The sequence below is a fragment of the Ixodes scapularis genome, unplaced genomic scaffold (assembly GCF_016920785.2).
Source record: "Ixodes scapularis isolate PalLabHiFi unplaced genomic scaffold, ASM1692078v2 PGA_scaffold5__190_contigs__length_132052651, whole genome shotgun sequence".
Classification (NCBI taxonomy): Eukaryota; Metazoa; Arthropoda; class Arachnida; order Ixodida; family Ixodidae; genus Ixodes; species Ixodes scapularis.
In genome coordinates, this window is record NW_024609880.1 from 59,259,571 (window position 1) to 59,330,772 (window position 71,202).

General features: G+C 42.9%; 7 protein-coding genes across 7 annotated transcripts in view; 6 read left to right on the forward strand and 1 right to left on the reverse strand.

Annotated features, from left to right (window-relative positions):
• Positions 1-117, reverse strand: part of LOC120844727 (cuticle protein 10.9-like) — a 1,721-nt gene extending 1,604 nt beyond the window's left edge. The window contains exon 1 of the mRNA XM_040216648.2: positions 78-117. Coding sequence (XP_040072582.1) covers positions 78-89 — 12 coding nt within the window. The 5' untranslated portion in view covers positions 90-117. The remainder of the gene's footprint in view (positions 1-77) is intronic.
• A 3,820-nt stretch (positions 118-3,937) lies between these two features.
• LOC120844712 (cuticle protein 10.9-like) lies at positions 3,938-5,648 on the forward strand. Its single transcript, XM_040216632.1, has 3 exons — positions 3,938-4,003; positions 4,106-4,159; positions 5,191-5,648. The coding sequence occupies exons 1-3, from the start codon at positions 3,938-3,940 to the stop codon at positions 5,611-5,613; spliced, it is 543 nt and encodes a 180-aa protein (XP_040072566.1). The 3' UTR covers positions 5,614-5,648.
• Positions 5,649-10,380: 4,732 nt separating this feature from the next.
• LOC120844726 (cuticle protein 10.9-like) lies at positions 10,381-12,878 on the forward strand. The gene is made up of 3 exons (XM_040216647.2): positions 10,381-10,421; positions 10,504-10,557; positions 12,455-12,878. The coding sequence occupies exons 1-3, from the start codon at positions 10,410-10,412 to the stop codon at positions 12,845-12,847; spliced, it is 459 nt and encodes a 152-aa protein (XP_040072581.1). The 5' UTR covers positions 10,381-10,409; the 3' UTR covers positions 12,848-12,878.
• A 6,501-nt stretch (positions 12,879-19,379) lies between these two features.
• LOC120844725 (cuticle protein 10.9-like) lies at positions 19,380-22,376 on the forward strand. The gene is made up of 3 exons (XM_040216646.1): positions 19,380-19,410; positions 19,712-19,765; positions 21,918-22,376. The coding sequence occupies exons 1-3, from the start codon at positions 19,399-19,401 to the stop codon at positions 22,338-22,340; spliced, it is 489 nt and encodes a 162-aa protein (XP_040072580.1). The 5' UTR covers positions 19,380-19,398; the 3' UTR covers positions 22,341-22,376.
• A 6,782-nt stretch (positions 22,377-29,158) lies between these two features.
• Positions 29,159-31,099, forward strand: LOC120844724 (cuticle protein 10.9-like). Its single transcript, XM_040216645.1, has 3 exons — positions 29,159-29,192; positions 29,324-29,377; positions 30,642-31,099. The coding sequence occupies exons 1-3, from the start codon at positions 29,181-29,183 to the stop codon at positions 31,062-31,064; spliced, it is 489 nt and encodes a 162-aa protein (XP_040072579.1). The 5' UTR covers positions 29,159-29,180; the 3' UTR covers positions 31,065-31,099.
• A 4,653-nt stretch (positions 31,100-35,752) lies between these two features.
• Positions 35,753-37,333, forward strand: LOC120844723 (cuticle protein 16.8-like). Its single transcript, XM_040216644.1, has 3 exons — positions 35,753-35,783; positions 35,918-35,971; positions 36,876-37,333. Exons 1-3 carry the CDS (start codon positions 35,772-35,774, stop codon positions 37,296-37,298), a joined length of 489 nt encoding a protein of 162 aa, XP_040072578.1. The 5' UTR covers positions 35,753-35,771; the 3' UTR covers positions 37,299-37,333.
• A 6,043-nt stretch (positions 37,334-43,376) lies between these two features.
• On the forward strand, positions 43,377-49,845 carry LOC121838146 (cuticle protein 10.9-like). The gene is made up of 3 exons (XM_042294222.1): positions 43,377-43,388; positions 43,484-43,537; positions 49,453-49,845. Exons 1-3 carry the CDS (start codon positions 43,377-43,379, stop codon positions 49,843-49,845), a joined length of 459 nt encoding a protein of 152 aa, XP_042150156.1.
• Positions 49,846-71,202: the final 21,357 nt, after the last annotated feature.

Below are 71,202 nucleotides of genomic sequence, written 5' to 3' on the forward strand. Positions count from 1 at the left end.
TCTCTGATTATGAGAGAGAAATCACAGGTTTTTCATCTGAACTCATTATAATGTCTATTGAAGAAAGTGTTTCTTACCTTAGAGAACATGATGGATTCTTTTCTTCTTGCGTAGAAGTGGATCTGATGGTTTTCTTGGAATATACGATGGCTTATATACCCTACGGTTTAAATTTCAGATGGTCATAACGGAGAGGCTGTAAACATCACGAACCAATCCCAGCTGTAAAGAGGCATCAATATTGATAATATTTGACCGTCGGTGCACGTAAATTCCTTGGGAGGAAAGGAATGCGAAAGTTTTTCTTTGCACGTTTGGATTAGTACAAGTTACACTTAAAAATAGGACTGAAACTGCACTGCTACAGCGGGAAAACCGGTATTTTGCCACTTTATTCAATGCCCATCCCATCTTTGCAAATTCTAAGCTTGATACGGAACCCGCTCAATATTTGCGGTAAGTTATATTTGGCGTAAAAGTTTTTTTAAACTTTTACATTATATTTTATTGCAAGAAATATTGTCCATCCAAAACAGAAACTCGAGCTTAACCGATAATGTTTGTATTTGCCCCGAAGAGAAACTACCGGTGCATTTATAAAAACAATGTTTTTATATAGTTACGTGCTATTCAAGTAGGAAAGTCTTCTAACAAATAGCGGTTATAGTTCAATTTGCTCCAGTGTTCACATAGCTTAGGCGAAAAAATTCAATGTTTCTTTGCTAATCATTTCAGTACCCCGCGTTTGATGCTAAGCGTGGAAGTGTACATTTTTACGTGATAAAAACATTTTATAAACGTCACAGTATGAATGTTCTTACGCCAACATATATTTCTTTCTTGTTTTATTTGTAATATATATTTAAAACGATGACAGAGCATGCGCCGCAACATATTTAAAGGTATAGCAAGAATTAGTAGAAATTGGATGTCCCTAACAGTGGTCCGAAGACTGCAACATATTTATTTTTGCATAAATAAAAAGAAACCCAGTAAGGAAAAAGAAGCAAGAAGCACGCCAACTTTAATGCTAAAAAATGGTATGTTTTAAAGTAGTTGAGATATAATAGGCGATATTGTATATTGCAGGCTTCTATTTTATTACTTTTATTACTACCCTAGTACCGTTTATTCTGGAAGATCATTAAGTTGTTCATCTGTAGAATTAATATGACACAATGATAACATATTGTATCATGTTCATTTAACATATTTAGACTAATTTATTATTTCTACAATTTCGATTCTCAAGAACGAAGTTCTTGAGAATCGAACAGTTTCCTCTTGGTAACCATCATCCTTCATCAATCGTAAGGAAATTCACAAACCAACGTGCTGTGAAAAGCTTGCATGCAGACTGTACACGGGACATAGGACATTATCGTTTCAGTATGCTGTATAAACACAGTCTGCACCTTGTGTAGGTTTCGGCGTTTTCGGGATAGTACCGCCATGGTAGAAGTAGCACTTTGTCCAGGATTTTTGTTTCAGTGTGCATTTCAGAAAATGCACACTGAAATACAGTTAACGTTATTTTAGAGTAAAATTACATGTCGATTTAAAAAAGTGTACTTGTATTTTGTGAAGGTATATTTTTCACTAGAAGACTATCAAAACGTAGGAAAATGTATTGAACCGGTGAGTGTGCAAGTGAGGTATAATAATTTTGTATCTTCTTTGGTTGAAATCTGCAAGTCAACAGATTGATACTTATTTGGTGAAAAAAAAACAGCGTGGTAAATAAATAAACCATTCTCATCACATGAAGGAAATCACACTTGTAACAGCTAGAATATTTCACGCAAGATAACAATGCAGTACAGAAGTGATTTCAAAATATTTGTCTATAGATTTTTTAGGTGAAACATATACGCTAAATATATCAAAACGTAATACTAGCAATTAGACGAAGAAAAAAACAACTAAAATGACAGTTCCATGTGGCATACAGGTCCAAATAATAAGTAACAACTCTAAACGAAAGGAGTGGTTTCTTGCAACCTCCTGAATTTGGATGGTTAGTAAAAAAAACTAAGTTAAACTCATTACATTTTTGCGTTTTTCTCAGATTAGATTAATTATAACTGCAGTTTCGCGTAAAATGTTGAACTGGATTGATGGTTACCAAATGAACATCGCCACTGCGATTTAAATTTAGTTTTACTTTAAAATGACTATGCATAGCCAGACATTACAGAGTAAGCTACCATTATGAGCAACGATAAATTGCTGTGAAAGCCCAGAACATATCCGAATAGGAGCTCATGCGCGCTGATGCGGTAATACAAAGAGCATTGCAAATCAGCGAAAAGTTTTTTTTTCTATTGATCATAAAAGAAAAAAAAACAAGAGTTATAGTAAAAGGTGATAATATGTATGATATGGTTGTCGCACTAGATGAATTGTCTGTTTTATGGTATTTTGTTCATAGCTCAGACCCATTAAGGCTATGGTGATGATTGATGACTATAAGATCAAAACGTTAAGAAAACTTCAATCTCAGTAATGCAATTTTATCATGCAATTAAGTTATGTTTAGTAACAGTTTTTTTATATGCACAAAAATATCCGTACACATAAGACACTAGGCGATGGACTAGAAATCCATTGGAGTCTCCCCGCACAGGTTCGGATCCTGTCGACTGCGCAAAATGTTTTTATTTTTTTTAAGAAGACAGATGGGATGGCAATCGATGTGATAACGGACGCCCGACGGACAAGGCTAGACCCTGAGGAGCTTCGCCCCTAAAAATTCAAATGGTACCTTTTTCTAAGTGTTTTTATCGCGTCAAAGTATAGAATAAAACTTCATATTTGACATTAAACGTCAATCAATTTTGTTACGAAGGGTTCAACAAATATTAAAAAGGAAGTGCTACAACACAAAAGCTGGTGTATTGTTAAGGGCTGGGGACGGGGAGACTGGAGACCGGGTTTGCGCTATTAGATGGCTATGTTTTAATGAAACATAAGATGATGCTGGCGTTCGATGGTAGGTCCCATTCCGTCTCCGCAGCGCGTGTCCGCGGGTCCCCCTTTTCTAGCCGCGGTGAAATGACGGTGTTGCGTCACCGACGGTATCCTGGTGTGATTGGTGGTGGCTGCTGTCTTTGATGAAGATGAGGTCCAAAAGCCACTCTGATTGGTCCGGAGCTTTATGTTGCCGCAGCCGCAGCTTTCTTGATGTTGGAGAAAAAGGAATACGAAGCCCCGTCAATATTGGTTACTTCAGTTGATTTTCTAAAGCCTTGGTTCCGGGTCTTCGAGAGGGTGTCTGCCGAGCGACGGTGTTGCGGACCGTCGCTGTAAGTGTGCCTCAGATGCTGCACGGCCTTGCCGGGGTTTGGAACGCAACAGTACTTAAACGATTAGCACCGAAAAACTGAATTATTTCGTCTTAAGCATTTGAACATTCGAGCAAGCTAAACTAATACCGGAGTATGTTAGAGGTACATCCTCTACCAGTAACACATAACAATAAAATATATATTTGTTTAATGTACAGGTGATTTCTCTTCAGGTCAACTACAAATATTATTAGTTAAACTCGAGTTTCGTATTTTGGATGCATAATATTCGTTGCAATGAAAGTTCCACAAAAATGTTAAGCCAAATATAACTTTCCGCAAACATTGCGAGGGGTCCGTATCAAGCTTAGAATTTGCAAAGATGGGATGGGCATTGAATAAAGTGGCAAAAATACCGGTTTTCCCGCTGTAGCAGTGCAGTTTCAGTCCTATTTTTGAGTGTAACTTGAGGTAAACCAAACGCGCAAAGAAAACCTTTGCATTCCTTTCCTCCCAAGCAATTTACGCTCACCGAGGGTCAGATATTATCAATGTAGCTTTCTCTTTCCAGCTGGGATTGGTTCGTGATGTCTACAGCCTCTCCGTTAAGACTGTCTGAAATTTAAACCGTAGGGTATATAAACCGTCATATGTTCCCGAAAAACCACCAGATCGACTTCCACGAAAGAGGAAAAGAATCCATCATGTTCTCTAAGGTAAGAAACAATTACTTCAATGGACATTATATTAAGTTCAGATGAAAAACCTGTGATTTCTCGTTTATAGTGAAATAAATAACAATGCGTTAATCTTTCTAGGCTCTTGTGTGCTGCTTCTTCGCCTACGTGGCCTGCGGTGTTGTTGTTGAACATGTGAGTAAAACATTACATCTACTCTAATCAAAACGGAATTGCAAGTAAAATGTATATGTGACATTTGAACAGAAAATTGAGAAATAATTAAAATGCGCCACTGAAATTACATGGCGCCGCCTGCATAGTATGGAATCCTTTAGAAAGTCACAAGCCGATTGTTAGAAGGTCTAAAAACTTCACAATGGTGGAAGAAGCGACACCACCTAACATGCATGTTGTTAAGTAAGATGGCTATGAAATATAATAAGAAGTATTACGCTGGCCTGTTTCATCATATGTCATAGCGTAGTTATAGCTAAGAGCAGATGAGTTAATCAAACAGCGGCTGAAGATTTTCGTCCATTAGCCCGACAGTTCTTTCTGGTTGTGTTATTCCCTCCTAAATCAAACTGAAGGCTAAAAATGCGAAGCGATGTTGCAGTTTAGCTCGTGATGATGCAGGGGTCCCCTCAACTTCCAACAGAAGGCATAACCCCCCAAAGATATTTATATACCGCTGTACTATGACCAATTTTTGGCACCAAAACAAGAAGAACGTTTTGAAATATCGTTATATGATATAATCTACGAAGACTCAAGGTGATGTCAAAATGTTATTTTTATTTGGAAGAATAAAATAAGACGCTCTACAACGACCCCACGAATATGTTGAGCGTCTTTTCAATCGGATCAAGGCCCGCTGCGCCTTCATCTAAATAAATTTATATATTCTCATATATTTATTTCCACGTTGACAGTGGAAAGAGTTAGTTTCACAAGAACTTGTGAAACTAATTTTATAACCAGAGGATTGATGCAATGAAAATATTAAAAAAACGATGTGAGCCCTAAACTTTTTTTGTTTCAGTTTGTTCTCCAGTTGGTTTAAAATCAACCACACAAAATATATTCATATAACCGCTCAACAACCCAGAGTATTCAAAGTGTTGACACAGAATTATAATTTCTCAGTAGGGTGTCAAATGTACACAAACAGCGTAAGCTATTCCGCGATCAATAAAAGGATATCTTTATTTCTTTTATCGCAGCCACCCCAGCCATACAACTTCGGCTACGACAACGTCGATGGATTCGGCACTCGCATGACCCGTCAGGAGACTGGCGATGCCTTCAACAACAAGGTCGGCTCCTACAGCTACGTCGATGCCTTCGGTGTCACCCGTGTGGTGAAGTACGTCGCTGACGCCACCGGTTTCCACCCAACCGTGGAGACCAACGAGCCAGGCACCAAAACTTCCGTCCCAGCCGACGCTCCTTTCTTCTCGTCCGCTGTCGAGGGCCCCCACCCGGTCGTCGTCAAGGCTGTCCACCCAGCCCCAGTTGCCGTTCGCTCTGTCTATGCCGCCCCAGTGGCTGTGCGCTCTACCCTTGGCGCCCCAGTGGTTCACTCTGCCCCTTTCCCCTACGCTCACCATGCTCCTCTCAGCTACGCCGTTGCCAAGCATTTCTAAGTAACGAATAAATTATCTGTCTGTCATTCACTGAATTTGAACATTGAGCATCCTTTCTCGGTCTCATTCCAGCTCGCAGGATATGTGACCAAGCTATGACTTTTTTTTTTCTCAAGCATTATCTGGCAGTTAGCTGACGTCCGAGGTAGTACATTTACTTTTTTTATGTGGGCTAATTTTAGTAAAACATAATCTAATCACAGCTGGTTAGCTTAAAATTACGTGTTTATAGAGCAATTTGTTACACTACAAAAAAATTGAAATATTTGAATTATCATGTAACTATGATGTAAAGGACACTGGTTTCACACTTATGACTTAAATCAAACGTTTCTCTTAAAGAAATATCTCGACAAATATATCTGTATTCTCCGAATTGGCGATACTGATTTATATCGTTTGATTTTTTTTCATGTGATTTTATAATGCAGTAAAATCAAAGATTCATAGAGCAAGAAATGTTCTTGTTACGCTGAACATCTGCGCAAAGACGTTCTGTTCTTATCAAATTGTAACGTTCTGCGGTCGTTTTACCTTCCACATCGTTCATAATCTCTATAATCTCCTCTTGCAAGCAAAACGAAATTCGAAGAAGGAAAACTAGAAACATGTTGGTGCGCGCGCGCACACACACGCGCACACACACGTACCCACGCAGAGGGGCAGGGAGAGAAAGAGTGAAAAAGACAAACCTTGGCACGGAGAGACACAGAGGGTCAGATTGAATTATGCGCCTAGAGTTGACCACACATGTACACGCTACCCCAAAAAGTAACTAAATACCGTTATCTGAAAGAAGAGTTAGGGCACAGGCGGGATATTGAATATTAAACAACGTAATAAAACCGGAGACACGGAAAACAAGAAGGATACACACAACACCGTCTAAGACAAAGGTAAAACGTTTTAGTGACAGCACCCTCTCTTTATAGCAAACAATCTTCAGCCGACGCGAAAGTGGAAAAACAGCCAATGCTAGTATCAGCAAATTGGGAACCATACATCACCGATATCTAACCGTTTGAACCTACGAAGCAAACCATAACAAAATCTGAAAACTACAACAGCGAAAACGTGCGCACTTATATATCAAGAACCACTGAAGGAACACTAACATAATTCCCTGCTGACGTAATCCTAAATCTTTCCTTCATAACACGTTTAAACGAATCCAATGCTTTGCAAACTGTCTGTGTCAATTTCCGCTTTAGAACGCAATTGTTACACTCATCTAGACGCTTGACTATTTGAAAGTTGGTGACTTTAATAGCAGTGCCCTTTTGTGCTCTTAGACCCTTTCATTAACACAACGGCCAGTCTGCCCAACGAAAGAAAAGCCACACGCAGCAGGAATTTCATAGACGACAACGTGTTTGTTGTGCTATGGTCGGATCTCTGTGCTTCATTCCACAGTCTTCATGTACTCCCAAGAAGGAAGTGAACCGACTCAGGAGAAAGTCTTTGCGTTAGTCGTTCCTTTTTTTTTAAGTAACTAAATCGAAACATTAACTAGATAGAAGTAACTCGTTACTAGTAACGCGTTACGTCATGCCTGAGGTTGGCCTTAATCCGCCAGTATAGCCGTTTTACTCAACATGATATTTCCGCCTGCTTTATGAGACTGCTTTATAAGGCCTTGCACACTTTAAAACAAAACAAACCAATGCCGCGGTGCCAATTTGTATCTGTGCTCAATATCTATGGCACTACGGGTTATATATTTGATAAGAGTAAAACCAATTTTTGTTTTATAAAATAATCCTGATTTGCTTAATCTCTAAAATATAAATGTTGTCCACCCTGGTTATCGCTTGCCATATTCGTTATCCAACCTGTATTCCATCGTACCACGCTCCAGTCGCGTGATTCGACCAATTGGCTCAAACGGCCGCCTCCACGTTGCACGTTTTCCAAGCACCCTCAGCTGCACACCATCTTCACAATTCAATATCACAGTCTAAATCAGCTAACCCTTCTAAGACCAAAGCTCTCCGGCATCGTCGGACCCTGGCCTACGGAGTCAACGGCCTTTAAGCTGGGCTCCCTCCCCAAAAAACCTGCACAAAATAAAAACAAAATCATCTGCAAATTCGTTTACTATGTCTATGACACAGGCGAAGAGGCTCATTATTCACCCTCTCAGGCCATCTTGGAGGCCTTGACGCCACCGAAGACATTTCCACTGCTCTGTAATTTCTGGCCCTTTAATAAACATTTTATAAATTATTAAATACGAAATATTCTAAATCTAAGGATAGATCTAAAATAAAAATCCCAATCAAGCTTATCGAGTAGAGACATCCAAACTCTTTTATATCTTTTTTTCTCTCTATTAAATAATCTATATTACGTTTCAGTTAAAAATCCGACCTCAAAGCTCGTTCACATAGTGACGTTTGACTGCTTTTCACTTCGTTAAGACTGCTCGCGCTGAGTCGTTGTTATGGTGACCCTTATGACGAGCCCATGGGGAGACGCTGAGCTGCATGACGCAACGCAGCGCAACGCGAATTAGCCTTTAGCCGACGCAACCTTTCGAGTCAGTGAAGCTGCGCCAAATGCATAATCACGGCGCCGGTCGCCTTTGTGCGTGGGCTGTCCCCGACTGTCAATGCCGTGAAGAGGTTTTGTGGCACTCAGATGTACGATTGAAAAGCCCTAATATGCTAGCCGCAGACGGTTTCCCCCCCAAAAAAAACAACAAATTCGCCTATTTTGCATCCTTTTCAATCGTAAAACAGAGTGCCACAAAACTTATGCAAGTCATTGATAGTTTGGTTCTTTTCGTCCTGATTTGTCTGACTTTGCTTTTCCTTCCGAATGAAAAAAATGTGATCGTGGAATCAGCAAACAAGCCCACTCACGGAATTTTTCTTAGCAGATTGTAGTTTAATGTCATTAAACAATAAAATAAGATCTTACTAAACACGGCTATTGACTCCCAGAAACCTCGTAACCAATGAAGGCTTAGCTGTTTGTTTAATGGTATGAAATTTGGGCACTTTGGCGTCTCAGCATGGAAACGTAGATGTTTGTGAGTTTATTATTCTCTAGAATAAATAAAAAATAAAGTAAAAATATAAACTTTTGAAATAATCTGTCTATAATTTTTTTCCAGTTACACGTCCGACGCCATAGAGACATGCAGATAACACTTGCCACGAGGGTGCTTTGTGAAATAAAGTGTTCACCACCCGGTATGTTCAATATGGTACGAGGTCTTTTTTACACCCCATAACATAAAACAATACCTTTTGTTGTAAATATTTTACAATTTGGTAGTATTGCGCAAGAGAGCTGAACCATGACCTATCGCCCCCATGAGGACTTGGTGTTTAATTCTTAACAGAGGTGGTCATCATCACGTTGAAAACATTTGGTCGATGAACCTATGGACTAAAACGTAAACGGTGAATGAATTCCAGTCCTTCCTCTCAGGGAACTATAGGGCTGTTTTACAAAACGCCTTGTCTTTTCTGACAAACCATGTGCCGGCATGTTGATGAACATAGTCCGCCATTTTCATCATTTGTTTACAGGCATACGCTTAGTTGTTGGCGTCGGTTTTGATGTTCAGAAAACCCGGAAGCACGACAACTGGCTCGGTCAACGACAACTAAGAAAGTACCCTCAGGGTCGTATCTTGACCGCATTTGGTCAAGCTTTTTCAGACTTGTATCCTTTCGGAGTTGTTCCGGCGGCATTGATAATGAGGCCTTCATGACCGCCGGGAGGTCGTCTTTTTAGTTTGGGCTCGTCTTAAGTCGAATAAAAGACCGGTGCTTATAAAAGTAAAGTACCAGTTAACGGTCCCATGTGTCACCTAAAACTCCAGGAAACGCAGTCAATCATGGTGCAGTAAAAGGAAGGAATCACGACGCTGTTCCAAAAAAGCAGCCTCCGTGCATAGAAAGAGATACAGAGCAAGGTTATAATTTCGAGCCGGTAGTGCGTCACGTGAAACCACTCCGTATGTAGATGCACAAGGACTTCGGGAGTCATTATAAAGGCACTTTGTAAAAGATGCATACAGGAAAATAATTCCGCGGCCTTTTTACAAAAGAAATAAAAATAAATATTGCATGTGTTGATATGATGTAGGTGCGTATCTTTCTTTAAAGAAAAACCGCTGAATATGTTATTGAAGACAAAATAACCACATGCGATGTTAGTAAAATGAATCGAAATCTTATCATAAAAAATATTCTTATCGGTTTTGTCGTTTTGAATTTTCAGATTTTCTTTATAAAGTATTATATATTCATCATAAAATATACGTCTTTAAGTTCATATTACTCTGCAACCATCGTTGCCATTGTTAAGCTCGAATCCTATTGAAAAATACATGTTCGCGTTGATAGCTTATTATATCTACAGCTTCATTTGTAACATCTTATGTAGCATCCAACATAATTTAGTAGAATAATTTTCAGTGAAACGAAGAACAGCAGGTGCAGACATCAACGTAAAGAAGATAAGCCAAAAATTGAGACTTAAAGCAAAAAGAAGAAAGCTGTTGCTGCTGCCGAGGCCGTTTGATACCTCCATCTTCCGCATTTCTTAAGCTCGTCTGAACACGTGAACAAGCATGAAACCCGCATTCCTTCGCTTTCCAGCATTTCACGTTCCACCACAATCAGATGCCATCAATTAGTTTTGGCAATGAATGATTGGCTGGTGAGATCGGCCACTCCTCTATAAGGCGCGTGAGGAATGCAAACGCAGGGTATATAAGCCGTCCCATATTTTCAGTTCACCACCAATTCCACTTTGCAACAAGCGGAAAAGAATTCACCATGTTCTCCAAGGTACGAAAACGGTATTTATTGTAGACATCCTCCTGTACTCAGATTCAGAGCCTCAATATAACGGTGCTATTGTTGTGTTTAGGTTCTCGTGTGCTGCCTGTTCGCCTACGTCGCCTGCGGCGTTGTTGTGGAACATGTAAGTATGCAGATTTCTTGCCTCACATTTTAAATGCAGTGCACCAATTTTGATACCTTTCAATATGGATAAGACAAATTAATATATTTGAAGCATATGCAAAGTGATTGTAATATTACGTAAACACAAGATAAGTAAACACGCACAATGTAAGTAAAATTTGAAAAGCCAGTCAAAAGCCATAGATTTCTGATCAAAGCACGAAACGGCGTGTTTATCAGCGATATAATGCAGTGGCAGCACACCTTCGCAAAAAATCGAGGGTTTGGTTGTCGATTGCCCTATACCCTGGGACAACTTTCTACATCACTTCAGAAGGGAGGAGTTAGCGCAACAAGGCGGTAAGTTGGTCGAGTTGGTTTGTTGGTTTGACACAGCGCTTTGTCCGTACACTTCTTTCGCTCGTCCTTCGCCAAATTTTTTGCGCTGTTTTCACGTTTGGAGTTAGTGTGTTCAGCTTTAATGGCCGCGGAAGCATGCAATACCATATCTTTACTGCATAGCCACAGAAGTTAGCATTCCAATATAGCACACTACAGCTCGGAGCACGTGGAGCGAACGATCACGCTGCAGGAACAAGGAATAACTATTGCGTATCGTTAAACTTTTTTCCGTCTTTATCTATATTTTGTGTAATTACTGCATGATTACATGATGCACTTTGAATACATTTGGTTAAGGTTCTTACGAAACTGGCTGTACGCCTCCGCAACGGCATGGAACCATTGGGCCATACCACGTGTAGACCTATCTTGCTCTCTCAAGGCAACTTGGCTAGTTTTTTTCATAACTTATCTCCTAATTGTTTAGGAAGGAACGGCAGTCTGTTTCTATTTGAAGGATGAGCTACGAAATTACTCGGAACAATAATAATACTACTATGTTTATTCAGACACGTTGAGCACCGAATGGCAGGGCACAAGGGATTTTACCTTACACAACCTCCCTCCCTCCCTCTCTCCTCCCTAAACCTCCAACATTCTTTGTATCTCTCTCAGGTGAAAAACGAGGTCCTTGTAAAAATAATCACATAAACCATTTTATTAATCAGTATAAAGCAACTCACAATTAGTAAAAAATAAAAGTATAAAAAAGAAAGAAAGTGAACATATTAAATAGCAACCTAATCTTAGCGTGTTTCACGGAAAGGTCAACATAGCAACTTGCGGGCCCAAACATCTCATTTCTGCTAGAAGATATATTGCTGCCTAGTGTAGATAATTTAAATGTAAACACGCAAATTAATTTTTCAGATCCCGTTTATGGAATGACGTTGTACTTTCTCACAAGAAGTAATTTAGACTCCACTTTTCCAGACGCTTGTTCATTTGCACTTTCCACCGCGAAAAGGAGCTTAAATTTTATGTGTGGCTCTTGCGTTTGAAGAGTTCATTATCATGTCGTTATGTTGAAGCCCGAACTTTCTAAACGAAACAACACCTGATAAGATTTACCAATAATTGGGGTCATGGAATCGACGGAAACCTAAAAACAATTAAGTATCTTCGCTTAGCTTCGCCGTAGGCTTCTCTGGCCTTCAATATTGTTTCAAATTAAATAACTAAACATAATTTTATGATCCCCAAGAGTTCTATCAATCCAAAGAAGGTCAGTTGAAAAATTTAATCAGTTCGCTCACATTACCACGAAACAATAACTCAGATTAATGCAGCATGAGTAACAAAAAATTGCCAACTGTTTATTGTAAGAGTATAAATGTAGAGCAAAATAACCTTCTATTTATACAACTAACCTTTCTTTTTAAGAAAACGATTCTTCGCAATCCTAAATACCGTCACACAAAATTGTGAAAACCCTCTTGATGCACTACAATAATCAAGAATTAGAACACGGGAAATGAAGACTTATACTTATGGTTCCCTTTCTTACATTGCAGCCACCACAGCCATACAGCTTTGGCTACGATAACGTGGACGAATTCGGCACCCGCATGACCCGCCAGGAGACCGGAGATGAGTTCAACAACAAGGTCGGCTCCTACAGCTACGTCGATGCCTTCGGTGTCAGCCGTGTTGTGAAGTACGTTGCCGACGCCACAGGCTTCCACCCCACTGTCGAGACCAACGAACCAGGCACCAAGACCTCGGTCCCAGCCGATGCTCCTTTCTTTTCTTCCGCTGTTGAGGGCCCACACCCAGTCGTCGTCAAGGCTGTCCACCCAGCCCCAGTGGCTGTGCGTGCTACCCTTGGCACCCCAGTGGTTCACGCTGCCCCTTTTACCTACGCCCACCACGCTCCCCTTGGCTACGCTGTTGCCAGGCCTTTTTAAATTATCAATAAATGATATGTCTGCCCTTTACTATCTTCAGGTTTGGTTGTGTTCCCTCACATGGCCCATTTTAAGACATCGAAAAGGTTACCTTCTTTGAAATTAAGTCAGGCTGCTGGTCACAGGTTGGGGATAAATGGTAAACATTGAGTTCTAGTTTCTTTATAAAACAATAAGGTAATTAAAAAAAACGAAATGTTATATTCGGACAGGTGAAATGCGATAGGCCAACGCCCGGTGTAAAGTCTGAAGATGAGAAAAAGACACGTAAAGGCATAAAAAAAAATCTAATAATGCATTGTACAACCGCGTACGGTGACGTTAACCATCCGGATGACAAAACGCTAGACAACGCTAAACTCGATATAAAAGTGAGCGAACCTTCGGGCACCACGGTCACGAAGAACAAGAGAACGCTCCAGAGTCAAAACACAGCAAAACAATCGCTCTCTTATAGCTCCAATACTTCCGGGAGCTATTGTTCGCCGGAGTGTGGCTAAAACAAAGGAAAATAAATTCCGAACTGCCCGACGACAAATCCAGAGGAAAATTTTAAGGCTCACCAAAGGTCCCGGTCCACGGATCAAGGCAGCCCTAGCATTGTCTGAGTCGCTGACTGGTTGATCGGCGGGCGTCGCAAAGCCGTGCACATACACACGCTCCCGAAATGGGAAACCAGACGCTCGAAATCAAAAGCACACCTGAAGGTAACCACACGCCACACAAGGTGAAGACGCCGAAAAAGCAAAAGTTGAAGATAACCCTCAAAATTCAAAAAGGTCCAAACTCTCCAGCCTTACGAGCGAGGTGTCAAAAAGAAAGCCGAACTGACCCGCCCCTCTCACTGTGTTTCTTCCCGCAGAAACTGTCCCTTATGTAGACCAGGGCGGCCCGGAATCATTGTAACATAAAGCGGCTTAACTAACGCTCCTAATGTGTCGCTCAAGCCTCCGAGCCAAGCACCCCCTGTCAAGGGTAAGGACATCGAGATACACTTCCTACGTATCTTGAACTATAGAAACAAACATAAAAAAGAACAGCCTCGACAAAGCTTTGTTTACAAATAATCCCCTCTGAAAACGAGTGGCCAAGCGGGCTTAAACTCGCTAACGATGTGGAAACCACGTGTTCCCCGCATCTCTATCTAGGACTAACTGAACCAGGCCGTGGGGCGTCAACATGTCGGGGCGCGTCCCGGACTCTAGGCGAGGTCACATTCCTTCGTGGACGGCTCTCCCTCGCCCTATCGGTGATTAACCTCAGACCAGACATGTACAAATTACTCAAAAAAGGTAGTTCAGTTAAGTTACTGAGTATCGACGCCAAAAGTAATTGGAGTAGAGTAGAAATTACGCATTTGTAATAGTAATTGAGTAAACTACTAACTACTGTAAAAAGTAGCGAGTTACTTTGAAGTTACTTTCGAAGTTACTTTTTTATATTTTTGTGGTAGCAAAATGAACAGCAGTTTTTGATCAATGAAAAACCCTGCGAGCCCAAAATAAATGCAGTCTATCTATGGCTTGCGTTTTCGCCAAAATAGTTTATTCGCTCGCAGAAGCAATTGACTTTCAAAGTTCTTGATAGGAGAGTTTTCCCCTTTTCCTTCTAAGGACGTCCCCAGCCAAGCTAAATAGACGTTCCACCGACGGGCTGGATGGAACGGCAGCGTTGAATTTGAGAAACAGGCTGTGCAGGGTCGGGTAAGCGAGTGTCGGCATCTTAGGTGTCCATGACTAAACATGTGAGGTTTGCCTCGGGTAGAGGAACTTTTATAACAAATTTTCCTCCTTTTCTCTTTTTTCTTCGTCAAGTTGAGATTGTTATGACTGGCTCTCTTTATTCCGACGTCGTTCTGAGAGTACGCTTAGCGAGTGCACCAGACCGTCAAGGATTCAAGTCTCGCGCCACGACGATGAGATCATCCGGACGACTGCGCGTCCCGTTGTAGTGCTAGTGCTACGCTACTGGAAAAAAAAATTGTTTTGGTTTAACAGATGATGAACCGAAGTATACTTCGCCGCTGACGCCGGGTCCAACAAAATGATCTCCCTAGGGTAACTCGCAATCCTCCCCGGCGACTACAATATTCTGATGCGCCTGACACGCCTGACAAGTAAATCGTTTTTAACAAAGAGGAGGTCGCCCAGGCATGGATGGTCGGAAGGACATGAAGGATTACGTGAACAAGCATCGTCGCTCGTATACAGTTGCAGCTGGAAGCGGGAACGTGCTCCCATGAAGGGATTATCCGTGCCAGGGTTTGTGCGCGGGGAGTCCGGCTTTGGAAAGGCATATGCGCTGACGACAACGCGACCATGGGAACAGGCGCCAGCTGCGAGGTCGTTCCAGTGGCGCCTACCGTGGAACCTGCCGCTTGAGTCAGAACTCAATAAAGACAGACAACACGAAAACAAGAACAACTCTTGGAGTGTCCTCGTCTTTCATGGTTGCAGCTGGAAATGCGGCGCCTGCGTGCATTACCGGATTAGGTCAATACCCGACCAAGGCTTGTTAAGCATCTCTTCCTGCGTTCGTGCGTGCCGGTGTTATGTTTTGGCTGCTCGTCGCCACCTTGGCCCAAGGACGCCTTCCCGTACAAGGGGGCCCCTTGTTCGGGAATGCCACTTTATCTGCCGGCGTATTCATTTCTGCGCTCAAACTTTCGTGATGGGCAAAATTAGCACTATATAATTTCGAAAGTAGTTAGTAATTTGAGTAGAAGTTACCTGAAAAAAGTAGTTAAATTAAACTACTAATTACCCAAATCAAGTTGTAATTGGAAGTTACCAAGTTGCTCGAAAAAGTAGTTAAACTACAGTAGTTTGAGTAGAGTAGTTGAACTACGTCCAAGTCTGCCTCAGACACATTTTTCGGAACCTTGATATTTGGTCGCGTCCGCCCTTCCGAGGACCGAGCCCGGAGGGACAGAAACCGGGAGGTGTCTGAATGACCGGTTACGAGAACATTACTTAACATAAACAGAGTGATCTCAAGTAACTTAGGCATTCATTGCCGGGAGCGTGGGTGCTCAGAAGGCTTAAGAAACTGCGCTGTTATTTCCAGAAGTGGCAATCAGCTGACACGAGAAATTATCGAAGCTGAAAAAATAGCCAGGTTGGACAAGCAATGCGTCAGGGCCATCTTTAGCTTTATCAAAGAAATAATTGGATTATCTCGAGATAACAATAAAGTACCAATAAAGGTGGGATTTTTTAAAAAAATCTTTTATGATTATTTTTAAGTTCAATTTAATTTTTTTAAGTTTATGTTCTCAAATTTTGTTTTTTTATTTTATATTTTTTATATCTTTATTTTAGTTGTCTATTTATTTATTTATTTATTTGTTATTTGCTTATTCATTTTTATTGGCTATTTGGTTTCTGGTGTTTAAAAATTTGAAATGTTCTCTTTTAAGGCGAAGGAGAAGAAGATGACGATTTGAGGAACAGGAAATATATCACCGCGAGTTGTTAGTCAGCGCTGCGAGTCTGTATCTTTCTCGTGAGCTATTGTTTGTGTCTGCATATCCGTGCTGTTATACATCCAAACATGTTACAGATACACGTGTTCCTTCCTTTACTTTAATATGTTTGTAAAATATAGTTCAGCTACAAAGGCGGAGCCGCGTCTTGCAAATAAAACCTGTTTGTCACTCCCCCGTGTCGTTTTGTGTAATAATACATTGACTTAGGGTGGTCGCCAAGTAATATGCTCAATAGGGTTTTATATTACAAAACTGCCACAAAAAGCTAACTTAAAAATATGCGGTGTAACCCAAAATCGGTTCATGCCTTTCAGATAGCAGTTTATGAAAATGTGCCTTACTTCTCTTAATCTAATATGTGTTCTGCTTCTGTAACGTCAAAACAAACACTACAAAAAAACAAAACAAAAAAACTTGCTATGCAGTTGGCTATGCAGTTGGCTATGGTAGCTTTCTTCTGTGTATGAACGTCTATACGAATATAAAAACGTGAAAGTGCATACTCTCGGGCGAGGCCGCAGTTTGGTTATCACTAAATATTAACTTCCTATAATTGGAATGTGATGCCAATAATAAAAACCGCTCCCTTATTACGTTAGATTCCAATAACATTTTAAATAAAAATACTAGTGTATTTTCTGTTGTACTACGGTTATACAAATGCGTAAATTTGTGTGACTTTTGGGTATATTTGTGCAATATTTTTGTTTTAATTCCTAAATATTTTTTTCTTTTTCCTTAAAATGCCTATCTTCTAAAATTTCCGCGAAAAACATTCAAAATATAAGACTACACTAATATAAATAGCTCTTGGCTTTTTCTTAGTCACACGGTTAATGAAGAAGGTTCATCCATCTATAAATTCGCTGAACCGAACCAGAGAAATTCTGCTCCGATATACGAAGAGATTTTGAGCAAATAACAACGTTAATATATTTTTTCCTAAAAACGCGCCGGGACATTTATAAAAACATTTTACATTCCAAGAATCACAAACCTCACATTGTATTTTGTGAAATACTTTCCCTGTTCCGATTTTACAGGCTTAGTTGATATCGTAAATACATTTTAGAGAGTTAAAACCCAACTTTTTATTGGGCGCGGTCACTCAATTGCGTGGTGGCAAATTATATTACGCTGAAAAAGAAAGCGCTGCATATATAATTTGGAGTTCAAACCCGTTTTATATTTTGTCTAATTTTTAAGTGAGAGTAGCTGCTTCACATTCTTGTTAGAAGCAATAAAAAAAAAACAATGATAAGGAAATCACAGCATGCGCTCATCTTCTTTCAGTAAGAAATATTTTGGCGTCCTAAACTGGAGTCAACAGCCATTTATCGAGGGAAATGAGAGAATATATTCAATGACAATCTTTGAGGAAGTCATGGCCAAATGTAACAAGGATAATTTTTTGACTTGTTATTTAGCAATGCAGATATTTATTTAGTAAAAGGACAGAGAAACTGACATTGTTAGAATGAAGAAGCTCTATTTAAATCTAATAAAGTTCAGCAAGCAACCAGGAAGCACGTATAACAAACAGGGCCAGACGTTTCTTAAAATGACGTCACTGTATAAATGTGAGTTTTGGGACTGCACTAAATTAAGTAAGCATGGAGAAGTAAACAAACATTAAATATGTGTGGGCATTCAGCATTGCAAAATCTTATATAAGAGCTGCTGCAGGCATCAAGGCACAGATATGTCTTTTTTTTATATTCTATGTTGTGGAGTCTACCTAAATTATACAATGTTTCATCGACAGCCCAGGATATGTCTGGGCTATCGATATCTAGTTCGATAATGAGTTACATTGATGCTCAATCTAAAGACCTGATTATTAGGAACCCTACACGTCAGGATTATATTTTTAAACTCTTCACCTTCGTTTTTTGTGTTCTTCTTACCTTTAACTTAAACTAGGAACACCCAACTCCGACCTTGATATTCTTGTTTTGGGCTCTCTAAGTTGCCAGACACTTCAGTTCTTTACAAAATCAAAAATTTAGCCTCAGACCCATTAACAGCCCTACCGACAACATATCGCTTTCCTAGCACAGTGTAATTGAAGTGGAACACTTCAAATGGAATAAAAAAATATTAGATTAGTAACACAATCGTAGTTTAAAGTCCGGAAGATGGTTTTTCCTCAATGTTTAAAAGGACACTTTTCAGCATTGAGATATCAAGAAAAAATATGTTGCCCCAATGTAGAAGTTATTGCCGTCGTCGAGGATCGATTTTTCATTGCTGACAATAGGGCGATCAACTCGCCATAAATTGCTCTAACCCTGTGATGTTCAACAGGGCAATTGTTTTGCGAGCCATTCAAGGATTTGGTTGAAGAAAAAGCCCAGAAAGAGACATTCGACAACTAAAAAGTGCTTCCACGAAGTTTTGTGGTAGATTCATGTTGTATACTCAATCCGCACCTGAGAAAAGAGGCGAAATGATATTTTTGGAACACAATTTAGGCAAATTTGTGTGCAAGCGTTATATATTAAATACACAATACAACATTAAAAACACACGTGATATTGTATTCTGCAGCTTCTGCAGTAAATAAAACACTAATATCAGAAGTCAAGCCTGTTCACATTTAGAATTAGACAGGTTGCAATTCCTCTTTTTAAGTGTAGTTTATACAAATGATTTGCCCACATAGCCGTGAAATCTAAGGTTAAGAAGCGCCGAAGGAGCAAACAACAAAAGTTTTAAACATTCCACAGACAAGTAATATACCATGCATTAAATTGCACGTCCGGCACGGTGCTCCTAAAACTGCAGGGGCTGTACAGAACATAAATTCAACAAATTTCTTGAGCTCAGTCGAACACGTGAACAAATCTTTAGACCGCATTCCTTGGATATCTAGCCATTGACGTCAAACGGGGACCAGATATTCTCAGCATATATTATAGCAAGCTTCACTTCAGTGATTGGTTTGTGAGATCAAACTCTACTTTTTTCAAGCGTCTGTGGTATCCACTGAGGCGGGTATATAACCCGGGATATATTTTCGATTCACCATCGATTCCACTTCGCAAAACGAGAAGTACCGACCATGTTCTCCAAGGTAAAAGATATCGCGTTCATTAACACAGATCGGCTTACTGTAAGATTCTGATCCCATGTTGACTCCCGCGTTCAAATGCCGTCCCTTATAGTCGTACCCTCGAGATAGATAGAGAGACAAAAAAAATAACTATATAAATATGTTAATTTTAAACATAAAATATCATATAAGAAAATTTCAGACCTTGTATTCAATATATAGTTTATATACGTTTCGGTATATTTACAGGACGAATAGAGTCAAAATTTCATACGATCCAGTACGGTATGACATCGAATAACAGTGCTCTTGTTTCTTCTAGCTTCTTTTGTGTTGCCTGTTCGCCTACGTTGCCTGCGGCGTTGTTGTAGAACACGTAAGTAGGCAGATTTGTTAATACTAAGGAAAGGTGTAAATTTTGTTAACAATTAGGTATACTGTGATGCAGCAACAAATTCATGACTAACAACTCTACGATATGCGGAGCTTTTATAAGTATATTTAAGTACATTATCCCCTTGACGTGACAAGGAACCGACGTATCAATCCAGTAATTTAAAGGCGAGTATCTCAAAGACAGTAATTGTTTTTTTGACATCTTCAAACTACAGTTTCTGTAGCGATACAATATTCGATAGTACAGTGTGCGACAAAATTTAGGGACTTATGATCGACCATGTTATCGCGTCGCATGTCGAGCACGTGAAGCGAAAGCTCGCTCTGCAGACCTTAGGCGTCATTTGCGAGTTTTTTTCCCTCCTCTGTACATCTTTATTTTATCTCTATGGGAATCGCAGCGCGTGAAGTCGTGATATTACTGCTGCGTGGATAACGTTAACGACACAAGGCGTGGAGTCGTAACGCACTGCCTTGATTGCATCTCTATAGCGTCGAACCAGTGTCAAAATCTCATTGGTATGACTAAAGCTGGGTCTTTCTAGTTTGATGAAGAATAACATAGTTTAAACATTGTATTACGAATGATTTAAAGTGCTCGTGGTAAGATATAGACAACTGCAAGAAGGGTATCTGGCCGCCGCCATGGCTTTGCCCGTGCCGGGAAGTACGTGCAATTACAAGCTTTCTAAAGCAACGTTCACGCTCACGCTGCACAAGCTTGGATGCATGGGGTACGAGTGAATCAGAATGCTTGCAATTGTCTCTAGGGTAGAGGAAAGTTGGAGAAAAGACAGGGATAAACAACGTAAGAAAGATATAGCAATCTGGTGAGTTGGCCGAGTTGGTGTGGATTGAAGATGGTGATAAACAGAGGACAGGAGACAAAGACACAGTAAAGGAAAGCACTCAGGACGATATACCTATTTTCTACATTAATTGTCGCTTAATTCGCATTTTCCAACATAAACAGTTATCATCTAGATTAATTATTTTTATTCCCATGAATCTCAAAAAGAAACTGAAAGATTGATATTAGTTTGAACGCGGTCTACGTTCGCCGACAGTGCAAGTCATATCAATTATTTCTGTCCCGCGTTAAGTTTGAAGAACAAAAGACATTACACCGCTGAAAAAACACCAATTTACTATATAAAAAAGTCAAAGAGGAAAATATCAACTGCCAACATATTTTAGACAAAACGCTGGTAAAAATGTGGAAAACACACTTTCTGCATCATTAATCGGATTAAAATTACGGGAGATGAAGCGATGAGATTTCGGGGTTCGTCAGAACCCTGAGCTTTGATTGGATTGATTATTGAGTAGATCAAAAGCTAGGTGCATTTGTCTCCATTGCACTCGTCAAACGCGTCAGCATGCAGAACGCCGTCGTCCGGCGCTTGGCTTTCGGATTCGAACGCGTTCGACTTGTGCAGTGGAGACAAAGGCAGCCTTTATCGCCAGTGCACTCGTCGAAGCCGTAAGAACGCGAAACACCTGCTTTAGGTGCGTTTCGTTCTCGCATTCACACGCGTTCGGCGAGCGCATTTGAGACAAAGGCAGCAAGCTGTAGGTCTTCCCACTAATCATTCGAACTAGTGCTCGGCGCTACGTGGCCGCCGCGCTCACGTCTTGTCCTCTCACTCAGTTTCTCGGAGCATTCATTGCCTTTTACGTTTCTTTTTCTTCATTCCGTAGGTCTTCTCAGGCGCAATTGTGTTCAGTAAAACGGCGGGGCTAATAATAGCAATATTAGGGGTAATGAAACAGGCAAGAGGATAAATACATCATATGATTTTGCTTATTTTGAACAAAATATTTTTTATTATATTTTGGCTCAGCTTAAATTTAAAAAAAAAGATAGCAGCTATAATATTTTGGACTATGATGAAGACAAGGCTAAAAAATACCACGAGGTCTTCAATCTGTAAGGTACTAGACACAATAATGAACAAAATAACATATAAAGTTATTTTTGAGGAAGAATTTAAGCATTCCTACAATGATATGAGTCTGGAATCGGTGAATCACTACACCCAAAACTGTGGAAAAAGTTTCAATGCGACGTAGAATTCGATAAGTTTAGCAAAAGTATGCTATAATTGTTATGCCCATTTCTCGCTTCGCAGCCACCACAACCATACAGCTTCGGCTACGATAACGTCGACGGATTCGGCACCCGCATGACCCGCCAAGAGACAGGCGATGCCTTCAACAACAAAGTCGGCTCTTACAGCTACGTCGATGCCTTTGGTGTCTCCCGTGTCGTGAAGTACGTCGCCGACGCCACCGGCTTCCATCCCACCGTCGAGACCAACGAGCCAGGCACCAAGACCTCGGTCCCAGCCGACGCTCCGTTCTTCTCTTCCGCTGTTGAGGGCCCACACCCCGCTGTTGTGGAGGCTGTTCATCCAGCCCCAATCGCCGTTCGCGCTCTCCATGCCACTCCAGTTGCTGTGCGTGCTACCCTTGGCGCCCCAGTGGTTCACGCTGCCCCTTCGACCTACGCACACCACACTCCTCTTAGCTATGCTGTTGCCAGGCCATTCTAAGTTACAAATAAATCATATCTCCTTCACCTTGTAAAATGCAAGTTTCTAAGTCCTTCTTTGATCACCTAGAACTATATGATCAATATGATCCGGTAAAGAATTATTTATTGTGTTTCTAAAGCCGTTACTGACTTTTGCAGTTATGAATCTCTTGTCCTTCGCTTGTTATTTAGGTTGACGTATTACTCTGGCGGATTCTAGAAAGTCAGCTTTGCGAACAATCACTAACTAGAATGTCCCATTATTTATTTGCTAGAATGAAAGCTACAAACAAGGTTTGGTATAACAATGCTAAAAAGCAAAAAACGACCTGAAAGAATAATTAATTAGTTCGTTTATTTATTTTTATTTCTGTGCTCATGAACATCTTGACGCCTTAATAATAATGCGCAACAAATCGATGACAGGTTAGTTAGAAATGCCAAAAAGTTGGATTAAAACTTCGATATCTGCTACGCCCAGGGTAATATACAAATGTTGAATGCGGGTCACGGACCTGGTTGGGATGATTTTGTTAACATGGAAAATCAGAGAAATTTGCAAAAATAGTATTGGAACCTAAATATTAATAGCTGATGTGAGATCAAGACAATCAATTAATTCATTAATATATTTATCGAAAAAACCTAGATCTCACCACGTAGTCTAGAAATCAAAGTAGGACGATTGCATCATTTCAAGAGTCTCGCATAACAGTACCAAAAAGTACGACCAATATAACGATAATAAAAATTCCAAAAGAAACGCTTATGAACATTTTCTATCATCTCTTCTCTCGTAAGACTAATACAATACCCCCAAAAAACAGAGAAAAGCTCCAACTTGGACCGGATTAACGAGAGGTATAATTGTAAAATACACGTTGACGTAGAGTACTTACCCGTAATTGTAGAGATGACACACAGCTAACATAAAAAAGCATTTATAAGGTAATTTAAACTATACGCATACCACAGTGTCAGCGTTACCTTCATGGCATTGACGCACACATGCACAAATAGAGTATGGCTGGAGCAGCATTAGAAATTGGGTGTTCATACAGTGAAACAAATAAAAATTAAACTCATTAAATGTTGCAGTATGATAAAATAGCGGCATGTTTATTTGCGAGCAGATAAAAAATGGAAAGAACATGGCGTCGGCGCGACCCATCCCATTTTTCAGATATTAGCTGGACCACAATGGTATGGGCACAATCTTTCCGATTAGATCTGATATCGGCGCAATACGGTGTGCTCCCTGGGCTGTAGATTCAAATCTCTTCTTTCACCTTTTGCGAGCGGAGATGATTTTTTAACTCGAAGTTGAATTGATAAACCTGATGCACGCGCCACGCGCAATTCTCGGCTCTTGTCGGACGGAGAGTTCGATCGGTATTGCAAAAACTATTCTGTAGCACATACGAATCATACGCGCCTTCGTGTGGCGATTAATTGTACTCGATGTTTGTACCGCCATAAATCAGCAACAGTTTCACCAAAGCAATGAATATGAACGGCTATGAAATCATGGGTGTATTCGACAGCATCAACATTACGCCCCTTCCACAAGGTGTGAATGAAAGGAGTAAAATTCGTCCGTACACCTTTTTACATGATTTTAGACACCATCGCTACACCTTGGGTGTAAAAAGGGCGTGTAAGGGGTGTAAGACGTCAGCACACCCTTTTTAAAACCCTTGATATTAAGAAATCGTGGAAAGAGGGTGTAAAAAGGATGTGTTTCCTAACGTACACCCTTTTTACACACTTTTTGCGCGAATATCGGTGTTACAGTGTTTAGTGTATAGGTGAGAAAAAAGAAATGCCTCTCTCTTTGTGGTTCATAGCGCCATGTAGAATTATTTTAATAATAGTTTTCGGCCGCTCATGTCCTTCATACCACTAAAACTCAATATCCGAAAAGGGAGTTATGCAGACGCTGAGAGGAAAGTATGTCGAAGGGACTGAAGAGTTCTGCACCACTTCCGGCCGCCATGACAGTGGGAGAGAGATACTTCTGGTTCTTCAGTGTTTGACTTGTGTTTGAGTGGGTGCACGAGAACTCTGCTCACTAGCGAGCAATTACGTGATTGCCATGCTCGAGAAATGCCCCTGTGCCTTGCTTGAGTGGCCGATATGCCCCGGTGCGAACGAAATGTCAGAAGTGAACGTTTTCAGGTTATCTCGAGACCAGAGAAGACACCGACGCCGCCAAGCCTGGCTCATCGTAAGATGGCAGCATTAGCGAACGGCGATAGCCTACTTCGATGTGCGGCCAATTTCAGTCACAAAAGATCAACGGAAAATATCCCCTACAAAATAAAGACATTTGTATCAGGTCGCGTGTGCCACCGGTACTGTGCGATATCTCCTTGTATGCGACCGGCCTTACGCCAAAGAGTCTTTCCACCACCGAAGTAGCAGGAGTCTACAGATATATTGAGGACTGTATGTTCCTTCTAAACAAACCATGCGAGATGATTAGCGACCAACACATCAACGACATAAGAGCCACATTTATCAAAAAATGCTCAGGGGTTAAAATTCACCAGCGAGCTGCCAACCGAAAAAAACACCCTCCAATTTCTAGACTTATAACTAATCTTGCTGAGCGACCACACATGCTGGATAGACATGCCAAGAACAAAAAAAAAAAAACTCATTTAAGTTTGAGTGCGAATTCCGAACTGACAACAAAGGCGATTGTGATTACCTGTCTCTCCGCTGCTCTCAAAACTTCGTGTGATTAATGGGGAAAGAGAGCTTTGATAGACAAGCAGAAATACCCAAGCCGTCTGGTTCTCTTTATACCATTTTATCTGGATTTGTAGAAAATATGTTTAGTTCAAAACCACAAAAAAAGAAGAAAGCAAGAGGAACAGGCACCCAGCAGTTATGTCATACATACACCGGCTATACCACATAACATAAAAAAGTTGCATTGCGATTTGACATTTCACTGGTATTTTTGCGCAGGACAAGCTGAAGAGTCTGTGCTTCAAGATCTATTCTTTGCAAAACAGTCAGGACGATTGAAAAGTGAAGCACAGGCATCAATGTATAGTAAATAAATGCCATTCACCCGCAGGAAAGTTTGTGGGACAATCTGGCCGGTGTATGAATACAAGACTGCAGGAACATGCAAAATATTTCAACTCCTCGCCGGCAGGTCATCTCGCAGTACACGTCCATGACAGCCACTGCACGCTGATTTTCAAAAAGAAAGAAGTCCTCGGACAGAGCAGTAGTAGAAGGCCAAGAAAACTTTAAGAAGTGAAGACAATCAATTCTTGTGGTGGCGTCTGTGTCTGTGCAGCTTCTCTGTTATTGTAAGATAAGGAAATATTATACCCCCACCACCCTACATGACGTGTCAGAAGGTTTCTAGTTTGGTGGATAATCATTACAAACTTCATACTTCGAAGTCGTGTTTAAATAATAGAATAAAAGAAAACATTAGGTGATTTTTAGTATAAACAGACTACACGCTAATAAGCCTAGCGCATATTTTCCGAAACTTGCTTTTATTTTCCTTAAAGTTCTGGGTCATTATGCGAAAAAGTTGGAGCAATGATTTCTGCCACAAGGTAGCATCGATCTATTAAAGGTGACTAGTGAGGAGTTTGGCGAAACCACTAGGGCAACGGGTAAAAAGAAACATTCCACAAATTAGTTGACTGTGCGTTTGCGAGAGTCACGCACAAACGTGACTCCGAGATATGTCTTTAGCAATTGTAATCTCTTTCCAGGTAGTACAAATTTCAGAGCCAAAATTTGTTTCTTGTCAGATATTGAAGCCCTAAAATACAAGGCATACACGTACTAAACTCTGCTACGTCACACCGCGGTGGTGGCGCGTTGGGCGCACTTCCGGTCTGGGGCGGTAGGCAGAAGTCGCCGTGCGTGACATGCATTCCTGTGTTCTTTTGGGAGAAACCGGACAAAACACCCGCCTTCTCGTCAAAATGCTGCGACGGGGGCTGTACCAAGATAGCCTGCAAAGGTTTGAAGATCAGTTTTCATGTGTTTCTGCTCCCTCCGTTCGTTTGAGAACGTCGGATAGTAGCCGTGAAAAGGACAAACCAAATGCTGTCGAACTACGATAGCTTGTGCGGGCAACACTTTGTGGTCGCCAGATGTATTTGTTTTGTTCCAACATGAACGAGGGCGAACCGCCAAGTTGTTCGGACCACCCGCGGGTTCAGTGCGTCTTCAAATTCACACGGCCGCCTGATCGTTCGAACTTTCGTCCGCTCTTTCAAACATGTCTGGTTTTGGTCGTCTGCTCGTTCAAACAAACGCCACCCATAGATCAAACTTTCACCCGGTGATTGCGATAAAAAGTAATTGCAGCTCTCAAAAGACTTAAGAAGGCTCTGTGTATACAGTAGGTACAAGATGTTGATCATTGGTACCAGTTGCCATCACCAACTTGTTACGCCCGATTCACTTGGTCTGCTCCCGCTTCCAATTTTCAGTATCGACGTCGGTAATCGCCGCTACCTTCTGCACCTTTGTAGCACGAGCAGCGTGGCGACCGAAAATAGCTAGAAGAATCTCATGATGGTTCTGGCGTCCATTCTGTGGCGTTCAAGCGAATGAATCGCCGCACGTCAAATAATTACGCAAAGTTTAGCGGCGTAACGAGCCTTGATAATTTCGCTCAGGCGATTAAAGCGGTTAGTAATTGCTATGAGGACGTAGAATCAACAATTACAACGTGAAAAAGAGTATGTGAAGACTCCCACAGACGCCGAAAACGTGACATTCCAATGGTTTGTTGACGCGGGACGCGGTGCTTCTTGCACGTACTCCATTGTTCATGCCTTCGAACTGTCGTCTGCTCTTTTAAACTTGTTTACTCTTTGTCGACAGCTTGTTCAAAGGACAGCGGCCCATAAACCAAACGTTGACCCGGTGATTGCCATAAGAAGTAAGTGCTGGCCTCAAAACACTTTTAAAGGTTGGTTGGGGTAAGCAGCGTAAGTGTAAACAGTAGATAGAAGAAGATGTTGATCATTCTTACCAGTGGCCATCACCGACTTGTAATGCCCGATTCTACTTGCGTTTTCAGTATCGACGTCCACCATCTCAGCTACGGTCCACGCTTTTGCAGCGCGAGTGACGTCGTGACTGAAAATAGCGAGCAGAATCTCATCGAGGGAGTCAGGCTTCAGTACCCATTCAGCGGCGTCCACGTGAAATGAAGCGCCGCACGTCACATTATTCACGCAAATTTTTGCGGTGTAACGAGCCTCGCTAATTTTGCTGAAGCCGCTCAAGTAGTCAGACATTGCTAGGAGGACGTAGAAGTCCCGGTGCTCTTTTTCGCGTTGAAATCGTTGATTCTACTAGAATCAACAATTCCAACGCAAAAAGCAGCACCTCACATCGACGCCGGCAACATCGCATTTCAATGGTTTGTTTATGAGCGGCGGTGAGCGTCTTGCCCACCCTCCATCACGCATGCGCGGCGCCGGTGGCGTCCGCAAGGGGTGCTCCGGTTTGTTTGTAAACGTAAGTTGGTGTTTAACCAGGCATAATCACACATGATGGTCTTTGGTCAAACTGTGGGTATTTTCGCTCTATATATTTGCTAAACCAGTGCCGGAGTTTGGCTTCGCCGTATGGTTGTTTTGTTGTCACATGGCTTGTTTGGCTTTCAGTTTCTGACGGAATGCCATAATTAAACTTCAGTGGCAGTTGCTTAATTAAATGTGTTACAATGCATCCTTGTCTTATGTCAGCCAACTTAAAAATTATAATTGCAAACCACAACAAAGACGTCGAAAAAATATACATTGTCACTAACTTTCGCCTTGTAGTGAGACCATCTTAGGCCCAAGCTGGGACCCTAGAATCACCTAAGAGCAAATAAGGTGTTTCTCTGACAGGCTGCCCGTGTTTCCTATGGTTTCCAAAACTTTCCCGTTTATGTTTATAGACAGAGCAATCATCACGCTCCTAAAATACCCTGCCACTATAGAGTTGGACACTACAGCTACTGCGGCTGGGCACGAGCGTATGATGTTACACCGTTCTTGTGTTTGATAATTATAGGTGACTGGACAATGGCTCCATGAGTCTTTCTCAATTTTCATGTGAAAAACGGCAGACATGAGAACGATTCTGGTGTGATCTGCCACCCTACTTAGTGTTTAGACACAATCATGAGGCAATTGCGATTTCGCACCTGAGGCAGAGCAGGTTTGTGTTGTTAAAATAATATGAGTGAATTTAAATGGCAGGCAAATAAAAAGTTCAGAATTAGATGAAAATATAAGTACCATGGACAATGTTGACCTATCTAGCTTCCAAATAACTTAAGAATCCTACATAGACAGGTGCCTGCGTATTGTATATCAAGACGCTATTGCTCAGATTAAATTTCACAATGGCATTAATATGCTTGTTTACAGTAGATTTGAATTACGAAATGTCTAAACATTCAAAATAATATATAGTGTTTATGTTTAAAGAATGACGAAGAAACAACCAAATTAATATCTCTTTTTTAAATGAATATTCACTTAAAAAGGAAATTAGAAACAAGACAGAAAAAAAGTGTCTCGAACTAAATGCAAAATTTCAACGCTCATGCCTGTGGACTGCAAGTCAAGACGGTCATCTCAGTGATCTCACATATTTGTTTTTAAGTCAGTTGAACACGTGAACAGGTATTCCACCAAAATTCTTTAGATGGGATAAAGATAGCGAACTTTTCATCCTTGATTGGTTGGTGGCATCTGCAACCCCGCATTCAGGGGCGTCTGGAATTCCGCCAGCAGAGTATATAAGCCGTTGCTTCCTTCCAGTTGTCCACCGATTCCACTTCGATACAAGAGGAAAAGTATTCATCATGTTTTCTAAGGTACGAGAGCACTCTTTCATACTACAGATTGAATAATTACGAGACTAAGAGACTGAAACGTATATTTATACCCCTCTGCTCTTGACCCCTTCTCCTCTACCAAGAAGTAATGGCTAAATGTTTTGTTTTAGGTGCTTGTGTGCTGCCTCTTCGCCTACGTGGCCTGCGGAGTTCTTGTGGAACATGTAAGTACGCAAGATCGTCGACGCTAAGCAAGATATTAGATTTAGTGTAACAATGGTTTGCCTCTATTCATTATGCATCACACGAATAACAAAAGGAAGGAGCGCGTAGTCGAGTCAATCGTATATTTTCATCAAGTAGCCAGTATTTAATGGTCACTGAGAGTAGGCTAACAGCAGTATAGACAACAAAAATGACTTTAGCATTCAAATTCTTCGCCGCAGGATTGCTGGTTGACCATACATTGGCCGTATCCGTTTTAAAAACTTTAGCAATTGCAGTTTAGCTGTAGGAACTTTCAAATAAACTGTCTGAAATACAATAAATAATTGATTTTTAAGGACTTTACAATGCAAGTAATAATAATTTTGGAAAGATTTCGATACTTTTCGACCGAGATGGTTTAGCTTAAGATAAATGTGTATAAGGAACAGATGTCTAAAAACGCGATTACAACAAATGCACAATTTGTTTTTAACTTATATCGAACTGGTTATTTTCACTCATTCTCAAACATTCTTGGGCACGCTAAACGGTGGCATAGGAATTCCTCTCGACAAAAAAAAAATGAGTGCTTCACGACTTTAATATTTTGTCATTTACACTAGCCCTTTCAATAATATAAAGTTTACTTCTCAGGCGTCATGCCGTCTTTTTTGTGCGGATCTCTTTAAGCATAAAAAGCATAATCTGAATTACACTTAGTGTGAATGGCATAATTACTCTGACGAGAATCCTGATATAGAAGATGCGTTTTTGGTAGATGTGTTCTGCTGGTTGATGTTTTGAGCTTAGTAAAAGTTATTTACTTTTCGTAAATGGTTGTTGCTTCGAAATATTTATACAAAGAAAGAACTGCCAAACCAAGGGTCGTATACTAATAATATCATAGCGAAAAATACCAATCACCCCTCTAAGCAAAGTCAGTGGAATAACTAAATAAAAAATTATACGAGGACTGTTGCTACATGTCATGAACAGACGACACAGCACGCAATCGAATGCAGCACGCTTACTTAAGTAACACTCACATGTCTATCGATGCTGTATCTGGCAGTTGGTGCTGCGGTCACCATGCTTACTTAAATTATTCATCGATAACTGTTCCTAGAGGAAAGAAATAGCCTCATAGCAACGCATGTGTACAAGCCAATAAACTATCTCAATAAAAACACAAAACCCTTAAAGCACAAAACCGTGGAAACGAAGACAGAACGAAGAGGCCAAGAATGCTCATATCTTCTATTCCCATTTCTTACATTGCAGCCACCACAGCCCTACAGCTTTGGCTACGATAACGTCGACGGATTTGGCACCCGCATGACCCGTCAGGAGACCGGAGATGAGTTCAACAACAAGGTCGGCTCCTACAGCTACGTCGATGCCTTCGGTGTCAGTCGTGTTGTGAAGTACGTCGCCGACGCCACAGGCTTCCACCCCACCGTCGAGACCAACGAGCCAGGCACCAAGACCTCGGTCCCAGCCGACGCTCCGTTCTTCTCTTCCGCTGTTGAGGGCCCACACCCCGTTGTTGTGAAGGCTGTTCATCCAGCCCCAGTCGCCGTTCGCGCTCTCCATGCCGCTCCAGGGGCTGTGCGTGCTGTCCATGGTGCCCCAGTTGTTCACGCTGCCCCCTTCGCCTACGGCCACCACGCTCCCCTGAGCTATGCCGTCGCCAGGCATTTCTAAGTTTTCAATAAATTAATTATTTTTGCTCAGTGTAATCTCCAAGGTTCTGAGTGTTTTTCTCTCTGTAATAACTGACAGCTTGAGAAACACAAGGTGTGACCATTGTCATCACGCTTCTATCTCACGATTGTCTTTTTGGTGTTACAATTGACTGATGCCGCTATCCCATTGTCCCTGGACCTATAGTCCAGGTAGCATGTCAGAGATACGCATTCCTTGGCAAAAACTGGGCCATCCTAGGGGACTAACTTAGGCCTAATACGGTTTGCTCCAGCGAGTTATGATCGGTGCAAAAGTACCCGTTTTCGTCGTTTCTATAGCTTTTCACTGGCTCGCCACACAATTTTCAAAGTGTCAGACTTGAACGAAATATGACGCCTCAAAAGTGAAACGCCAGCAGTGAAGTCTAAATCGTGCACTTCTTTTCCAGGTTAGGTCCTAACGTTGTTACATGAAAACAATATTTATGAGTGAAGCATAAATATGGCATTTGATTGGCGATTTAGGCCTCCAGATACCAGATGACATCCAAACTACCAACAGTGAGGCGTAGCCTTAACATTTCTTTGGCTGATTAGGGTCAAGATATCCATCCGCTCCGGTCAGCGAAGGTGAATTTTGACTGTACATTTGCTTTTTCGGACATTTTAAAACCCTAAATTCTCAGACAAAAACAAAAACCAAAACAATCAACTTTGGCCACAATGACGTGTGCTCCCTCGAAATATTTATTGAACTCGCTGTGATCTCTGTTTGTTAAGCTATGGGTGGCTATGGTACCGGTAGTCATAAGAAGCTCAATTCCTCATTCACGATTCGTCGTTCTTCGGCGTTCTATTAGCTGCAGCCGCGGTCCTGTTTTCTACAGAACAAGAATAAATGACTGGGGATCCGCAAAGCCCGAGGTTCTATAGGCTCTCACTTCCTCTATGATTCAATCACGGGAAACATATTCTACTGTGTGTTTGCTCTAAAAACTGTCAGCTGAAGAAACGCAGCGCCTGACTTATTCTCTTGGCAGTCGTGATTTGTTTTTCGCCATTCTTATAACCAAATGCTGCAATCTCATTCACTACGGATCGAACTAAGATGACCAAAACTTGCCACGCTCCGAGGTTTTTAAGCTGTCAGCGACAATAAGATAAAAACTGCGGGGAGAGGCTATGTTCACACTTCTTGCTTCGCGCTTCTTTCTGCCGTGTTCTTCTCCACTAATGTCACAATGGCATTGGCTGTGACGCGAATGAACGAAGCTTTAAACTCACAGCGGCCTGGGTTTCCTGACCTGTCACTTTCAATATAGGATCAAGTCATGATTTTACCCCCGGTCATAGGCTTATTGTTGCAGTTTTTTTATTATTATTGACAGCACACGCAATAAACTCTGAATAGAAAAGCATATATAATATGCTTCTGTTTTGTTTAGGGGAAGGTCGTCATTTGTATGAAACGGGTTGGAGCCATCTGGAGAGTAACTTTTATCACCTGCACCGATATAATAATATACAAAATAGTAAGCATAAGCGGGTCACATTATAAGATTGCATTTGTTATTTGGCGGTGTAATAGAAAAAAAATATTTCTCCTTAGTTTGCGAGTGAGGGATATAAAATGTCTTAATTAAAGGGTAGGATCACTCTCTCGCTAGTGGTATATTTAGTCGGCTCAAAAAACTGTTCTACGGAATGGATTCAAGAAAAAAACCAAAACTAATTTATCATGCCCCTCACCTAAAATATGTTCGCACAGCTCTTAAAGACCGGCGACCAGTTCGCGCTTTCCACTTTTCCTACCCTTGCACCTCTCCCTCCTTCTACCCTGTCCACCGTTGCCTGTTCCCTCCTCCCCCATGGTGAGGAGGATCTTCTGCCTTGCAGAATCTCGAGTCAGATCGTCGGCCTTTAATCTCAACAAATTGTGGTAGTGGAGCTAACGTTGATTTTTATGTATGGTACAATCCAAGAGTTGCGAAACCGACGTTTGTTCTTTTACTCCTTTCTATATGCGTGTATCCAAGGATATAAGCTGGAACCGTAATGAAATAACAGAGGTTTTTTGCTTTTCAGTTTTTGCTGAAGTGATATTATATTTGTGCGCGAATGTACTGCGGATAATCGTGACCTCATCTGTATCAAAGGCTTTAGGTAAGGAGCACACTTGTAAATAAAATTTAACTTTTACTTTATCATCTATTATTTGAATGCATAGCATTTTGTTATATTTGATTTTTTTTCCATTTTTTAACGGCTGCCTATAATATCAATGGTGCTGGAGTTCCTGACAAATTATTTGAATATTCGATGATCCCATATACAAGCACCCAGTTTAGTTTAAATTTTGTTGCAGTAATTATGGCCATTATGCATCAGCCCCCTGATTGTTTTAGCAGAGCTTATAAACATACTTCAGCAGTTTACGAATAACATATCCAAATGATGGCGTTAAAATACTAGCGTGCCAAATTTTAGCTGGAATATTATGCATTTTAATGGCTACACGTTTTCATAGCTCTGCCGTGATGCTGAGCAAAGTACATCGTTAATAATCTCTTGCAGGTTTCATTTTGAAGAAAACTCCCATTCTGGATTTTTAATTGCTCACCCCGACCTGCAACAGTGGCAATGTCTTTAACTGTCACAGATGAAAACTAAAATCTAAAATTTGTGATTGGGAGGTCATCTACACTGAAAAAAATCTTCTGATCAATATCTGCACGGTACGGGCATGTGCACAACGGCAGCTCAATGTACCCAACTTCTGTAAGCTTCAATAATATAAATAAAAAACGACATTCCGGATATATATCGCGTACATTTCTTGTTTTCCTAACCAAACTTTTTTTAAACCTTGATCCACAGTCGAATGTCATTCATTGAGTGTCACGCTGTTTATATTCATTGACGGAGGAATAACATGGTCTGGCTAACGATGGCTATTAACGTTGCATCAACGGAATATTTCAACAAACACATTTTAGAAGGCATTTTTCCAGAACATAGAAAGTGTAAGAATAAAGAGGCTTGATTTAAACCTTGAGAAGTTGCTAGCGATAATCTCAATGACAAACTCACGACAAATTATAGGGATGACGATACGAAAATATTGAACACTACATGCACCCAACAAAAAGTTACATCAAACACCGTAATGAATATCGCAAAGACATCTACCCTTCCTTTTTATATTTTGTCATCTAAACATAATTTTGAATAATGTTCTTCTTTTCTTTAATTTTTTTACCCTTTCACGTCATCACTTATTTACACTGCAATAATATCGGAAAGATGGTCATAAGTAAGACTGCGCTAAAATAGGGGGATTCAACACATAAGTATGGGTTCGATGGTTATAAAATAAATTTATGTATACACAATAACTAGAAAACTCGCCAGCAAAATAAATTAAATAATTTCTTACTTCTATTGTGGCCTTAGAGAGGAGAGAAGTCCGAGCTTTCTGCTTCATCGTCTATCGCGCGAAATATGCACGAAAGGCACGCTTCAAAGTCATGTCAGAGCTATTCTAGTCATTAAAGCATTTAGATAACTTTGCTCATTATGCATGTTAGACGATTGACAAAGTGTGGCCAACGTCCACAAATTATATAGCATGTCTAGTTCACCAATATACTCAACGTGAAGAAACAATGTTAGTAGTATAGTAATGCTAGATATAACTACTCAGTCTATACATGGGTTGCACGTGACGTCATTCAAAAAGCGTTTGATGATCACCAGAGAAGAGGGGAAGAAGGAGCTCCCCTCATATCAGGACCCTCTTTTGTGCCTCCCGGATTCGCACAGGCGTCGCTATTCTCCTCCCAGAAGATTTTAGAAGATTAACCCGTCACTCAAAATTCTTACAAAAGCAGCTTCCCTCTCCTCCTCTTACATGGTGGTCAAAAGTATGCGATGTTACGTCAGTGCAACCCATGTATAGATATATTGTATTTGAGGAACCCTAACCCGTCCCTTGAGTAGAACTTTCATGGGATGGTGTCCTTGAGTTTCCTGCGTTTCACTATCACAACGGAGAGAGAAAACACAAAAATCGTTTCACCTTGGTGTGAGGACGTTGTGTTTCCTTGGTTCCTAGGCATCCCTGTATACTGCGAATAAAAAAAAAATAATGCAGGACAATTCAACACCACTACCATGATTACTGTTTTTAGCAGTGTAAGATTTGCTTACTTTAAAATTTTAAAACACTAAAAACAGAAACTATCTCTAAACGCAGATATCAATGCTTGTTTAATCAATTTGGTCTGAGTGTTTATAAATAATTGGAAATATAACTCATGGAAATATCAAACTTTATATATAATATCTTACCGTATATTAAACTATGTTGTAAAGAAGTGACAAAATATCTAGACATCTCAATAATTCTGCAAACGGCCTTTCAAATTAACAGTGAATTAGGGAGTTGATGCCCCTCCGTTGGCGGTTTAGGACCTTCATCGCGAGCATTACTTCAGGTCCGCTGGACACGTGAATAAGTCTCCAACCAGCATTCCTTTGCTTTACGTGCACCCACGTTCTAGAACGTCGAGATATAATCACAGATTTTTTTTCTATTTGACGACTGGTTCTTGAGCTCGGTAGCTCTTATTTGGGTGTGTCTGGCATTTTCAAAGACGGGTATATAAGCCATCACATCTTTCCAGTCGAACACCGATTCCACTTCGAAACAAGAGAAGTATCCATCATGTTCTCAAAGGTACGAAAACACCTTTCATAGTAGACATCGGCAGGTTTTCAAATTTAAACACAGGGACTTAACTCCGCGATCTATAACTCCTGGCTTATAAACCCCCCATTTCAAGGATTAACAATATTTTTTTTCCCTCTTAGGCTCTTGTCTGCTGCCTCTTCGCCTACGTCGCATGCGGCGTTCTTGTGGAACACGTAAGTGTCCTGTGCCACTGACCGTTAACCTGTTTTAGAATCACGTTACGAACAAATAAACACTGTTCATGCTTATCTAGTGCCATATTTTTTATAATGTAATCAGTAATGAGATAATCACCACGCGAATAACGCAATGGCAATGATAAGACAAATTGGCGACTGTTTTTCCTCCGTGCAATATTAGCGTGAATCTGTAAACTTATGACGATCCAGGTATAATTCTCGCTTAACAGTAAGATTTAAAATACGAAATTTGTATAATAAAAAATTGTACTAACCTGCTATATACATTGTGAATTTTAAGAACTTGAAAAGAAAGGTTTCAAGAAATGGACATATATCATACCTAATAAACGATTCGTGTTGTAGGGGGTAGGCATGGTATACAATATAGTATGATTTCATGAGAAGTCGTGCACTCTTCAGTCAGGTCGTGCATAACCGACAGCTTAAAAGAACGCGTTTTGCAGTAATATCGTCATCTTTGGTGCGACATTGTGTGATGGTCGGTGTTACTTGCTAAAATTTTATGATGGAGCAATCATTAGGTTTTACTGAATTCAAAACACGATGGAAACTTCGTAAGTTGTTTATATAACGGACTTCAAGTACGATACATGCCTAAGCACTTTCTTTATTGCTATGAATGGGTCTAAGTTGGCTTTCCGATGCTGTTTAAAACTTCGTGATTCTAAATATTGTGGGTTTGCAATTTTTCATGTTATTCTATCAAGCTTCAGCTGGTAAGTCAGCGCGCGATTTGTTTGTCTTTTCAGCGCGATTTGTTTGTCTTTCAGCGAAAATAAGAAAGCCCATAATGGGGCTTTCTTATTTGCGCATACAAACTATCCCAAGTATATAAATCTGTCACTCCTCTTTATTTAAATTTCTTACATTTCAGCCACCACAGCCTTACAGCTTCGGCTACGACAACATTGATGGATTCGGCACCCGCATGACCCGCCAGGAAACCGGCGATGCCTTCAACAACAAGGTCGGCTCTTACAGCTACGTTGATGCCTTCGGTGTTACCCGTGTTGTGAAGTACGTTGCTGATGCCACCGGCTTCCATCCCACCGTCGAGACCAATGAGCCAGGCACCAAGACCTCGGTCCCAGCCGACGCTCCGTTCTTCTCTTCCGCTGTTGAGGGCCCACACCCCGTCGTTGTGAAGGCTGTTCATCCAGCCCCAGTCGCCGTTCGCGCTCTCCATGCCGCTCCAGTGGCTGTGCGTGCTGTCCATGGTGCCCCAGTTGTTCACGCTGCCCCCTTCGCCTACGGCCACCACGCTCCCCTGAGCTATGCCGTCGCCAGGCATTTCTAAGCTTTCAATAAATTAATTATTTTTGCTCAGTGTAATTTCCAAGGTTCTGTTGGTCTCTGTGTATTTGTGTCTTGTAACCAAAGAGACCAATACATATCTGTGCATGAGGTCAGAGTACGTTCAGATATTTAGGAATTGGTGTTCTTGTTTCCTATGTCTCAGCCGCCACAGCCATACAGCTTTGGCTTTGACAACGCCGACGAGTTCGGCACCGGCATGACCCGCCAGGAGACTGGGGATGAGTTCAAACAGAAAATCGGCTCCTACAACTACGTTGATGCCTTGGGTGTCGCACGCCTTGTGAAGTACGTCGCCGACGCCTCAGGCTTCCACCCCACCGTCGAGACCAACGAGCCAGGCACCAAGACCTCAGTCCCAGCCGACGCTCCGTTCTTCTCTTCCGCTGTTGAGGGCCCACACCCGGTTGTCGTGAAGTCTGTTCACCCTGCCCCCGTCGCAGTGCGCGCCGTCCACCCTGCCCCAGTGCATGGTCCATGCTGCTTCCTTCGCCTACACCCACCATACCCCACTTACCCATGCTGTTGCCAAGCACTTCGAAGCATATACAAAATCATCTTACTGACTGAGTAAAATATGTTCCTCTGAGTGCTTTTCCAGATATTCCAACACCTCGGAAATATACTATCTTGTATTATTGCTTAATATTTGGTAATCATTTACTTACTGCTCCTATACGGCGTACATATCTGGTTATTTAAGCAACCATGTCGACGGCTAAGAGGTTTTAGTGAGGTAGTTTTTTTATTGAACTTTTGGCTACAACTTTATAGGTACTTTTTTCATTGTAAGATATTCAATCACTATTCTGGGGCATTTTACGACATGCTACATTTCCTAAAAAAACATGATATATTCGAGGGCAGAGTTTGACAGGGCCACACTTACGCACGCTGCCAGAAGGCATGCTATTTGTATAAATCATTTCTACTTCCAGCAATAGCAGTTTGTATTTTCTTTGACAGCAGCTTCTGATAAAGGGTTCCTGAGCCTTTTGAGCTACCCAAACGGCATGCATTTATCAAACCTTGTTAGCTCTTCCCAAACAAATTTGTTTTCATTGTTTGACAACGTCACACGTACGTGTCTGCCTACTTGGGCATCATGCTCTTATCTTTTAAGGATGTAAATTGATCCCGCGGTTTTAATATCACCTTCCTCGTCCTTCGTGACTCATTAAACCCAAATCTTCCTAAAATGGTCGAGTGCACAGAAAATTTTGAGGGTCTGCTCTCACGAAAGCACTTTAAATCGCTGCAATCTACCCTGAGAGCTCAAAGATTGACGGAGCTAAAAATATGATAAAACAAAAAACAAAAGTAAAACCTTTCCGCGCTGTGGCACTGTGCATGGCGTTTCACTGATCAGTATACAGGGCATACCCTTTTTGGGGGGATCTATACATATTTTCAGCCCCTCCATTCGCTGATTTATATACGTTAATTACTGCTATTCGCCTTCTTAAGTTTTTTCTTGAGGGAGTTCAGTTGCTTGACATTTCTGAGTTTATACAATGCCTGCTTTTAATTAATAGCTTAAACCATTAATTGAAAGAAAGCGTCAGAAAGATGTCGCAAAGTTGGTTTCCGAAAGTGTCTTTCTACACGATGACCCTGTGGGCAGAAACGCGTTCATCTTCGTGACTATTTTGCTCTACAATGAGGCAACTGATTAACAGAAGAATAAGCACTGCCGGAATGATTGTAGCAAAGAAAACAGTTATGTTTCTCTTATCCCATTAGTATACAAGAATGCCGCAGCGGGTTGTTTCAGCGATATACGTAGTCCCAAAATGTATGAAACTATGTCCATGCATTAAAATAAATATAAGCTTTCCATATTTTAGAGCGCAGCTCTTAGGGGCCCGTTCCCGGCTTGAGCGGCGTCGCCGTCGCCGTCGGCGTCGGCGTAACCAAGGTCATCCCAAGGTCACGTGGCCCCCAAGGTCATCCCAAGGTCACGTGACCCCCAAGGTCACGTGACACCCAAAGTCACGTGACCCCCCCGAGGTCACGTGACCCCCCCCCGAAGTCACGTGACACCCCCAGGTCACGTGACCACCCCCAGGGTCACGTGACTTCGGGGGGCATCCGCATCGTCATCGTCATCATCACAGATGACGTCATCGGAGTCCGCATCGTCATCGTCACTGATGACGTCATCAGTGACGTCACTGATGACATCATCGGCATGGTCACGTGACTTCCCAAGGTCACGTGACCCCCCCCAGGTCACTTCACCCCCCAGTACCCTCCCCTCCTCCTCCTCAAAAGCTGCGCTCTAATTCGGTGTTGCAGGGAGTTGTAAACGGCTTTCACTTTTTTTTGCTCCTACCTTGCTTTTGCAGCTGTATCAATGCAATATTAGGAAGGTGAATCTATACTAGGAGAAAGTCACCCAATCATGGTGACTTGCCTGAAACCGTTGCTTTGTTTAGCGCCTTTAATTATGAACTGCTCGATTGCGCTGATGGCATAAGCATAAATGCGATAAATATTCATAACTTTTCGTAGTTTGCGTTTGTGTGAACCATGTGTTCCCCGTCTCCCAATCCAGGCGTAGCACATGCAGGTCGTGGGGACCGCTATGGCGGCTTCCAAGATACGAGGAGAGGCTGCATTTCTCGAAGAGGGCGGTGCCTCCCTCGCCCTTTTTGGGTGAATTTGCTACTGGCACACCATTGGGAGCGATATGTGGACGTGCCCCTTCTGCGGGCTAAGCCACACCGTCTACACCGGGCACGTGCATTTCTCGCAGGCCATATAAATCGGCCCCAAAATTCCCGAGAAAGAGGGGGGGGGGGGGGGGGGGAAGGTGGGGGGGCGGGAGTTGGAGACTCTCTCGCTGGGGGAGGCTCTGGTCCTCGGAGCCTCTTTCTTTTTGCAGCTTCCCCCTTCACACGAATTGACCTATACGGTAGCGTGGGCCTCTCGATGTGAATCTGTTTGATAGGACAGCGCCGACATTTTTACTTTTGCATTTGTTTGGGTGGCGGGTGAAGTGTGGTGGCGAGACGCTAATAAAATATGTTATTCTCCGGATTCACGGCTCCCTGTGTTTATACGTTGTACCCCCAAAGGGAAAACCCAAACATTAAAAAAGCTATAAATACGTTGAGAGGTTTACAATAAAGAATGGTTTATTTAATGGGGTCAATGCATGCGCAATAATTATAAATGGTGACCGAAGACACTAAGAACATATTTCTAAAGAAGCACCGTTCTGAAAAAATAACGTTTTATATTTTGTCACAAATTCATATCTTGTGAAGCGTCCAGTAGTATGAGACCCTGCCGGAACGCGGAATGGGTTCTGCTAACCATACAGTAGATTACACAAAATTAAAATTCCAAATATATTGTTTATTAAATAATGTATGAATAGCTGCTCTGATAAATTCAAACCCTGTATACAATTTCAGCAATTCTTTCCCTCGCGTTGTGCAGATAGTAATCCTGAGGCGTCTACGTCTCCCACAATATGTTATTTGGGTTAAAAGGATTCACTAATATTCCGGGCAAATATAGTATTTTCACGTCTTTTTTTGTTTGTTTTATTTATAGTATATTGGTACTACGCGTTCGGTTTTTAGCCCCGAGATTATCTAAGCAATGCTCCATTTCTCGCCATGTGGTGCGCACGGCGTCAATCGTATCTTTATTCACACTAGGCATACAACAAAGGCTGCCCCCGAACGGTAACGGGCAATTTACTTTTATGATACCTCAAAACACACTGCACGCTCTGCTCCATTGCAGTCGGCTTGAAGCAACTGATCGCAGCACTAACTGTAGTAAAAAATATGTCAATGCATTTTTTTACACCTCGATGTTGGTCCTCCTAACTGTCAGTGTTTTAGACAAGATGTTTTTAATCATAGAATATATTAATGCCATTTGTACAATGTTATCACAAGCAGTGTTTAATCTTTCTTCAACTGCCACGGGTCTTTGCAGTGTAGTATTTTACGTGCCTTCTGCCGTCATGATTCAAATAACGTAAAAACAGACGTCACCCGGTTTAATTCCTGTCACTCTTTACATTGGGATTCCAAACAAGCCAACGGATCAGGAATGTAACGGTTAAATTGCGAGTTCCTAAACAGTGGCTCACAGGACGGCGGCACCCTTAACGTGTCCTTGACGGCAGATCGTACCCTGCTTTATTACTTGAGTCGTACTTGTGTTTCCGTGCTTGCTTTTTTTTTGTGTAGCACGAGAGTCGGTCCGTAGGACGAACCCTTATAAAAGACATAAGTGGTGATTATAACTGGTCTATCGGTGAAGATATTGCAAGCACGACACATCGTATTACAGGAACCAATATGATTTGAAAAAATTTCACAGATATAATTTTTAAAACATCAATAAAATACAATGGTAGACCACGACGATCCGTGTCAATAAGACCAGGAGCAAAAAGATATGGACATTAAGAGAGTTCGTCCGCCTTATCCTCGGGGCCGACTACTCCGTCGCGAACGAAACCAAGACTAAATATCTTTCTTGAGATAACTAAAACATTTATACGTGAATAATCGTGCGAGTACAATGAACATACACCTAAAATAGATGCAGTCTTATAGATTACTCATAAAAATGGTGCTGAATTCTTCAATGCAAAAAATTGTTTTATATATTTTAATGTTGATTATTTCCGTATAACTATCTATTCAAATATTGCATATAATGGCATGGTTCAAATTAGTAACCACAGTCACTTTTAGGAAAATCTAAGGCTCCTGCCTTACTGTACTGCGTATTTAAAATACATCATTTAATGGTTATAGTGTTCTTACAGCTGTCGGTGGAACAATGCATCTCTTAGACTGGGCCCACGAAATTTTATTTTTATGTTTATTGTTTGAGACAAGATGCTGTCAATTCAAATATCAAAAATTCGAAACATCGATGGAGCTTCCATGTGTATTTTCGGAACAGGTGGAACGCGACGTATATAGGAATTTCTTTGAAAGCACGAGCCTTCTCTTCGAAGAAGGTTGTGCCACTGCACACTCAAAGAATGTTTCTAAAATAACTTTCTCGGAGTTCTTGAAGGCATCCAATCACGACAAACAATTAAATTATTCTAACGGATAATGAAGCTCAGAACACAATTAGCGTTTCACTTTCGCAATGTCCCCGCGACTCGTATTTTTTAGATCAAACCATCTTCTGAGGTTCGTACATTGCCAGGATAATCCTGTTCACCATGATTGACTGTCTCTGTGAACTTACATTTTAATAGAGTGTTCTATAGCGCGGCTAACGCAATACAACTTGCAACGTCCACTCTTCATCTGAGTTGACACCTCCCAGTATATATTCATATTTAGTTTGCGTTCTTCATATGGTCTTTAATGTGTCTGTATTGGTAAACTAATTTAGTGCACTCTTCGTTATTGAACTTTTCTTGGTTCGATGAGTAATCTCCATGCTTCTTATTTTGGTTGCTTAGTAAGGTTAATTTATCTATCATTTAACCGCGGTGTTTGTGCACGCTTATATTAAATAATAACATATGTGGCACTGATCAAAAATTCAATATTTTATATAACATTGCAGAAGAAAACAAAGCAATGCCTCTGGCTTCATATTTGATAGATATTATTTTACGTAACTCTACTCAAATCCTAAAACTCTCTTACCTCACTTATTTACCTCTATATGTTAAAATGTTTGAACGAGAGAGTCCCGGAATTATGCGCGGTAGCATTAATTGTCGCACGATTCGAAATGCCCGATTCAAGAAAAAAATAGAGGGACCTTTTATTGCCAAATAAGCCGAGCTGCTAGTCTCTTCGGGGAACGCTCAATATTTTTCACATGTACACTGGTATGTGTCTGGAAGTCGTAACATGTAAAGTTAATTTAGATGCTTTACATTCAACAAGAACAAAGTGTAATGAACCCCGCCCTTTTTCTCATCGATGATTCGTTCACGAGGACAGGTTAACCTCCCTTGGGCGTGTCGGGAATGCTCGTTGCCGGGTATATAACTCGGGATGTGTTATCTGATCCCCACTGATTTTACTTCAAAGCAAGAAGAAACGCATCCAACATGTTTTCTAAGGTTTGAGCATATTTTTCATTGCGTTGGGATTGAATCAAACGTTTAAAACTTTGCAACAAAATTCATGAGGCTAACAGTGCTCATACTTTTTACAGGTTTTCGTGTGCTGCCTTTTTGCCTACGTGGCTTGTGGAGTTGTTGTGGAACACGTGAGTATACATGATTATCAACCATAAAAATAATGATGCGCCGCAAACATATTGACATGGCAACCCGAAAACAATTTTGAACGAGTAAAATATATCAATGTATTGTCAATATAGCTCAAAATTATCCCGGTTGATCATCATTTACATGTTACAGCAAACAATGGGTGGGGGTCGACAATCGTGGTTGACATAGATTGTTCATCATAACAGATGCTTGAAATTTTATTTACGTCAGCGAGAACGAGAACCTCGTTTTTATCAACATAAAAGCCCTAGGAAAATTTTAGATGTGTTATAGCTAAACAACTTCACGAATTGCACTAGTTTAATGCGGTGAATGTGGTTCCCGTAAACCAATCTGTAATTTTTATTCCAAAACCGCGCTACACAAAAGGCGTAAGCACCTGAGTAAATCAAATATTTTGTTTTTAAATTACAATTCATGGCTACACGCCTGTTTTATTATTACACACTAAAAGCAAAAATGCATGTTTCTGGTTAAGACGCATACGACAACACCCTTCCCCCCCCCCCCCTTTTTCCAAGGAAAAAAAAGAAAAAGGACAAGAAATTGTATTTAAAATTTTATATCAAAAGACTAATTAACTCATTTCAAAGCATGTTTTGGGGGTTCGACTTTTTGTTATCAAAGCAAGGTATTGAAACCGCTCCTACCTCGAAATGTGTCTGGCACTATGAGTATTACGGAAGTTTGTTTCTTGTCATGGTGTTTTTTTTTTTGTTTTTTTTGTGAGATGCGTAACAGGCACATAAAGATGCCTTTTGAGGAGGTTCCTTGTGCTTTTAAAGATACAATAACGGATAATTTCAGAAAATAGTTTTCACTACAGCTGTTCACGGTGCAGAAAGATAAAGTTCTTCTAGTTTTCATGAATTATTTCTCCGCATTTTATTTGTGTGAGGCATATATTAAGAAGTGGGCTGATTAGAAACTCGAGACTTTAGTGTCCTCGGTATTTCATCATATAATTAAACCAAGATGGTAGATTAAATGTTGATATCCCTTGTCATTTGCAACTTTTATGAAGTTCCTTTTACACAATGTTCTGTTTTATCTATGCGCTTAAACATTTATTCTTTTATTTCATTGTGTGACATGAAGATAGGACAAAAATACTAGTTCAAATTCTATTGTGAGTTTGATAAAACATGTAACTCAAGAGCACTTTCCTCGGAGTCTGAAACATGTGTATAAGGAGAAGCACAGTGACGTAAACCATATATTTCTAGAACACAATTATTGTGGTCGCCAAACAAAAATAACTCTTGCCTTTAAGTAAATAGTGTAGCAAGTAGCTTCCTTCGGTATTTCAAATTGAATGATGTACTCGCACTTTGTTAGCGCTTGCTCTGGTTGTTCTCATACAGGAGAGCAAAATATAAAAAGAAAATTTAGAATGTATGGTTCATAACCTGTCTGTGCTCGTATTAAATCAACAAGCAACCGAAATGCCTGGACCACAGAGACCAATATATTGCCGCGCGCAAGGCTGAGAAAGCAACGCTCGGTCACGGTCCTCCAGAAAGTTCCCGTTTATTCATGTACCGCAAGTAACTTCTATCATTTATCCCTGCTTTTGTTTTCTAGAAAGTGCGTGTTCATTCTCGCCCCGATCACGCGACGCTCGAACCGCTTTCGCCGAATCTTCGAGATAGCGGCGCACTCTAGATAAGAGGCCGCCCGCGACCTTGTCGAGTCAGTCTCGCCCTAGCGCTCGATTCTGCTGACACGCCAACTTCGACGCCCGCGACGCTCTGCTTTCTTCTGTTTCCTTCTTTATTTGTTTTGGCACAAGTTCGCCACATTAAACGTTTATTTCTTTCTGTTTATTTCCTGTTTTTTTGTTTGGTCACCACCCGTGACATTTGGTGGAGGTGCGGGGTACCGCATGCCCCTGCGGCGTACCCCTCCGAAGGCCCACAGTGCAAGTCCGACGCCTAGCCCACGAAGAACCGACGAAAGCACTTCCGAGACCCGGTTCAGTCGTCGCACCCAAGGTCTACACTCGGAATTCGGACCTCTACCGCCCAAGACTAAGCAGCCAACGAGGCCAACGATGGACAGCCAGTCGTCCCAGAACCCGTCCACCGCCAGCGTCGTATACCTGCCCGTCGCACCCAAAACTCCGACGCCTTTCCACGGAGACACTTACGAGGACATCGAGGACTGGCTGCAACATTATGAACGTGTGGCCCGACATAACGGGTGGTCAGCTGAGCACTGCTTGCAGAACCTTTACTTCTCGCTGGAAGGTACTGCAAGGTACTGGCTGGAGAACCACGAGGCTTCTTTAACCTCGTGGGAGGTGTGCAAGCAAGAGCTAGTGAAGACGTTTACCAGCCAACACCGACGCGAGAGGGCCGAAGACATCCTTCGAACAAGGACCCAAGGTCTGAATGAAAGCATCACCAGCTTCGTTGAGGATGTTCTTCGCCTGAGCGCCCGCGCCGATCCTTAGGCTACAGAGGAGAAGAAGCTGCGACACCTGATGAGGGGTGTCAAAAGCGAGATATTCGGAGGTCTCATTCGCAATCCTCCGACAACTGTCGACGGGTTCGTCACGGAGGCGACGAATATGGAGCGTGCGCTACTAGCACGCGCCAGACACTACGAGCGGCACCCTGGCGTGACTACTCTGGCGACATCCGGATACGACCTTGGTACCGACCTCCCAGGCATCCGTGACATCATCCGTGAAGTCGTCCGGGAAGAAATCCGCAAGATGCTCCCCGCTACGGATCGCTCGTCCTCCCTGTCGCTTGCCGAGGTCGTCCGAGAGGAAGTCCACCGAGCCTTCCAACCTGAGATTCCGATCAAAACGACGACGCCAGAGGAGCCTACTTTGAGCTACGCCGCCATGGCCCGAAGATCGCCGCAAGCTAACCGCCAGACCACGGCGCCACCCCGACGAGACCCTCCGATGCCACAGTATCCTCGACGCCAGGAAGGACAAGTCCACGACGTTCGCCCGGAGCAACCCTCGTCGAGGAAAACCGACGTGTGGCGAACGGCCGACCGACGCCCGCTCTGCTACCATTGCGGGGAAGCGGACCATACCTACCGCCGATGCCCATACCGACGACTCGGGCTACGCGGGTTCCACCCGAACGACCCGCGCCCCCGTCATGGTGAACGCCCTATCGATATCGACAAGTGCCTGCGACGACCTCATTCCCGCGTTACTTGCGTCCGTGTGAATTTCTGTTTCCGCATCCTGGTCGAAATGTCCAAGCACAGGAGGAGTCTGGAGTCGTCGTTTCAGTTCGTCGAATGCCTGCTGTTGCTCCTCGGCCCATTCGAACTTCTTTGCGTCCTTCGTGAGATTCGTAAGTGGTGCGGAAATCCTTGCGAAATCCCGAACGAAGCGTCGATAATAGGCACAAAGTCCAAGGAATCTTCGCACGGCCTTCTTATCTGTCGGCGCTGGAAATGCCGCGACGGCGCGAGTCTTCTCGGGGTCTGGGCGGACGCCTTCGTTACTAACCACGTGGCCAAGGAACTTCAGTTCGTCATAGGCGAACCGGCACTTTGACGGCTTGAGTGTGAGTCCGGCGGTCTGAATGGTTTGAAGAACAGCTCGGAGTCGTCTCAAGTGCTCGCCGAAGTCAGCTGAAAATACTACGACGTCGTCAAGGTAGACGAGACGGCGTCGTCAAGGTAGGCGCAGTACTAGTCCAAGTGCAAGAAGGCATCGAGCGAGTCATCGCCTACGCAAGTCGGACATTGTCCAAGGCGGAGAAAAATTACTCCACAACTGAGAAAGAATGCCTTGCGGTCGTCTGGGCAATAACGAAGTTTCGTCCGTACTTGTACGGCAGCCCGTTCCGTGTAGTCACGGACCACCACTCGCTCTGCTGGCTTGCGAAGCTGAAGGACCCGTCAGGACGCCTCGCTCGCTGGAGTCTTCGACTACAAGAGTTCAACATGACAGTGGTCTATAAGTCAGGCCGCAAGCACAGCGACGCCGACTGCCTGTCCAGAGCCCCCGTCGAAACCCCTTCCGGCTGCAGCGACAACAATGACGACGAGTGCTTTCTAGGAGCAGTGAACACCGACGATATGGCACGACGTCAACGGGACGATCCTGAGCTGCGCGCAGCAATCGAGCACCTGGAAGGGGGCAGGAGTACCGTGCCACGTGTCTTCTCACGAGTACTGCCGACCTTCGCCATCCGACAAGGTGTACTCTACAAAGAGAACTTCGGCAACAACAACACACCTTGGTTGCTGGTAATCCCGAGTGACCTTCGAGAGGAGATCTTCCAAGCCTGCCACGACGACCCGACATCCGGACACCTTGGTTACTGCCGGACACTGGCCCGTATTCTTGAAAAGTATTACTGGCCGAAGCTCCCCAAGACCGTCCACCTATACACACGATCATGCCACGAGTGCCAGCGACGCAAGAAACCGCCGACGAGGCCGGCCGGACTTCTGCAGCCCATTTCTCCTCCAACTACACCCTTCCAGCAGATCGGAATGGATCTACTTGGTCCTTTTCCGCCTTCGACGTCGGGGAACCGCTGGATCATCGTCGCCACAGATTATCTCACGCGGTACGCCGAAACGAAAGCTCTTCCTTCAGGGACTGCTGTGGAAGTCGCCAAGTTTTTCATCGAGTCCATCGTCCTCCGGCACGGCGCTCCCGAGGTTCTGATTACAGATCGCGGATCTTCGTTCATGGCCCAGCTGACGCAAGAGATCCTTCGTCTCAGTGGCACCGGCCATCGTCGAACCACTGCATACCACCCGCAGACCAACGGACTGACCGAGCGACTCAACAAGACAATCGCCGATATGATCTCTATGTACGTCGACGTAGAGCACAAGACGTGGGACGAGGTGCTGCCCTACGTCACGTTCGCCTACAATACGGCGGTTCAAGAGACCACTGGATTCACCCCTTTCCAGCTGGTACATGGTCGGAAGGTAACGACCATGCTGGACGCCATGCTGCCCCATGAGCCATCTGACAACGAGAGCGACGACGCCCAGACGGTTGCTCAACGCGCTGAAGAAGTTCGCCAGCTCGCCCGACTCCTGATTCAAGACCAGCAACGCGTCGACGCCGGCCGCTACAACCTTCGTCGCAGGGACGTCCACTTCCAGCCCGGAGATAGGGTGTGGGTATGGACGCCCATCCGTCGCCGCGGCCTCAGTGAGAAACTGCTGAAACGGTACTTTGGACCATACAAGGTACTTCGTCGCCTCGGCGAGCTGAACTACGAGGTGATGCCCGACGGAACACGAACATCGTCACGCCGCCCACCACGACCTGAGGTCGTCCACGTCGTGCGCCTGAAGCCGTACTACGCTCGATAGGACTGTGCACCTTTTGTGCTCCAAAAGACTCTTTAGTTTATCGTTCTTTTTTTATTTTGATTTGTTTTACACTGCATCGGGGCGATGCACTTTTAAAGGGGGGAGTAATGCCGCGCGCAAGGCTGAGAAAGCAACGCTCGGTCACGGTCCTCCAGATAGTTCCCGTTTATTCATGTACCGCAAGTAACTTCTATCATTTATCCCTGCTTTTGTTTTCTAGAAAGTGCGTGTTCATTCTCGCCCCGATCACGCGACGCTCGAACCGCTTTCGCCGAATCTTCGAGATAGCGGCGCACTCTAGATAAGAGGCCACCCGCGACCTTGTCGAGTCAGTCTCGCCCTAGCGCTCGATTCTGCTGACACGCCGACTTCGACGCCCGCGACGCTCTGCTTTCTTCTGTTTCCTTCTTTATTTTTTTTTTTGGCACAAGTTCGCCACATTAAACGTTTATTTCTTTCTGTTTATTTCCTGTTTTTTTGTTTGGTCACCACCCGTGACAATATGTCTGTGCATTAGATCGGAGTGCGTTCAGATATTGAGGAATTGGTGTTCTCGTTTCCTATGTCGCAGCCGCCACAGCCATACAGCTTTGGCTTTGACAACGTCGACGAGTTCGGCACCCACATGACCCGCCAGGAGACTGGGGATGAGTTCAACAACAAGGTCGGCTCCTACAGCTACGTTGATGCCTTGGGTGTCACACGCCTCGTGAAGTACGTCGCCGACGCAACTGGATTCCACCCAGCCATCGAGACTAACGAGCCCGGCACCAAAACCTCGGCGCCAGCCGACGCTGCGTTCTTCTCTTCCGCTATGGAAGGCCCTCACCCGGTCGTGTTCAAGGCTGTTCAACCAGCCCCACTTGCAGTGCGCGCTGTCCATGCTGCCCCTGTGGTTCACGCTACCCCATTCACCTATGCCCATCATTCTCCCCTTAGCTACGCTGTTGCTAAGCACTTCTAGTTTATAAATAAATTATTTTTCTGTATAGTGGGAAACATCATTTGTCAGTGTTTCTTTTTTTGTAGTTATCATCCATCAAAATTCAGATGAAATACGTGGTTGTCAGTTGTAACGGCTTTGTATTAGTCCAAAGTTGTATCTCACTACAGAGATCAAGCCTCGTGAGGGCTATATGGCAACATGAATTAAGAATCGGGATATAAAATTAAGTGCTTTCTGAATAGAGTTGTAAGCACACCGGCATTCTTGCTTACGTCGTCTTTTCTAGAAGAGCAACTATTTGTCCTGAGGATAACTAAAGATTTAATGATTTTTTACTCTACACGATTGCGGTAATCGAAACAAAGATAATAAGAGTGGTACCCCTCCCAAGCAGCACGACAGCGGTGAGGCCTAATTCTGGCCTTTGTTTATCAATGTGGGCCAAAAGTGGCCAAGTGAAGCCTTATTCTGATATTTCATCTAAAACTTAGGCCCAAAGAAGCCAGGTGACAACCGAACTAATAGGTAATGAAGCCCAACTCCGACACTCGTTTGGTTGTATCGACACAAAATACCCAGACATAGACTAAAGAATACCAAGTTCGCTTATACCTTAACTGTTAAAGGTTTTCAAGGCACTAAATGGCCAGACAATGACCAACTTTGTCCCAAACAACTATGCTACTTGAATGTACACTTTAAAGCCATCCAGCTCACCAAAGGTAAAAGTTGCTAAGATACTTTTTTTCGAACAATCATATACTAGCCACAGCTTTGAAATTTAAACTATAAAAAAAGTGGTGCTTACGAATGCTTCAGTTCGCTTTTTTAATATGCCTTTTTGAATTGACTATATTTGTTTTAGTATCAGAACCATTTAGCATTATCCTTCAAATCCTCTGACTTTTTTTGGCCTGAATAGATACTTAGGCAATGCGGAGCGCAAAATCGTCTGTTTCTTTTTTAGGGGTTGTGGTTATGTCTGCGCGCCGAGTTCTGATTGTCTCTGAATGAAGGATAATGAGTAGACTTCAAGGCAGCTTGCTTTGTGGACTACCCACTATCCTTCAATCATAGCCAATCAGAGCTCGGCGTCTTTCGGACGTCACCGCAACTCGTGCGCATCAAGCAGACGACTTGCTCTCCACATAACCTCTCGCAGGTCACATCCCAGACGGAAATAAATATCGCTTAATTTGACAAGGTAAAATAAATATTAAAATCACATCGTCGTTAAGATGTGCGCAGTGTTGTAGTTTTTGCTATTGCTATCTGACTAGATACTATTAATGAAACTGGTATCTTTAAATAAGGAGCTTGTGGGGGATATTATCTCAGGAGTAAATATTTCAATTCAATACCAGCCATAATTACCGATGCCATATTCAAGGAAGCCTTCAGATACATTGTAAAATTTGGAGCTTTCGCTGTGAAGAATGTTATGCAATCAACATGACTACCTGCTGTTAACGTTTATGAAATATGTCAACTTGTCTCAATGCTTCAGAGATATGCTTTCGCTAAAATATCTTTTAAAATATATCTCATGCCCAAATAAATATTTCCTGTACCGTCATCATACCTTCCTCTGGTTTTGAAATATGTGAACCGACTGCTCTGAAGGTTCAATGGGTGTGAATGAAAAACCTCTTCCCCTTATGGTATAAAGTGAGACATTTTTACGGTAAGGTTAAGATTAGAGTCTAGGTATTGGAATTGGCATCTGAGTAGTGCTCAAGGACATTCTTCATTCTTTTATTCAAACTTCAATTATGAAATATGCCCTGAAAATAAATGAGGAATGCAAGAAGAATGTCGTAACAGAATATAGGTCGAACATGGTTAAAAATCTTCTACAGCATATAGGCCATTAAGTCTGTTTGGGAAACCAAAAAGGAAATTACCAGGTTTAGATACTCCGTCTAAAATTGATAAAGGTAAGCTCAAAGCAAACAGCATGCTTTTACGTGTACTATACCGATTTCTGTATGTGCTTATAACTCCCTCAAAGATGAAGTTAGAAAACAAGTACTGATCTTCATGATCCTTTTACAGAGCTGACCTCGATAGATCAATGTTGAGGTGTTTCATAAGGATAAATCTTGTATCCTAACATTTAATTTATATGCCAGCCATCGTATGCAGACTTAACCAAATTTGTAAAGGTCTGTCATGGTTAAAGCTGGACACACGTTAAAGCTGGATACAGTTGAAGTTAGCGCATTGTGTTGTCTCGTTCCTGCTCTCGCCTCTGTCTTGAAGCGCTATCATGTTCTCATAGTTTCAGCACCAGCTCGACCAACAGTCCGCATTGCTCAACTTTATTCCTAGCACACAAGGCCCTTGTTTATGTTCTTCGCTGGACCCTTGAGTCATCGCTTCGCTCATTACAAATGCCACCTGCCAGGCTCGCACGCTATCGTTTGGCATTCGCTGCAGACGCTTGCCGGCAGAGGTAAAACAGCTTTTTGGAAACTTCGAGCCATCAGCAGGACATGGCACAAGAACACTACAGATTCTACGATAGGAATGGCAGCGACAAGCGCGTATGTACAGAGGCTCACTGTGTACTGCTCCTTGAGACCCCAGCAAGCCCCTGCAGGCCAACAGACGTACAGGGATTTCTTTGGCATCGTGGATAAAACCACAGCGTTCCTCTGGCAGTAATCGTTGCATCGTTTACGTGCCACCCTGCCCAAGCGACGTCCAGTGCCAAGTGTGACATCAGATCAGTGAGTTACGTGCAGCTTCCAGAAAATGTACGGCGAGTTCTTGCTCTAGGGCTTAAGGTTGCGGTTGAAGCGAACATAACGCTCCAGAACTCTTGGGCCTGGTCCGCCAAGTCTTCAGGTGCGCACCAGACGGCGAATTTGAACGTTGTGTCTCGAAGGGAGTTGACGTGCTATCTAGGAACGATGTCGAACCCCCGAGGCCCCGAATTCCGGTTAGGCGTTGGGTGTCGCTATTAAAAAAGCGCCATTTGTCTCTGATTCTCGCCGACAAGGAAGGAGGGTTTGTGGTGTTAACAGAAGCCGAATTTGGGAGTAAGGCCCTTGAGGCTATTTCGTCAGTTTTCAATCAGCGTCAGGTGTCTTTAACTAAGCCAAACGCGGAAGGTAAAACATTGTGCAAGAGGTAAAAATTAGACAGGTTGTCACAAAGTATCGACAAAACCAAAGGGAGCGCCTACAGATGATGTTCAGCGCTTAAACGCACAAAGTTGGTTGTCCGATGGGGGTCATTTTTTTACTTCATATTGTGCCAGTGTTGATATATTTACTCCATGTACCCACCCCCTCCGTAATGCCCGTGGGCCCTGAAGGTATTCAAAATAAATAAATAAATACATAAATAGTTTCCGAGAGAGGAACATGGGCCGAAATCGATAGCATTCTTTCTACAAGATAAACTGGGAGCCATTTGTATTGATGACCCGTTTCTGCTCAAAAGCTCGGATGAAGCCGTAGATTTTTAAAGAGAAACGCGGACAATGGCTTCCAAGCTTGTTCACTAGACATAAAGTATTTATACTATTCCCCACCGCACGACAGACTACTGACCTGCGTAGGGGAAAGCGTCGATAAACACAAGGTAGTGGCGTTTCAGAATACAGCAGAAATGACCGTGGATGACTTTTTTGAGTTCCTCACATTTTATCTAAACTCGACCTTCGTTGAGTGCAACAACCGTGTGTACTCCGAAGCGAGGGGTGTGTATTGGCTCGTGTTTAGCTTCAATTTGAACGTTATATTTTGAGTCCATCATGACAGAGTCCTATCGGAACACCTGAATTACTTTCTTGGTAGCAAGCTTTTAGATTAGTCGACGATTAATTAGTTTTTCTTGACCATGATGTTTCTCACTTTCCCTCGGTGGGGAACAGTCTTATAACAGTGTCTTTTACCGTCATAGATCCTCTCAAACTCACGTACAAGGTACCTGTAGATAACGTCGAACACTTTTTAGATATCAGGCTCACCCTTTCAGAGGAACATGTGTGTTGGAAATACCAACCGAAAGCAAATAAGCCCCCGTTGCCGTTCAATTCATTCCATTCGAAACTCGTTAAGAGAGGAATTGTAAATTTGTGCTTTGTGAACGTCATCAGAGTTGGAGCGCTTGATGGCTGCCGGTTTTCCGGGATGCTCCTGATATCGGTTGCAGAAAGGATTTTAAAGGAGCTTCGAGTAGTAGCAAGTTCAGATCAATATATAGCCCATAAGAAACAGAAAGTTGCGGTTGTGTCTTGCATGCACAAAACCGCACACAATCTCGAAAAGATAGCAAACCGCGTGAATGCTCTGGTGTTTTTTTCTGCACCGGAAAAACTTGCCAAGTTGTGCAAACTGACGGACCCTTACCGCAAACCACCGGTTGGCTGCCGGAAAAAGCATTACCGCCCGTTTGTTGGATGCGCAGAAGGAGTTGTCAATCAGATCCCCGCTGACGTGCGGCAAAAAGTACGTGGGACAGACGGGACGATGTCTAAAGGATAGATTGCGCGAACACAACCAAAAAGTGAGCGGACAGCGTGACGGTCATTTGTCAATACAGTGCCATGACTGCGGGTGAAAACCTGAATTTAATTTGTGCACTGTTATTTTAAAACATAGAGATAAGTCGGTAAGTGAAATCATAGAGGCAAACCTGATAAAAATCTTCGGGGATCAAGGTGTCAGCGTGGCTTCGATCGATTTTAGCGACAAAGAGACACAGTTCTTGCGAGCACTGGCGTGGTATGGTGTTGGTTGAAAGGCGCGATGATGCAGAGTATTTATACCCTTGCTTTTTTGACAATTAAAGAGTTGAAGTTTGCGAGTTGTGTTGTTTCGTTCCTACTCTCGTCCTTGTCTTGAAGCGCTATTATGTTCTCAAAGTTTCAGCACCAATTCATCCAAGAATCCGCATTGTTCAACTATATAAATTATTTTGGGAAAATATATTAAACTGAGGTGGTACCAGTCGATAGCTCATATGTAGGCCTAGAGGCATGTAGTATTTAGTGCGCAAAATGTATGATGAATCCTAAGATACAACGCTCCTACTATGTAACCAAAATTTCAAATATTTAATTTTTGACATTATTTATTTCTGGCATGGAATATGACAAATCAATGTAATGTCAATCAATCAATCAATCATTTTATTTGCGTCTGTACACGTGTACAGGCACAGGAGGCATAAACAAAAAGCCGACAGATGTCGGCTTGACGAGGTTCACGCCCCCTGTGATGCGTCATACATTAAAAACAATTACAGGGATTATTTGTCTTTTACCGATTTATAAAAACCGACATAACAGGGCGCAAAAATCATGCAGCTTAAACAGAGCTTTCACCTTGCTCCATTTCAAGGATGAATATTTAAAATTAAAATCAAGAACTGGTTTTGCCCGGTGTAGAATTGGGCCTAGATATACATTTTATTTGGCAAATTAACATGCACACCCTGACACCCGAGCAAGATTTCAAACCAAACCACCGTTTAATTATTTTATATCGTGGTGGCATAACAGTACCGAAATTATTTGAGCCGGTAAAAACTGTCTAAGCTCTATTTTGTATACTATTAACTATAGTCCAAATATCAGATCTATTAAGCAAACAGTCTCCTTTTTGAAATTATACTGCTTGCCGATGTTTTATGTAGCATAAGATAATTGAGTATGCCGTATAACTAGGACTGAGGGGGAAAGAGATGAAGGGAAAGAGAATGTAGGTGAGATGCTTTATTACACAGCTCGGGGTCCAGGTTGAACAATTTAATGCGAGGGATGACAAACACTTCATCCATTACTTATACTTAACTTGATTTCTCAATTTCACAGACTTTAGCATAATACGCCTATATCTGACCTAACCGAAAACGTGACAAGCTTTGCAGATACTGTAAAACATATTTGCAGTCGTTCGACACACCTTGGCATAACCAATTAATGAATAATAGTGGTTCAAATCCTATAAGCGCTGGGTTTAGAAAATGTTCCTGTGGGTTTTGTACTGGTTTATTTAACTAATGTAGTAATATTACTGTCGTTCAGCTACTTCACAACTGTTTCCGCATTACAGACGGCTCCTACCTCTTACTGCGTTTTATTCCCATTGATCCGTTCACGTTTGAGGATGACATGATCTGATTAACATAATACTGTATAAATTTTTTCTCTACACTCTAAGAAAAAGGGGAGCGCGACTTAGTCCCCGAAGGGAGCAAGTGCGTTGCCACAACCATTAGTCCCCTCGGGGACTAACGGGAAGGGGAGTAACAGTTGCGCGCCTCCATTAGTCTCTCGCACTAGCACCGTTAGGACTAACTGTTACACCGTTTCAATTGCACCTCGAGGACCAACTGTTAGGCCCTTACACTTGGTCTCCTGGGACCAACTGTTACACCGTTTCAATTGAACCCCGAGGACGAACTGTTAGGCCCTTGCACTTGGACCCCAAGGACTAACTGTTACACCGTTTCAAATGAACCCTAAGGACCAACTGTTAGGCCCTTGCACTTGAACCCCTGGGTCTAAACGTTGCGCCGTTGGATTTAGACCCTTGGGACTAAAGGTTTATCCTTTGCATTTGGTCCCGAGCCACAAATTTCCAAAACGAAATCGTGCAGTTCAGGTTAAACGTAGCTTTATTGCCTCGTAAATACACATCGCATTCAAGGATGACTGAAGTCAAAGTTCCTGAGCGGTAGACTCCACGATAAGGCCAGATTCCGAAGAGGTGCACTTGCGTCGACGATGGCTTGAACACTCGGACGGCTGTCCAAACCGGTCGTGGTCCAAGCACCGTTTATTGGGGCACCTGCAGCTTCTTGCCTGTTTGCGAGGAATTTGGATTATTAGCAACAGGGGCAGCGTGAAATACCCGATCGCTCAGCAAAAGTATGAGATATAACACACACATATTGAAATAACAAATAGTCTACAAAGGTGCTACAATGGTTCACATCTAACATGCGATCTGTTGACAGCAGACCAGCGCAATATTATATTTTTAGTAGACCGTTCGCTGCGAATTACAGACCCAGCGTGTGCGTGCTCAAACTATGCTTCAAAGTGACGGAACGAGCTCCCGCCATCAACGCAAAAGTCTGTACAATCGAATTAATGTCTCCATTAAAGCCGGTTCTCACACGCAGCGAAGCGCTGAAGTAGCGCTGCTCACGTGTCTTGAGCTGCTTTTCGTCTGCCATGAGCAACAGTTTTGACGGTGCGATACACAGCTGGTGAAAGCTCCCGTCAGCACGCGTTTAGCGCTATGCTTGTAGCTCTCAGCTGCATGTGTAAAGAGGCCTTTATGGTAAAGCGATCCTGCCAAGGTCTGCAAAGCACAAAAAATAAGCGATGGGTAGAACTGGCGTTTTGCTCAATACGATTGAATATCAGGTCTCTGTGCTGCGTAACAAAATAAGCAACCATGGTGCCAAAAAGAATAGAGCATGGCGCGTGCTTTGGAAGCTAGAGAACGCGCTCAAAATAAAACACTTTCTGACGCCGCAGTTAATGAATATACCATAAACTGAAGTACTTTGACATACCTTAATCGAGTTCCCTTGTCTTGTGAATTCAGAACAGATCAAGTGCAGTGTTGCAGCACCGCGATTCCAAACCGGATCCCGCAATGATCGGAGACGACCAGCTTCTAAGTCCTGACGAAGGCTATTCTAAAAACAGGTTCTTTTCAAACAAAGACCCCTTCCCATTTTCCCGACGGCCCTCTCTGCCCTCCATCTGCCAACCCCCCACGAGAGCGAGGAATGCGGGGTAAAGAGTTGGTGGGAGGGGAAAGGGAAATCTCTTTTCCCCGAATTTCCCTCTCCCACTACACACGGACACGGGAGAACGTCGAAGGTCGCCATTTTCAACATGTCGGTCAAGTGACCTACGAGCAAGCACGCTTTTGTTTTTCTTTCTCTCTCTCTCTTCAATTTTCTCGGGGGACTTTTTTTTTTTTTTTTTTTTTCGCATTTGTTTTGTATTAGCAGGGTGTTGCCATGAATGACGTCCGGGCGCGGTTCGTTCTCCGCTGTTCATCTGGAATGTTATCAGAACCATCGACGACGATGGCATGAAGGCGTCTGGATACTGCCCCTGAATGTGCTTTTTGAGTGGAACGTGCCGTGCATCAAGTGTGTCAGTGCGGATTTTGAGTTCGACATTGGACTACCAAAAAGGTTGGTTACGGGGAGACGCACAGACGAGGCTCGACCTGTTCTCAGTAACTCAGTTTTAGCGAGTGAAGTGGCCATTTATTCTGACTGCGAGCCTCCGGTGTTGAAAGCGCGTCTTCTGCAAACTCTTAATTTTCATTTAAGAAAAAAAAAAAAAAATTGTTAGTATTCGGAGGTGTTGCGTTTGGATTAATGCTCATTTTTTTTTTTTTTTGCGCGAAGGCAAATTACGTGAATGGGACTTGTGAAATGTCAACAGATCATTTTTGACGAGATAGTAGGGTGAAGTAGAGTCAACATTTTCGTTAACTCGCATTCGAACAACGCGTGAAGCTCTACCATGTAATGTCTGAACGTTCGTGGCACATTAAACAAATTCGCCAATTTCGTCCAAATTTTGTCAACACTTTCAGCCGTGCTGGGCAGAGTCTCGCCGATCCCCAAGACGAGCGAAATATCATCCGGCCTCCCGGCGAACATTGCGTTTGCCTTCGGGGACTAAATCCTACAGATGCCCCCTGACTGAGGGGGACTAATGGCTGCTTTTGCTCGCGCACGCCTATTGGTTAGTCCCAGTCGAGCGCTGTTAGTCCCCAGCTTTTGCGCGCGGTACCTAGCTTGAACCAGATGGTCCTTACGGGGGGCAAGTGGAGGTTCAGAGGACCAAATGCTGCCGTTAGTCCCTTGAGGCCAACTTTTTTCTTAGAGTGTAGCGAAGCGATATCCATCAAATTCTTGCAAAAGGCGTGTCTGGAATTTACTGCTCTAGGTATATAAGCTGTTTGAGAACCCTCTGCAGCACTTAATTCACGCCTAAGCAACAGGACAAACACCAATAATGTTCTCAAAGGTATGAGAACGTTATCTTCTAAGAAAATTTATCGATTTTGTCTCAAATAAAGCTGCTGTGGAGTATTCTTTGAGAGCTTTGAATAACAAATTTCTACCATATTTCAGGTGTTTGTGTGCTGCCTCTTTGCCTACGCGGCTTGCGGAGTTGTTGTGGAACTGGGGAGAATGAACCTTTTGCAGAAATATTAGTTCTAAAGTAAACGGATTGGGATCCCTCTCTGATTGCCGTCTGGCTGAGCGAAGAGGGATGATTTCCTTGTATCAACCTCGGGGTCGAAGATAACCCTCGATGGAGACAAAAGCGAACTTTGGTGCAGCCGTATCTACGTCCCAACGTCTAAATTGGCAAACAGGGTGTAGCTAATGTTTTGGGTGTCGAACGCTCAAGAAGCCTTGCGTGCGCGTTGTTTTCTAGCCACATAATAGGCATCTTTCAAATAGCGCACGCTAAAGCTTTGTGTACGCACAGAATAGCGTCGTCGCCGCTGCGCATGCGCCGAACGCTAACCACGTTTGCCCTTTGCGTGTGCTATTTTAGCGGACACTATATTTCGGAAATTCCGTGCGTGCGCAGAGTTTTTGCGCTCCTCCAAGGAGGATTCGTGCTACGCGAGAAGTCGGCTAATGCCAAGAAGACAACAGTTAGAAAATGGTGGCTTCCAAGAACGCGGCTGTAGTATGCATAGGCTGCCGCCGCTTGGGCGGTCTTTGTGAGCGCAACGTCTCAGGCATCCTCTCGACTGCGATTTTCAAGACAAGACGGCATTGCACACCTACGGAAGGCGCACTTCATAAACGGTTTGAAAGACACAGCAAGGATGGCAACGATCGCCGGCAACTTGAGGCTTGCGACCCGGTAACAGTTCTCGGTGAAGGTAGTGTGTGCGAAGGTTAGTACACGAGACCTCTTTTCCTGAGACGACGCAAGCAGACAAGACCCGTCGACCGCTCGCGCTTCAATCTCACATTCAAACAAATCTGAAATGTTATTCTGGACCAAAAAAAACTTTTTTTTAGGTTAGAGTATTTCGCGCGCGAAATTCAAATTGTTACTGTATCCTTGTTACGTTGCAAGCGCGAGATGCTTGGGCTTTTGCGTCGCGGCGGAAAAGTCCTATTATAAAACTTCCTTGCGTAGCGTGCGCTAACGGAAGCAAAAAAATTAATCTCTACCGTCCGCTAAAACTGCGTACGTTATTCTAAAACTCCCCAATCTGGAACCCAGTCGCGTGTCTTGGCGGCACCATATATATGGAAAATTTTGTATTATGCAAGTCACTCCGTAATCCATGTTTGAAAATAAATTGCCTAAAATCCACCTGCGAAGCAACACAAAAAATAAATGACTAAGTTTGTGTTTCATATATTTTGTTTGGGAATATAATAATTACAATTTGGTATGCGCATTCCAATTGGTTTATTCTAAATTTCTAACTAAACCCTGTTTTGACATAACACGCCAAAGGGTGAACATTTCGGTTCTATGGTGAGTCAATTATAGCGATGGAGCAAAGCAATGACCGCCCTTGTACGTTCAGTGCACGCCGACCATGCGTTGTCGCATGACTGGCTCGGACGTTGTGATAAGTTCATTAGGGTTCCAGCCTTTACCGCTAACCAATATATAATAGAATGGGTATAGATAACAGCCTGACTTATAAATCTTTGTGCGAAGACGTTTCGTTCATGCGAGTTTTATAACGAAAAATTAAGTAAAACATCATGGGTTATTCAATATATAGCCTCTAATTATATCGTAACTCACGATTTCTTGTCCTGGAGGGCAAACACAAGTCGAGTATATCAAGGTGAACTATAAAAGTAATATATATATATTTTGAATGTGTATTCTGTTTCAAATCATATCTATACACATTTGTTGTTCTTTAGGCAAGGAATAGCCTGTAATATTATCTTATTTTTTTCTTAATGTGAAGTTATTTTCAGAGAAACGTAGTTATACTACCGTAGTTGAACGACTAATCATCTATCTTGCTTGTAGGCATTACACTGACAAAATGTCAAAGACCGAAAACAGACAACTCCCCCCCCCCCCCCCCCACCAAAAAAAAAAAATATATCTGCTGAGTTAATTTTTTAACACTCATTCTTGATACCTCTAAAGCTAATGGCAACTGCGCGGCATTTCCTCATTTATAACATGTTCAACAATTTACACCCTCTGGCATCGCTTACATCTAAAAAAAGAAAACTGGAAGGACTTAAGAGATAGAATTTTATTTAAATATATATGTATGTTCATATCTTAGGCTTTGTCTTTATTTCTCACGATTGTGGCAGTTTTACGAACATATTTATTGGTACTAGGGTAGAAAGAAGAAATGGTTCTAAAACAAATTTCTTTCTTTTTTCTCGCCTAGCACTCTCCCCGACCCTACCTCTTTGGCTACGACAACACCGATGAGTTCGGCACCCGCATGACCCGTCAGGAGACTGGCGATGCGTTCAACAACAAGGTCGGATCTTACAGCTACGTCGATGCTCTCGGCATCACTCGTACTCTGAAGTACGTCGCCGACAACGCCGGCTTCCGCGCCACCGTTGAGACGAACGAGCCAGGCACCAAGACCTCGGCACCAGCCGACGCTCCATTCTTCTCCGCCTTCGTCGAGGGCCCACACCCAGTCGTCAACGCTCTTCATTCAACTCCAGCGGCTGTCAGTGGCGTTCACGCTGCTTCAGTGGCTGTTCGTGCCATCCACGCCACCCCAGTGGTGCAGACTCCAATATCTTACGCCCTTGCCAAGTCCTTGTAACATGATAATAAATAAGTTATTGCGGTAATTGAGTTATAAGAAAATCGATTTTTATGCATTCGCATTGAAGCTCTCTGGAAAGTTTAGGAACCTTCCAAATAAGCTTACGAACCGTTAAGAGCAAATAAACCAGAAATGCATAAAATATATGGAAAGGGACTCCTCCCCTCCCTCTTCCGATAGCACCAAATGCAACCCAGAATATTTCACGCCAACTATGCTCTTGCTTTAAAGGGACCATGAAATGATTTTAAAATCGAATTTCATCCACCGCACGTCGTAAAAGGTGTGAAAAGAAACACAAAAACACAAAACTAGGGAGCCAAAAAAAATCATTTGCTATAGAACTTTTAAAAGAAAACTGGACTCTTTTGCGCCTTCCTTCCTTCGCCTGTTCACTACGATGCATCCGCGGAAATGGAGCACGTCAGCCAAATCCAGGTCGCCTATTGGGTAAGAGCCTACCTCACCAGCACCGCGATCGTAAACAATAAATAGCCGGCGAATGTTTCCTAAAAGTTTTGTTAAATAATATTCAGATCCACATATTGTAGCATAATTAGAGATGTGTGGTGAAAATTGCCAAATTTGATAATGCTGAGAGCCAAGCGCCATCTATCGTGTGGTAAACGAAGCAACCACTGCGCGTGCGCAGTAGGGCAGGGCCGAGTTCAGAACGGTGATTTCCTTTTGTTTCCTTCCTCTCAGAACTCTGACTGACTGAACGTTTATTTTTCTACGTCTTCATCTCGCGCGTGCCGACTTCAAGCAGCAAGAAAAAAATGTACTTAAAACAGACCACGACGGACAAGAACGCTGGATCCACAAACACCCGAGAAGAGCGACAACAGCCGCCAATCCCGCTCCTACGAAGCTCTCAGGATATAGGCCTAGCAGGCACTCCGACTCGGCGCAGCGTTGCTTCGTCGCAAGACCGTCTGTCTGCCTACGACCGGCTGGCGTGCTGAATGGAATATGCCCGCGCTACCCTTGTGGACCCTTTCCGTATTATAGTTTGATCGCTGACCTCAATTTTAGGTTAAGAGGTGAGGTCAATCTCTTCCCCTTGTTTTCCGAGGCAGGGTTGACGAACACTCGTCGAAAAGGGACCCTCGTCAATTCTCTCTTGTTTTGTGTGATATAGAGCTGAAATAAACGCTGTATGGATTACCTTCGTAACACGGTATGTACACTTTGTTATTGGTATGCCATTTTTATTCTGACAGACTGCACGTCACTGTCGAGCTGTACCAGTTCGTGGGAGGTATACGCGCAATACCGGTCCAACCTTTCTTTGCCGAGTGTCACGTCAGTATCGAGTTGCAATCGTAAAAGATCGGTCCCGAAGCGCTTACCAACAGCGCGAATACAGCACTTCCATCAAACGCGCGCGTCCGCTCCGAGTGTGAACAGGTATTTACGTGGCTCTTGCTGACACTCGTAGTTCAAACGTATCTTTTTTAACGTCGGCTCGCTCCTGCATCTCCGAGACCGCGAAAAACGCCGCGGCAATTTGTTTCCATCTACGTCGCTTTGCAAACGACTGACACTGGCCGCCTTTTACCAACAATGACAGTTGGGTTAACTTCTGGAGTCTTCACCGGAAGACTCGCTGCACTTCCCAACAGGCATAACGGCGTATGGGACTAGTCCCATGCTGTCGCTGGAGCGCAACGTATCTCATTGAATTTCGCTCAGCTGCGATGCGGCGATGAGAGGCGCCGATTCAGAAAATACGTCGGTGACATCGGCGCAGTAAAACCTACCGGCACACCCCAACTCGTCGCCGCTAACGCTCCCATCTCCAACTGCCGAGAGAACTTCCGGTTCCGGAAGCAGCGTACGTCACGGCTTGTTTTGCGGTCAAGAAAAAGTCGATATTTCATTAATTTTTTGTGTAGAAGTTAATAAACCGAGACGAAAACGGATGCCTGTTCGGCATTCAGTGAACATTGACGGTTTAATGTAAAAGTTATCTGGAAAAAGTAAAAAAGTCATTTCATGGTCCCTTTAACAAAGGCGATGGGTCTGCTCGAATTCTCTCCGTGGAAGTATACAAGCATTTGCGAACGTTGAAGTTTGAAGTTTCAACATAGTTTTGACCCCTCCCTGGCGAACCGCGGTACGGTGATAGTGGTTGAAGACATTGCGATCTGATTGCGGCCCTGTAACTTACAGTCGCATAAAAATATGCCTATAGACGCTTTTAGAGCGCAGCTCTTAGGCGCCCGGTTCCGGCTTGAGCGGTGTCGCCGTCGGCGCAACCGCTGCGACGTTTCGGCCTGGGGACGTTCCGGCACCGTGCCGAAACGTCCGCGCGGGGTCACGTGCAGTTCCTACACCTCAGAACCCTCTGAGGGGGGTCATGTTACGTGACTCCCCTGAGGTCACGTGACCCCGGTCACGTCAAGTGACCCCCTGAGGTCGCGCCGACGGCGACGGCGACGCCGACGCCACTCGGAGGGAGGAGTAGCAGGCAGGATGAGGAGGTGAGGAGGAGGGAGGAAGGATATACCTTCCCCTCAGTACCCTTCCCCTCCTCCTCCTCAAGAGCTGCGCTCTATTTCGGCATTACAGGAGCTTGTAAACGACTTTCCTTTTTTGCGTAGTATACTTTAGCCGCCACCTGTCGACGAGCCTTCCGAGTCACTTTTGGTCACTTTCAATTATGATCGAGCCTTCTATTTAAACTTGTTAGCGGGTCTAACGTATGGCGCGTGACCGCATTACGACATATAGATCGCGTCTATGGTTCAAAGCGCGCTCAGTGTTAGCTTTCAAAGCTGCAGTGGTGACACTGAGATCTGAAACCACGCTGTGCGAACAAATCATGCCGCACTGGCGCCATGGACTGTCCGTATATTTAGTGCCGATCTCAGTGCACCGATTTCCGAGTGGCAAGAAGACATATGACGGCATAAACCAATGGTCCTCAGCCATCGATGTTTCGCGGACTTCTTGTGGAACTGCGGAGGTGGTGGAGGACCCGGTTCGTGGTGAAGGGAGGAAAGGTATTGGTTAATTATAATAATGATTTATGAAATGGACATAAGTAAGGGCTAGTGTGAAGTAGACCTCTCTTATTGACATACACACAGGAGAAGAGTTGCCCGAAAACTCAGACATTTCTTCTCGACCTGAAAAAAGACAACTTTTATCGCCGGGCTTGACTGATGAGACAGGGCTTCCCGGACCCCTTTCGCGGACCGCCATTTGAGAACCACTGGCGTAGACAATGATCGCATCGGTACTTGGATGGCTGTTTCGCCAAACCATTGCTACACTACGCTTGACGACGGTGATTCGCCTATTTTTTATAAGCGCAAGAAATTCTTTGCACAAGCAGATGTGACACAAGTTTAAAAACCCATGCACTTATTCTAACGCAGTAATAGTATTCACGCTAGGTTAAGCGTGCAAGCAAGAGTGCTAATCAAAGACCTCAGATTTATGTATATAGTTCCAGCGCACAAAAGTTTGCTTCCCCGCGCGATGCCTTGATGACCATGTAGTTTACACAAATCTCGTATCTGTGCTGTTTGCGCCAACTTGCTTACCATGTTACATCCTGTTACATTTCAACCAGACCTGAAATATTCGCGCCAATATTGCGCCTGAACTTCATTTATTTTTATAAATATAGAGACCGATGTATCAGTTGTCATTACACGGCCGGATACTTAGCGTAAGCTTACATGTAACAAAACTATTAAAATCACGTATTTGTATATTAAATAAAAAATGAAATAATTTTGTCATGGGCACAACAAAATAGGCTGTTTACTTACAAAAGAAAAAAACAACAAAAAAACTCGAATTTGTTTATCGCAGTAGGACCTTCTGTTACCAAGATAACGGCACTCATACCAGGTGGCTGTAAACAGTCTATGCATCGAAGCACAAAGCATGATTCCTAGAGCTGAGTGTATATTACAACACATATATCTGAAAACGAAACGTGACGGATCAATAACTCGCACGCAAAAAGTACAAATCTAATAACATTAAGCATTAAAATAATGAGTTTATTTCGTTAATACAAATAATTGGGAAATGGGAACAAACTTTATTTCAACTGTACTTGAACATTTAATACAGCTGATCCTAATAAAAGTTTCGAAATCTATAATATCTCAAATGTTTTTTTTCTACACAGAAGAATATAATTGGAAATGCGCATATAGTTTTTATTTAGTTTCTGAAAAGGACAGGAAACCGGAACAAGAAGAGATGAAACACCAAAAACATAAAAGTAAACATCTCCACGTGTGTAAATGATGTTGATTGGAGCGAAGCTCTGGTGGTGCTGATGATACTGATTCTATTCTTCATATGTAGTGCTGATGGTGCTGTTTTCTTTTTATTTCTCATAGGTAGTGCTGAGTTCCGGGTTGCATTTCGACTTCATTATTACTGCTTTATGGTCGGTGAAAGGCAGAGCCAGTGGTTCTTCAAGCGGATCAGCTTGGATCCGCTAGAAGCCGTGGGAACGCATCTCCACCGCTTAAGTCAACGGTCCATGTCAGAAACAGAATGTTTGGTATGGAACGTGGTTATATACGCATTTGAGCATTTGGCCGCAGCGCCCTCTCGACTGTAAACGTTAAGCCAATGCATGAAAAGTTTAACGCGATTATATACGCATTTGACCGCAGCGCCCTCTCCTGTATAGCGATTGAGCGGATACATGCAAAGCTTCATTCATGACATCCCCAGCTCTTGAGTTACTACCCCATCTCAGAGCCCCCTACTCGTCCCGCAGTCGTGGCCGAGCGGTTAAGGCGATGGAGTAGAAATCCATTGGGATCTCCCCGCACAGGTTTGATTTCTGTTGACTGCGCAAACATTTTTTTCTTTTTATGTGAGCACGTACGCCGGCCGGCCGGCCGGACGGACGGAGAGACAAGGCTAGACCCTAAGGAGCTTCGCCCCTAAAACGCTTTCATCAAAGATGTACCTATCATTAAGAACGGCATAGCCTCGCCGGGTTATAGGGCGCGAGTATTCCCATGCGCTACGGGTGGCCCAGATAAACTGAGATAGTGTTGACGTGTCAAGCGGCAAAGGAGCCTCTTCACCTTCTTCCACAAACGCCTCAATTTGTCGATATTTTTTTTTTCTTTTACGAAAGACTGCGTTCCAAGACACCACAACGCAGCTGGACAGAGAGGCGAAATCAACCTTGGAGCTGGTCAGCTCCCGTTTTTGAAACGCATTTTCAGAACGCTTTTTTTATTCCGAACGTTGAGGAACTACAATGAGAAAACATTTTATGCTTTAAAAAGCGAGGTAGCAACTGAAACCAGAAACCACGTGCAGAAACGACAGCTTTTTTTATCTTTAAGTCAAGGTACAGCTTCTGCAAAGACAGTGTTGCCAGCTAATTTTAACGTATTATAAGTTCACACTTCCTCGGCCTATGTTAAGTCCAGGCACGAATGCCACAGTTGAATTGGACCCCGGAATAAGTTTTTATTATAGATACGTTGAAATTTATTGTGCAGGTGCATGCAGCCTTCTTTAATTTGTATACTGAACTGGACTGGATTGATTTCATGAGGCCGCGGAGCGTTTCCCGCCCTGCTGTTTCGCTTCAAGAAAGCTTTGGTTGAGATTAGTTGGTACATGTCGATTGAAAGGTTAAAAGACGCGTACTGAAACGGGAAGAAAAAAGACACACGTACGACACATAGCGCTTCTCTGTGTCGTATGTGTGCCTTTTTTTCGTCCCGTTTTAATTCACGCGTTTTAACCTTTTAATCTCTTTCGGTTCCATCGGTGCTTGCTACGTCCACTTTCGATCTAACGTAAGAGGAAAGCTATCTTCTCCCCCGCTTCCAATGACGCGCCGCTGTTGACGCACACTGATCTTACGATGGCACCGGGACGTAGGCGCGTGGTTTAGTTTCCCAGTATGCTAAACGTACACGACCACGTAAAGCCTAGGAGCACCGACGAGGCAGTTTGCTTGAAACCAACGACACACGAGGAAAAGATGGCCTCTTCGAAGACAGCAGTATTCGGACCATGGGCGGTGGTCGAGACAAGCTGTCGTGGCTGCATCCGAAACCGCCCACGCATGGGAGAATAGACTGGCCCTCCGAAGACAACGAAACCATGCACTAATTGCTATATTAAAGAGGTGAAATATTTATGCCAAAATCGCTGCTTCCGCTAAACCGTTTCTCGAAAAATGGGTTAACGCATTTCGTTGAGAACCAGTTTAGCCACAGCAGCGAGTTCGTCATAATTTTATAATCTATGTGAAAGCTGATTTTGTTTTAATGCTGACGAGAAACATTTTTTCTATCTTATATTCCATTGATAAAGTAAATAATAATGTTGCACAACACATATTTGTACTTCCCTGTAACAAAACATCGCAGTCCATTCACCTTGAATATCAAAGCGTGTGAAAAGAACACACACGAAACATTTGTGGCACATTCATTTTAGTTAAGGAGTTTGAGAATAGCATAGGTAATTTTCTTCAGTCAGGACACATGCCATTTTTTCAATAATGTCTAGTGTTCAAGGTGAATTTGGTGTTTTAGTTTCGAAAGACGTCCGAAAACAAAGACAAAGATGTTACTTCGGTCGCCAGTTATGCTGACACTGTGAACGTCGCCTTAACTCCGCAATTTTCATGATTTGCTGAGTCGCACGAATTATGGACGCTTAATACTTGAACTACGACAGCTGCCACCCACGGCACTGCGAAAATAGCAGACCTTATAGTCAGGCTCATAGGTTTAAACGTATATGTTCACGCAACGATGATTTTAAAACAAAAACCGATCAATTACGCCAAGTCCTAAAAGAACAGAAGTACCCGGAAAACATCATAGACGATGCGATCAATAAGACGCAGGTCCTTAATCGTGGCCTCTTGTTGAGTGAGCGGAGCCCTCAGACAGAGGAGCGTCGGGCGAACCTCGTACTAACTTTCAACAATAAGACTCCGAATGTCGCACCCATATTAAGAAAACATTTGAACATTTTACAACAAAGTGAACGCCTCGCAAGGATGATCCCTTCCGTTCCCCGAGTAGTCTACAGACGCTCACGCAATCTTAGGGACGCCATAGTTAGGTCTAAGACAACCTACACTGAAAGCACTGGCAGTCGCCCTTGTGGAAGAACAAATTGCGAGGTCTGTCAACACGTGACACCTAAAACCACGGTAGAGAGTACGAATTCCAATTTCACCTACATAATCCGCGGAAACTTAAACTGCGGCACAAGTAATGTCATATAGCTCCTCACAGGTGGCACCTGCGGTAAGCAGTGCGTGGGCTAAACCAGCACACCTTTCGGATTGAGGTTTAACAATCACAGGGCGCATGTAAATTAATTTCCCAAACTCCGCCTTTCAAAACATATGGCTATACCCAAACACACGTTTGACAAACTGGACGTTACATTTTTACAATCCAATTTCAAAAGCAACCGTGATCGCGAGCAGAGAGAATCGTATCTTATTTACAAATGTAATTCAATCTGGGCCGGTATTAATGAAGATCCAGGTATAATGTCATCTATGCATGCAATCTACCTTGGTCCCCCTGTAGCGGAGTGACTGTAGCTAATTCAATCCCACCCGTTCAACCCTTTAATTTTTCCGTGTACCTTTCTGTATAACCTGTCAATGAGTCAATGGGTCATGACCTTCAACAGGCATCTTCCACCTGTTGCTCCCTGTTGAATGTTCTGGGACTGTGGTTAACACTGTTATATTTACGATTTTTTTTTTTTTTTGCAGGAGATTTTTTTTTTATGCGCTTTGGCCGAGCGTTTGCTTGATTTACTGTGTGCGCTTTTTCAGTCTTTTTTTTTTAATGCAGGGGATTTGTCTATGCGCGTTGGCGTTGATTTACTCTGTGTGCTTATTTCACCTTTTCCTTCTGTATGCAGGGGCTTTTTTCATGCGTTTTGTCATTATTTACTGTGAGCACTTATCCCAATCCTCCGTCTCTTTTTTTTTTTTACTCTGCTTTGTTTGGCTTTGCGTCCTTCCGCGGCTTGCGTTGCTGGCCATCTGGGCCGATCCAGCTATGTGAACGTTACTGCGCCCTCCGCACGTGACGTTCCTGGGGTCACGAAATCTGACGTGGCCTTTGGTCGGCTCCGATGCCTGGCGGCGTCTCTGCTGCGGCCGTGCGTGGAGCGGGGGAGGGGGAGTACAGCAGCGTTTTTTTGTTTTTTTTTACTTGGGCTCTTTTGGGCAATTTACAGGTGATCTGATAGGTGATGTGGCCAGGGTGTGGAAACCGAAAACAACTCTGTAACCGACTCTGGCAGCCAGTCTTGAGGAAGGCGTGTCTCAGGCCGAAACGTAAACTCACTAAATGTTTTAAAACTCCAACAACCTTTCGAAGCGCGACTTCATTACTATATATATATATATATATATATATATATAAAGAGAGAGAGAGAGAGAGAACGTAGTGCAGGATGACAAAAAGTATGTACGGCAGAAAAACACACTTGAGACGGTTGTTGGAGTTTTTAAAACATATTCGTAAAGTTCGTCGACGTTTCGGCATGACACAGATCTTTTTCAAGACTGGTTACATTTGACGAAATATTGACACGACTTGGCTACATCACGTGGCTCATGATGTCTAGGGATTACGCTAATTCAAAACACCTGGCTCCTTCAAGAGCCCCATGACAGACTCAACACAGTTATCGCTACAAAAGCCGAATATTTTCGGCATAGCCCGACGGATAAGTCACTAACGTAAACCTGGCCAGAAAAAAAAAAAATGGTTCAACACTCGGAAATTTGACTGAACGAAAACAGAAAGGCAGCCACAAAGCTGCAGGCGCCAATTGCGCAACAAAAGTCAAGGTCAATAAAAAAACAATACAAAAAACAGCATTTGGGAAAACACATTACCTGCTGTTTTTCTGTTAAAAATATTAGAACGACCACTATATAGAATACATCGTGGATGGCCTATAGCTTGTGGAATTTGTACGCTTACGCAAATACAGGATGATTGTGAATGTTCACCGCATGAATGGAAGACATAATGCCGGGATGTTTATTGATCCCGGCTTCGAACTTGTGAATAAGGTACAATTCTTTTTGTTCCCGATCTCGGTTGCTTTTGAAAGCAGACTGAAAAAAATTCAACTAGCTCCAAGTTATATTTTTAAAATTTATTTATAAAACTCTAAAAAATCATCAAGTGAAATCAGGAGTCCCCCAGGGGTAGGTGTTAGGACCTTCATCCATTTTTTTTAATTAAGTAAACGCCATTCATGAGTCCGTCACTTCATGCATGAGAGTGTTCCCAGATGATTACATACTACGTAGAGAACTAATATGGAATTGTGACAGCATCATCATTCGGAGTGATCAAAATAAGAAGGATATACGGTACAGAAGAATGCGAATAATATTTAATCAAGATAAGACCCTGAGCATGTCTTTCTCTAGAAAAGAATCAACCTCTAGTTTTTTTTAATGAACAAAACTGGTGTAGAAACGATTTCTGAATATGTTTATTTAGATGTTAACCTCATCCTAATTGTGTTGGGACAGGCGTGTAGACCATAATGT

Excerpts from the sequence above, each read along its gene's own strand:
- LOC120844712 (XM_040216632.1), top strand. The coding sequence starts at position 3,938 with ATGTTCCCGAAAAACCACCAGATCGACTTCCACGAAAGAGGAAAAGAA. Across the intron at positions 4,004-4,105 it reads AATCCATCATGTTCTCTAAG|GCTCTTGTGTGCTGCTTCTT; the intron begins GTAAGAAACAAT and ends TAATCTTTCTAG. Across the intron at positions 4,160-5,190 it reads GCGGTGTTGTTGTTGAACAT|CCACCCCAGCCATACAACTT; the intron begins GTGAGTAAAACA and ends CTTTTATCGCAG.
- LOC120844726 (XM_040216647.2), top strand. Across the intron at positions 10,558-12,454 it reads GCGGCGTTGTTGTGGAACAT|CCACCACAGCCATACAGCTT; the intron begins GTAAGTATGCAG and ends CTTACATTGCAG.
- LOC120844725 (XM_040216646.1), top strand. Across the intron at positions 19,766-21,917 it reads GCGGCGTTGTTGTAGAACAC|CCACCACAACCATACAGCTT; the intron begins GTAAGTAGGCAG and ends CTCGCTTCGCAG.
- LOC120844724 (XM_040216645.1), top strand. Across the intron at positions 29,378-30,641 it reads GCGGAGTTCTTGTGGAACAT|CCACCACAGCCCTACAGCTT; the intron begins GTAAGTACGCAA and ends CTTACATTGCAG.
- LOC120844723 (XM_040216644.1), top strand. Across the intron at positions 35,972-36,875 it reads GCGGCGTTCTTGTGGAACAC|CCACCACAGCCTTACAGCTT; the intron begins GTAAGTGTCCTG and ends CTTACATTTCAG.
- LOC121838146 (XM_042294222.1), top strand. Across the intron at positions 43,538-49,452 it reads GTGGAGTTGTTGTGGAACAC|CCGCCACAGCCATACAGCTT; the intron begins GTGAGTATACAT and ends CCTATGTCGCAG.